Below are 72,089 nucleotides of genomic sequence, written 5' to 3'. Positions count from 1 at the left end.
AAAGCAAGAGAAAACACTAAACTTTTTTTGAACAAATTACAAGAATATCAATGTGTTCAGATTTTGCACTCACTTGCATGCTCCCTTAAATAAGCTGTTTTCTAACACAGATGAAAATAATTGCCTGACTAAGCCACTTCCTTGCATTTTCCCGTCCACAGTCAATCAATGCATCATTATATTTGGAACAAAATATCATGTTAAAATATTAAATGCTGAAATAAAAGTGAACTATTTCTCTATTTTTCTCCAAATGAAGAGTGTCTTTGTATAGTCTCAATTATCAGAGAAGGTTACCATGGAGTGTTGAATATTTCTGGAGAAAAATATTCAAATCTGTCAGGTAATCTTTCATTTGTGAGAGACACAGATTGGCAGGGAAATGTATTCACTTGATGGACTAGTTGTAGTTATTGGCTGCAAAACAAAATAAATCAAAAAGTTGTAATTTCTTAGATGCATTTGGCATGGAACAGCACACTTGGGGCTTTAGATGGGATAAAATTTCAATTGATTAGTTGCATCTGTCTTGAAAAAAGTCATAGTGAAAAATCCTTCCTAAAGTAAAAATTCAGAATTAATATTCAAATATAAGATCAACATGGGAGGCACATTTTGTGGTGTTTCCTCGATTTCTATTTCTCCATAAACTAACAACCATTCCCAAATGCCACATTAGTGCTGCTACCCTTTCGCTTCATTGTAGGTAATTGGCATTGAACTGAAATTTGAGAAATCAATTACTTTTTATTTGAGATTTAGAGTTATAATTCAGAATGTTTTTCTACTCATTATTTGAAATATGGACAGTCAATCCCAGCACCATGGAGACGTCATTTCTATCATATACCCAGAAAAAAAGTGTAAGTATTGTGAAATATGAAACAACCGTATGTATAGTAGGTAGGAAGAATAGTTTATATACCTCTAGAGAAACAGATAAGGTATTTTCTACCTGGGATTCTTATGCCATTTAGGTTCTTTTCCTTTACTTCCTGAGTATTAAGTCTATTTTCTTCCCTTGTGTTCACTAAGCAATCACATATCCTTAAAATATATTCTTACCATCTGTTTTTTTTCCCACAAGTAAGTATGAATTGGATTCTGTTCCTTTCAAAAAATGACATTCATAAAACAGCAGAATTTCTGTCACTCTTATTTTTAGCCTCAAAATGTAACATAGATAACAAATGTTCCCTTTAGGCACAAAGAGGAATCTAAGCACAGAAGAGAAAGTGCTTAGAAAGAGAAGCATGACCAAAATTAATTTTACCTATGTGAAGAGATTTCTTATATTTTAAATGAAAACTTAACAAGAAATAATAGTCTTACATTACAATGTGTCATTTAGGAACAATATAAGAAAAAATACTTTATGAATTTTAATATACTTTTGAATTGATTGTAATAAAAAATTTAGAATCTCTTCCCTCAGCAGGTAATTGGTAGGTTCACACAAGATAATAGTAAACACTTATTTTGAAAACTAATATATATTTATCAAATTTAAATGACAGATAATAAAGAGAAAGATAAGGTTGATTTATATGGCAAATAAATATGAAAAATAACATTTTTCAAAAAATGCACAAATGAGTACTCATTTGAATTTTATTTTCAAATCATCAAAAATGTCACTAGTTTCCATTATTGTAGAAGTCAAAACACAAAGTAAAGTATGAGGAAACACAGAAGCAAACTTTATTTAAGTATACATATAAATAATGTTTGCTTTCATAATTTACTAATTAGTGTTTTTTCATGTTTATCAGGACACCCAACCTATTAAGAAACAATACAGATAATGTTTCTACTCTTTCCAAAAGAGTCTACAGCAGTTATGCATTCTACTACTACATAGGGGGAACATGCAATGGAAAATAGAGTATATATGTAATTCACATTGGGAATTATATTATAATAATGTCTGAAGCTTTGGGGATTCTAACTGTATCAAAACATTGCTTCTGCCTTTGTAACACTAAACCAAATCATATTCCTTATTGGAAATACTTTCAAAGAGGTTGTAAAATACTAAAAGTTGTAAGTACCAGAAGGTTCCTAGTTATTTCTTTTTCCAGATGTGGTACTCTTGAAATAAATATACACCTATTTTTTGCAAAAGATTCAATTTCAGATAACATTAAAAGAGAAGAAAGGATATTTATAAATTCATTAATAAGAATTCTGTAAAAACTAATCTCTCTTTAGCTCTAAGACCACTTCATTGAGAAATGTAATTCAGTACAGTACTAAGTTCTTATTTATTGAGAGAGAAAAACTGAAAACAAAATTCAGAGTTTTACATAAATGTCTCTAACCAATCTGTGATAATATGTTCCTTTTTCTAGATGGTTCAATTTTTTTGCTAAGAAAGGATTTTTAGTTTTGCTTATGTGTGTACAATCTATTCCACAATCTTAACCAATTATTTTAGCTTCTAAGATAAAATTCATTACACAGAACATTTCCTGATCTGATGATATGAGTGCCATGGCCACATACCCATAATTTACAATTTCATCTTAACTATTCATTGTTCTGAAAGATATGGAGGCATGGCAAATCTTGTACTAATAATCTGGCAGATTACAACAAATGTACTCAGAGCTCATGGGGAATATGAAGACAAAAAAAGATTGTCATTAATGCCCTCTATTATACTTTAATTAAAGAAAGGTTTTCTCTCCCTGATGTTATTTTGTAGCAAAAATATTGTAACTTATGTTCATCTTTAGGAAAACCACAGGTCTGGGGAAAGAAAAAGTATCTTAAAGACTCCATCCTCCCTCATCAAAGAGAGGGAGAGAAAATCTGCCCAAACACATGGCTAATCACTGATTCAGCCTAAAAAAAACTAGCAACTGTGAAATCCACCACCAACTAAGGATATCTATAACCAAGGCATTCATACAGAACCTAGACTCCATCAAAGAACCTATAAGCAACGCCAAAAGTTCTTACTCACCATATATTGCTACAGACTCTCCCTTATGAATGGGGGAAAGGCCCATCTAAACAAAAGAAAATCCAAAAGTAAGAACTGACAGCTTCCACAGGCAGGAAGATATATTTGAAAACATTCCAAAAGTATGAAAAATCAGAGCACAAGGACACCCACAAAAGAGAATATAAACTCACTAGTAATGGATACAAACCAAAATGAAAATATTGAAATGAGAGATAAAGAATTCCAAGTATATAATGTGAGGAAGCTCAATGAAATACAAGAGAAAAATGTAAAACCAACTCAGGAAAACAAAACAAAACAGAAAAACAATTCAGGAATTGAATAAAAAAGTCACTAAAAAGATCAATATATTACATAAAATTTCATAAAGTGAGATGTTTATTTAATAAAGTGCAAAACACAGTGAAAGTTTTAAGAATAGACTAAATAGACAACACCAGGCAGAAGAAAGAATCTCAGAGCTTAAAGACAACTCTTGCAAATTAACTCACTCAAAAATAAAGAACAGAGAATTAAAAGAAATGAACAAAGACACCCCCCCCAAAAAAATATGGGATTATATAAAGCCAAATGTAAGAGACACAGGAATCCTTGAGGGTGAAGAAGAAAACACAAAAGAGCTAAAAAACCTGTTTAAGGGGATAATTTAGAAGAACTTCTCTAAACACTTATGAACTTCACACAGGAGCACCCAGATTCATAAACAAACCGTATAAGTTCTAAACAAAGAGATAAACAGCAGCTTTATAATTTCTGGGGAATTCAACTGACCCCCTGACAGAAATGTGCAGATCATCCAAACAGAAAATAAATAAACATTAGATTTAAATGGGATACTGGAAAAAATGAGCCTAACAGACATTTAAAGAACACTTCACCTAAAAAATACTGAGTACAAATTCTTCTCCTTAGCACATGGAACATTCCCTAAGAATGATAAAATCTTAGGTCACAAAACATTTTTCAACAATTAAATAAACAGCAATCATACCATGTATCTTCTCAGATTACAGTGGACAAAAAACAAACAAAAAAAAAAAAACTAGGAATCAACTTCAAGAGGAACCCTCAATTCAACACAAAGTTATGAGAATTAACCTGCTGCCAAACAATTATTGGGTCAGTAATGAATTTAAGATGGAAATCAAAAGATTCCTGTAGCTGAAATACAAAAGGGACCCAAGATACCAAAATCTATGGGATTTAGCAAAAGTAGTCCTAAGGGAAAAATTCATAACTTTAAATGCTTACATAACAAAGACAGAAAGATCACAAATCAGCAGTCAAAAAATATGTCAATAAGAACTAGAAAGGGAAGAGCAAACCAAATCCAAAGCCAGTGAAGAAAAAAAAAATAACTAATGTCAGTGCAGAACTAAATGAAATGGAAAATAAAAGTAAATGAAAAGACCTTTTGCTAGGTTAACTCGGAGTAGAGGAAACAACCCCTATGCTCTATTGCAAATGAGCAAGGAGATATCAAACTGATCCCAGACAAATACCAAAGGACATCCATTAATACTGTGAAAACATCTACATACATATACTCAAAAATATAGAAGTAATAAACAAATCCCTAGAAACAGACACCCTCCCAACATTCAATTATGAAGAAATAGAATGGAATAGACTAATAATAAGCAGTGGCATTGAGCCAAGAATAATAAATCTTTCAACTAAAAAAAAAAAGAAATCAATCAGATGGAGTTACAATATAATTTTACCAGGTGTACAAAGAAGATCTCATATCCACACTGCAGAGATTATTTCATAACATTGAGAAGAAGGCAAACCTCCCCAATTCATTCATCAAAGCCAGGGGAACATTTATACCAAAGCCAGGAAAAGGCACAATTAAAAAAGAAAACTACAGACAAATATCCTTTATGAATATAGATGCAAAAATCTCAATAAAACAATAGCAAACTGAATTCAACATTACATCAAAAAATAATCTAATATTACCAAGTGGGCTTCATCCAAGGTATGCAAGATTAGTTCAACATATGTAAATCTATTAATGTGATAAACAAAATCAAAATAAGATCATATAATCAATTCAATAGGTTAAGAAAAAGGACTTGACAAATATCAGCACCATTTCATAACAAAATCCTCAACAAATTAGGCATAGAAGGAAGATATCTCAAGATTATCACATCCAAAATCATACTGTATGTGGAAAATTAGAAAGCATTCTCATAAAGAACTGGAGAAAAACGAGGGTACTACTATCACCACTTCTAATCAACATAGTGCTGGAAGTACTAGCCATTGTAATCAGTCAAGAGAAAGAAATTAAGGGTATCCAAATCAGGAAAGAGGAAATCAAACTACTGCATTTAGCTGACAATGTGATATATCTGAAAAACTACAAATACTTCACCAAGAGAGTATGGAACAGATAAATATATTCAGCAAACTCTCAGGTTACAAAATCAATGTACAATGTGTAGTAGCATTCTTATACAATAATAACCATCAAGCTGAGATTGAAACCAAACACTTCATTTCATTTACATTGCTGTAAAGAAAATAAAATACTTAGGAATATGCTTAACAAAACAGGTGAAATATCTTTACAAAGAGAACTACACTATGGTGCGGTGGCTCATGCCTGTAATCCTACCACACTGTGGGGCTGAGGTGGGTGGATTGCCGTGAGCTCACAGGTCTGAGACCAGTCTAAGCTAGAGAAAGAGACCCTGTCTCTAAAAATAGCCAAGAGGGTGGTGTATGTGGCTCAGCAGGTAGGGCGCTGGCCCCATATACCGAGGGTGTTGGGTTCAAACCCTGCCCCATATGCCAAGGGTGGAGGGTTCAAACCCAGCCCCAGCTAAACTGAAACAACAAAAAAACAATAGCTGGGCATTGTGATAGGTGCTTGTAGTCCCAGCTACTCTGGGACTACAAATCACCTAAGCCCAGGAGCTTGTTGTGAGCTGTGTGAGCCATGGCACTCTACCAAGGGTGATAAAATGAGACACTGTCACTACAAAAAAAAAATAAATAAATAACAAAAACTAATAGCTGAGAGTTGTGGTGGGCACCTATAGTCCCAGCTATTTGGGAGGGTGAGGCAAGAGAATCACTGAGCCCAAGATTTTGAGGTTGCTGTGAGCTATGACAGCACAAAGTGAGACTCTGGAGAGAGAGAGAGAGAGAGAAAGAGAGGAGAGATATCTATGAAACACTAAAGAAGGTAATTTCAGATAAAACTAACAAGTAGAAAAAAATATCATGGATATGGATCATATCCTTAAAAAAACATATCATGGATCAGTAGAATAAACATTATTAATATGTTTTTTTTTATTTTTTTGTTTGTTTGTTTTTACCCAAAGTGACTTACAGATTCAATGCAACCCCCATCAAAATGGCAATGTCATATTTCACAGACCTAAAATAAAACAATTTTATGCTTCATTTTCAACCAGAAAAAAAAAATATCCTGAATGGCCATAGCAGTCGTAAGCAAAAAGAACAAACCTGGAGGCATCACATTACCAGACTTCAAACTATATTATAAAGCTATAGTACCCCCAAACAGTATGGAGCACAAAAGAAAGACCTATACCAAATAAACAGAGCAGCGAACTCAGATATGCAACCATCTACATACAGCCCACCAATCATTGACAAACCAGACGCCAATATAACCTGGGGAATAGAAGCACTATTCAATAAATTGTGGTGGGATAATTGGATAGCTACAAGCAGGAGAATGAAAAAGGATTCATATCTCTCACCATGGGTTATAATTTACTCAAGTTGGATAAATTCCTTAAATGTCAATCATAAAAACATAATAATTCTAGAAGGAAATGTTGGAAAAATCTTCTAGATATAGGCCTATGCTGCAAAAGTTTTATGAAGAAAACCCCAATGATAATCACAGCAACAACATAAATAAATAAATAGGACTTTATTAAATTAGAAAAATAATCAACAGAGTCAATGGAAAACCTTACGGATGTAAGCTACAAATCCAATAAGGTGCTAATAACCAGACTATAAAGACATCAAGCAAATCAGCAGTAAAAGAAAAACAAAAAACAAAAAGCAACCCCCAAAAACAAAACATTAAAAAGTTGTCAAGATACATGAACAGAAGTTTTTCAAAGAAAGATCGACAAATGGCCAACAAACGTAAAAAAATGCTCAAAATCAGTAATCATCATGGAAATGCAAATTAAACCATCATTATATTTTCCTTACTGTAGTTAGAATGACTTTTATTAAAAAGTCTAAAAACACTGGGCGGCCCTCGTGACTCAAGGATTAGGGCATTGGCCCCATATACCAGGGTTGGTGGGTTCAAGCCTGGCCCTGGCAAAAAAAAAAAAAAGTCTAAAAACATAGGATCCTGGTGTGTATGCAGAGGAAAATACATGCTTACCTTCTGTTGGTTGGACTGCAAATTAGTATAGCCTCTTTGGAAAACAGTATAAAATTTCCTCAAAGAACAAAGAGTAGAGCTACCATTCTAACCAAAAGTCCCACTACTGGGTATTACCCAAAAGTAAAGAAGTCATTTTATCAAAAAGAAACCTGTACTCAAATGTTTCTTGCAGCACAATTCACAACTGCAAAGATGAATAATCAACCCAAGTGTCCATTAATGCATGAGTGGATTAACAAAATATGGTATATGTAAACTGTGGAATATTACTCAACAATGAAGAAAGATGAATTAAGGCCTTTTTCAAAAATTTGGATGGAAATGAAGATCATTTTCTAAGTGATGTATCTAAAGAAGGGAAAAACAAATACCACATGTAATCAGCATTTTATTGAAACTTTTGAAAAATTTTGGATGGAAGTGGAGATCATTTTCTAAGTAAAGTATCTAAAGAAGGGAAAAAACAAATACTACATGTAATCAGTATTCAATTGAAACTAACCATGAAGCATACATATGCACAGAGGAAAGTGGAACTCAGGAGAAATCAAGCCCCGGGGGACACGGAAGGAGAGGGTAGGCTATAACATACCTACCTTATACAATGAACACTATCTTGGTGTTGGTTACACTTATAAGCCTGTCTCAAGCATAAGAAAATTGTTACATGTAATTAATAAAAAAAAATTATACCCCTACCATATTTTCAAATAAAAAAAATCATTGCATAAAAGAGTACAAAGTAAAATAAAACATACAAGGACTAAGTAAAATGAATACACAACATACCAAAATGCATGGAACACAGCTGAATAAAGTGCTGATGAGAAATTTATCCTCAAAAATGCTCACATTAGAAAATAAGCTCTCAAATAAATAATCTATGTTCTTACTTCAAAGACTTAGGTAAAGAAGGCAAGCAGAAGGAAGTAAATAATAAGGACGCATGGAGAAATCAATGATATTTAGAATAGAAAAATAATAAAGAACATTAGTTAAAAAGAGTAGGTTCTTCAAAAAGATTAAAAAAAAACTTATAAACGTCTGGTAAGACTTAAAAAGAAAACATAAAAGACATAAATTACCAAAACAAGAAAAAACAGGGATATCACTACATAACCTGTAGATATTTAAAGAATAATAAGGGAATACTGGAGACAACCATACTCACAAAAATTTGTCAATGTAAGTCAAGTGGCTGAATTCCTCATAAATACCCAAATTACCACAACTCACTAAAAATGAAAGAGTTAATTTAAATTGGTGTGTATCTTTTCAGCTTTATCACTTATGCTATAATTTAATATGCCCCAAACTCCAGGTCTCAATGATTTCACAGGGGACTTTTATCATGCTATTAAAAAAGAATAGTATCAAATCTACACATCTCTTTCAGACAATAGGAGGGAAAACTTTCCAAATCAACTTTGCCCTGATAACAGAAAAAGAAAGAGATTACAAAACCATAGTTTAAAGACACAATATCCATGAAAATATACCCTCAAATTATTAATAAATTATTACTAAATAAAACTCAGCAATGTATATTAAGAATTATTTATGAAAAGGTGGGGTTTATCCAAGAGAATGAAGGCTGATTCAATATTTGAAAATCAATTAATGTAAACTATCCCATCAACAGAATGAAGAACAATAATATATAACACCAATAGATGAAGAAAAAACTGACAAACTCTAATATTCATTATTGTTTTAAAAAAGTCTATGTAAACTAGGAATAGAGAGAAATTTGCTCAACTTGATAATGAATATCTACAAAAACACACAGCTAATATAATAATTGTGGAGAACTCGATGCCTTCCTTCTAAGATCAGGATCATAGCAAGGATAACCCCTTTCACCACTCCTATTTGACACTGTTCTGGAGGTTTTAGTTAATGCAGTAAAGTAATAATACTCTTTATTTTCTAATAAATGGTGTCTACAGATTGGGAAAAAAAGCTATAATTTGCCTGGAAATAATATAAGCAATCATAGCAAAGTTGTAGAATACAAAGTTAATATAGCAAAGTCAATTGCTGTCTTATATACCAGCAATTTATGATTAGAATTTGAAGTGCAAAATTATAATATCATTTTCATTAGTAAAAAAATATTTAATTATAAAACTTATAAAAAATATATAGGATCTTCCTAGTCAAAACTCCAGTGAATTATTTTGTGGATATCAACAAACCTATTCTAAAGCTAATATGGAGATGCAAAACACTACCCAAGATAGCCAATACAATATTTAAGGAGAAGAACAAAGTTGTAGATCTGATGCTACCTGACATCAAAGACTTCCTATAAAGCTGCAGTAATCAAGTGAACATAATATAGGTGAAAGGATAGACAATTAGATCAATCAAACACAATAGAAAGCCTGAAACACATCCACACAAAATCAGTCAACTTCTCTTTGACAGAAGAGCAAAGGTAATGCAATGGAGAAAGGATAGCCTTTTCAACAAATGATGCTGGAACAACTGGACATTCATGCTCAAAAAAAAAGAAAATAAATATAGACAGTGACTTTAGATCTTTTATAAAAATTAACTCAAAATTGATTATACACTTAAATGTAAAATGCAAAATTCAAAATTACTTGAAGATAACATACAAGATCTGACAATTAAGTTCATGATCTTACCACCGTGCAGTTATGTTGGTAAGACTGTACAAACAACTTCATAAGATTTAATAACCTTGGTATATCAGTGTTTCACAACTGTGTTTGTGTTGGCACATGGTGGTGTCTTGCTGAGTGGCATTCATTATTCTTACTACATGTTTTTGTGCTCTGTTGTGGTAATGTTGCAGCTTGAATTAGAATAACAAATAAACATGCTTAAATTTTCTTTTATACTTGGCAAGAGTGGAAGTGAAATTAAGGACATGGTAGTCCCAGTATATGTAGATAATACCATGAAGAAAATAGCAGTGTACAATTAGATTTAACATTTTTTCTTATTTATTTATTTATTTATTTATTTATTTATTTATTTATTCTTTATTAAATCATAGCTGTGTACAAAAATGCGATCATGGGGCACCATAACTAGTTTTATAGACCGTTTGACAAATTTTTGTCACACTGGTTAACATAGCCTTCCTGGCATTTTCGTAGTTATTTTGTTAATACATTTAAATTCTACATTTACTAAGTTTCACATATACCCTTATAAGATGCACCACAGGTGTAATCCAACGAATCACCCTCCCTCTGCCCACCTCACTTCTCCCTCACCTCCTTCTCCCCCTTCCCAATATACTTAGGTTATAACTGGGTTACAGCTTTCATGGGAAATCCATAAATTAGTTTCATAGTAGGGCTAAGTACATTGGGTAATTTTTCTTCCATTTTTGAGATACTTTATTAAGAAGAATAAGTTCCAGCTCCATCCATGTAAACATGAAAGAGGTAAAATCTCCATCTTTCTTTAAGACTGCATAATATTACACGGTGTACATATACCACAATTTATTAATTCATTCGTGGATCAATGCGCACTTGGGCTTTTTCCATGACTTATCAATTATGAATTGGGCTGCAATAAACACTCTGGTACAAATATTTTTGTTATGATGTGATTTTTGGTCTTCTGGGTATATGCCTAGTAGAGGAATTATAAGATTGAATGGCAGGTCTATTTTTACATCTCTAAGTGTTCTCCAAACATCTTTCCAAAAGAAATGTATTAATTTGCATTCCCACCAGCAGTGCAGAAGTGTTCCCTTTTCTCCACATCCATGCCAACATCTCTAGTCTTGGGATTTTGTGATATGGGCTAATCTTACTGGAGTTAGATGATATCTCAAAGTAGTTTTGATTTGAATTTCTCTGATGATTAAAGATGATGAGTAAATTTTCATATGTCTGTAGGCCGTGTGCCTGTCTTCTTCAGTGAAGTTTCTCTTAAAGTCCCTTGCCCAACCTGCGATGGGATCCCTTGTTCTTTTCTTGCTAATTCGTTTGAGTTCTCTGTGGATTCTGGTTATAAAAACCTTTGTCAGAGACATAACCTGCAAATATCTTCTCCCTATCTGAGGGCTGTTTGCTTGCTTTACTTACTGTGTTCTTGGCTGTGCAGAAGTTTTTTAGTTTGATCAGGTCCCAGTAGGGTATTTTTGAAGCTGCTTCAATTGCCCGGGGTGGGGGGTCCTCCTCATAAAATACTCGCCCAGACCGATTTCTTCAAGGATATTACCTACACGCTCTTCTAGTATTTTTATAGTTTCATGTCTTAAGTTTCAATCTTTAATCCAGTGAGAGTCTATATTAGCTAGTGGTGAAAGGTGTGGGTCCAGTTTCAGTCTTCTACAGGTAGCCAGCCAGTTTACCCAGCACCATTTGTTGAATAGGGAATCTTTTCCCCACTGAGTGTCTTTAATTGGCTTGTGAAAGATAAAATAGTGATAAGCAGCTGTGTTTATCTCTTCATTCTCTATTCTGTTCAATACATCTACCTCACTTTGGTCTTTATGCTAGTACCATGCTGTTTTGATCACTATCGATTTATAGTATAGTCTGAGGTCTGGTAGCGTGATTCCTCCTGCTTTGTTTTTATTTCTAAGTAATTTCCTGGCAATTTGAGTTTTTTTTGTGATTCCATATAATATGAAGTACTATTTTTTTTCAAGATCTTTAAAGTATGACAGTGGAGCTTTAATAGGGATCGCATTAAAATTGTACATTGCTTTGGGAATTATGGACATTTTAACAACGTTGATTCTTCCCAGCCATGAGCATGGTATGTTTTTCCATTTGTTAACGTTTTCAGCTATTTCTTTCCTTAGAGTTTCATAGTTCTCTGTATACAGATATTTCAAGTCCCTTGTTAGATAAACTCCCAAATATTTCATCATTTTGGCACAACTGTGAATGGAATAGAGTCCTTAACTGTTTCTTTAGCTTGTCTATTGTTGGTATATATAAAGGCTACCAATTTATGAATGTTGATTTTGTAACCTGAGACGCTGCTGTATTCCTTGATCACTTCTAAGATTTTTGTAGTAGAATCTCTGGTGTTTTCCAGACATACAATCATATCATCTGTGAAGAGAAAAAGTTTGATCTCTTCTGACCCTAAATTGATACACTTGATTGCCTTTTATTCTCTAATTGGGGTGCCTAAAACTACCATTACAATGTTAAAGAGCAGTGGAGACGATGGGCAGCCACGTCTGGTTTCTGATCTGAGTGGAAATGATTTCAATTTAACTCCATTCAATATGATATTGGCTGTGGGTTTGCTGTACATGGCCTCTATCAGTTTAAGAAATGTTCTATACCAATTTTCTTAAGTGTTCTGATCATGAAGGGATGCTGTATATTATCAAAAGCTTTTTCTGCATCGATTGAGAGAATCATATGTTGTTTGTTCTTTAATTTGTTTATGTGCTGAATTATACTTATAGATTTACATATACTGAACCAGCCTTGAGAACCTGGGATAAAACCGACTTGGTCATGATGCATAATTTGTTTGATGTGTTGCTGGATTCTGTTTGTTAGGATCTTGTTGAATATTTTTGCATCTATATTCATTAGTGATACTGGTCTATAATTTTCTTTTCTTGTTGGGTCTTTTTCTGGTTTGGGGATCAGGGTGATGTTTGCTTCATAGAACGTGTTGGGTAGTCTTCCTTCTTTTTCTACATTTTGGAATAGGTTGAGTAATATAGGTACTAATTCCTGTTTAAAGGTTTGGTAGAATTCTGAAGTGAAGCCATCTGGCCCCATGCTTTTTTTTATTATTTTTTTTAGGGAGATTTTGTATGCTATTTCAGAACTTGATATGGGCCTGTTCAACATTTCCACTTGATTCTGGCTAAGTCTTGGAAGGTGACATGCTTCCACGTATTGGTCATTTTCCTTCAGCTTTTCATATTTCTGAGAATAAAGTTTCATGTAATATTCATTAAGATTTTTTTGAATTTCTGAGGAGTCTTGTTATTTCTTTTTTGTTGTTTCTGATTGATAAGATTAGAGATTTTACTCTTTTTTTCCTGGTTAGGTTAGCCAAAGGTTTATCTATTTTATTGACCTTTAAAGAAAACAACTTTTCAATTTATTGATCTGTTGTGTCATTCTTTTGTTTTCAATTTCATTTAATTCTGCTCTAATGTTGGTTTTCTGTTCATCTACTGGGTTCGGGGTTGGAATGTTCTTCCTTTTCCACTTGCTTAAGATATCCCATTATGTTGTTAACTTACTCTCTTTCCATTCTCTTGAGAAAGGCTTACAGTGATATAAATTTCCCTCTTAGGACTGCCTTTGCGGTATCACAGATGTTCTGATAAATTGCATCTGCATTGTCGTTTTGTTCCAAAAATTTTGCAATTTCCTTCTTAATCTCATATCTGACCCAGCTACCATTCAGCATAAGGTTATTTAACTTCCATGTTTTTGTATGAGTATGCAGATTCCTGTTGTTACTGAGTTCAACTTTTATTCCATGGTGGTCCGAGAAGATGCAAGGAATAATTTCTATTCCTTTAAATTTACTGAGGTTAGACTTGTGACCTAAGATGTGATTGATTTTGGAGTATGTTCCATAGGCTGATAAGAAGTATGTGTACTCAGTTTTGTTTGGATGAAATGTTCTGTAGATGTCTGCTAAATCCAAATGTTGGATTGTTAGGTTTGAATCTCATATTTCTTTGCTCAGCTTCTTATTGGAGGATCTATCCAACACTGCCAAAGGAGTGTTGAAATCCCTAACTATCATGGAGCTGGAGGAAATCAAGTTGCTCATGATTGTTAGAGTTTCTCTTATAAATTGGGGTGCATTCTGGTTGGGTGTATAGATATTAATAATTGACATCTCATCATATTGAGTATTACCCTTAACAAATATGAAGTGACCATTCTTGTCCTTCCTTACTTTTGCTGGTTTAAAGCCTACTGTATCTGCCAATAAAATTGCAACACCTGCTTTTTTCTGATTACCATTTGCCTGAAATATGGATCACCATCCTTTCACCCTGAGTCTATATTTGTCTTTTAAGGTAAGATGTGACACTTGTATGCAACAAATATGTGTCCTGAATTTTTGTATCTACTCAGCTAACCTGTGCCTCTTTCGAGGACAGTTTAAGCGATTCACATTAATGGAGAATATTGATAAGTCTGGTATAATTTTAGGTATTGAGTTTTTCAAAAGTCCTGTGGACATTTTCAATCCTTTCAGCACTGTGGAAGTTGGAGTTTGATCAAAAGTTTCTGCGTGAGTTTACTATTGTGGTAGAGGATTGGGCTAGTCATTATGGAGGATAGGTCTGAGAATATCCTGAAGAGCTGGTTTGGTTATGGCAAATTTCTTCAACATATAAATTTCATTAAAGTGTTTAATTTTTCCATCATAAACAAAACTCAGTTTAGCTGGATACAGGATCCAGGGTTGAATGTTATTTTGCTTTAGGAGGTTAAAAGTCGATGACCACCCTCTTCTGGTTTGAAAAGTTTCAGCAGAGAGATATGCAGTCATTCTAAGATTCTTCCCTTTGTAGGTAATGGATTTCTTATGTCTGGCTGCTTTCAGAATTTTCTCCTTCATATTAACTTTAGGGAAGTTAATTATGATATGCCTGGGGGATGTCTTAATGGGATTGAGTCATGCTGGGGTTCTGAAATTGTCTACTTTTTGAATTTTAGAATCTCTTGGCATGTCTGGAAAATTCTCTTCCATAATTTCATGGAGAAGGGCCTCTGTGCCTAGGGAGGTCACTTAATCAGTTTCAGAGATTCCAATGAGACAGATATAGCCTTCTTCAAATTATCCCAGAGCTTTCTGAGAGAAGGATCCATTTTTGCTCTCCATTTCTCTTCCTCTTTGAGAGTTTGGGAGTGTTCAAAGGCTGTGTCTTCAATGTCAGAAATCCTTTCTTCTGCTTGGTCTACTCTGTTACTGAGGGATTCTACTGTATTTTTCAGATCTTTGAGGGCTGCAAATTCTTGCTTCAGTGCGTCAAAATCTTTGGTGGTATTGTCTTTAAATTCGTTAAATTCTTGAGACAACTTTTTAATTTCTCCTCCCAACTTTTGAATTGCTGCTCGAATTTCTAATTCCACATTTTCCTCCATTTTATTAATCTTATTTGCAATCCAAATTCGGAATTCAATTTCTGACATCTCGGCCAGCTGTTTATGAATGTGATCTTCAGTTACATCTGCCATATCTTTCTTTGCGGGAGGTTGATCTATTCTTGTTATTCATGTTACCAGAGTTTTTCCTCTGATCCTGCCCCATGATTATTTTACACCTTTCGATTTTTCCCCTGGAGCTCTGTTGAGGACCTGTACAGTGCTATGGCCTGAGAAACTGGGGATCTATTAGGTGTGGTGGGGCTAAGTTGTGCTGTCTTGTTTTCAGCTGGTATCTGTTTGACCTTAGTGAAACTGTTACTCTGGGTTGAAGTCTCAGTTGTGGGGAAATCCCAGCAATTTAGTCACCTCGCCTCCAACAGGCAACAATTGGAAAAGGAAAACCAAACCTTCCTACAACCACACACCCAGGGCACCACCTGAATAGTCCTCAGGCGATTGGCTCAGTTCAAAAGGTCCAAATCAATTGTCTCAGTTAGCACCTGTCTCAGGTGGGAGAGTTTAAAAGGTCTCTGGCACCTGGACCACAGGAATCTGGTGACTATTAAGATATGGCTTGCTACGGTGGTCTGTGGAGTCAGGAGGACCCACCCTTCAAGTAGATCCATATGGGAAAGTTGATGCTTCCTTTCCCAGCTTGCACCTCTGTCACAACCAGTCACTGATAGCCTGGCAGTTGCCTGTAGTTAGCAGATACTCCAGGGGTTTGCACCTGCCTGAATCACAAGGAAATGTATTTCTGCTCATCCACGCTGCTGCACTCTGCCTCTATCTCGCAGGGGGATGTGAGGCCTGACTTGGGCACTTGATGGAGGCTAGGGGGTATGCACTCATTTCTAGACCCACCCCTGATTCCTGTTACTGACAGAACAGAACGGAACAACTTTGGAGGAATTTGTTTCTGTTCCTGCTAAATTACCCTGCAGAAGAGAAGCTGTTTTGAGTTCACAGAACCTGCGCCTCAGGCCCTATCTTTGCTCCTGCAGGTTTTTATTCTGTTACCTGTCAGTTCTAGTCTCCTGTCTTCCTTTGTATTTAGGCTGATGATCCCCTGAGGGTCAGGTGTGCTGTAGGCTCAGTAAAGCATTACTCTGGTTCAGCCCCATGCTGGGAACTTCCCAGCTCTGTGCATGTGTTTCTAGTCCCCATACTCCACCTAGGCCTGTACTGCCTCAGGCAAACCCTTTACTCATGGGGCCTGCGTTTTTGTCCCAGATCTGTTCTGTGCTGGTTGCCACCTAAGTAGATGTCCGGCCTTCTCTGGTTTCCCAGGGAGACAGGGGGTGTGCCTTCAGAATATCCAGGAGTGAGCGTTATTTTTGCCAAAAGACAGCTGCTGCTCTGTGCCTTGGGGCACTGCTGCTCCAGTGTAATTCCCTCTCAGCTGACCGTCCTCTCCTCACTCCCATGCTGTAGAGTCAGCAGTGACCAGCTGAAGTTTAGGCCCTGTCCATACCCCTCAAGAAATCACCCAAGAATCTGAACTCCTGGAGGACAAGCCTCCAGACCTCAGAGTGAGAGTGGAGGGGAGTGCTGGGAGCTCAGAGTTGCAGGTAGAGAATATACAGTTTTATACAGTTTTATGCCTGGCAGGAGAACACCATGGCACCCTAGTAGGGGAGGTTGGTCCAGTTTTTAGAGGGTTGATATGCATTCTTCAACCTTCTCTTTTGGTGCAGCTCTAATCCACCAGGTTACTTGCTAAATTTCTGTCCTTTAACTCTCCTTATGGATGGGAGCCTCTGTGGAAAGCTGGCTTCAGTCAGTTATTTTGTTTCTGCCCCTGTAAGTATTGCAAAAGGGCTAGAAGATGGGTTTTCCAATATTCAGGAATAAATGCCCTTATATACAATTTAGGTCCATGATGCTGGGCCTCAAAGGGGTAGGGAGCCAGCCCAATATGCCAAAGGTGGTGTGTTCAAACTCAGCCCCAGCCAAAAAAACCAGGAAGGCAAAAGGAAAGTACACAGGGAGGAAGATGAACTGCGGCAAAGCCTTTGTCATATGATAATAACCTCGCCGGCTCGCCGGGCATGAGGGCATGTGTGTGGCTCGCCCTCAGCAGCCAGTCAGGGTTTCTCTATGGGAAAGTAGAGAGGAGCTCATGGGGCAGCTCTGCCTCTGCTTCACTGTACACCGCTCCACATATAGAACATGCAACCTCAACATTTTTTCTGAGGGGAAAGAGAGCATCACTAATAAAGAGAGGTCAAGGCAGCCAGTAATGAGCAGGACTGATGAAAAATTTCAAATATTTGTTGAATTATGTGTCAAAATCTTCAGTTGACTGTGAAAACCATAGAAGATCAAGTAAATAACTGTAAAGAAAGAGGAAAATCTTAACTGAAAATCTTGGCCAATTTATGGCTCTTGCATCATAATAATGTATCAGTTCACACAGCACTAAGAGTAAGGAGTCTTCAGACAACAAACAAATAACTGTATTGGAATATCATCCCTACTCTCCTGATCTGGGCCCCAGGGACTTTTTAATTTACCTAAAGATAAAGGAGGTATTGGAAAAAAGGCATTTTGACAACATTCAGAATATGAAGGGGAATATGATGAGAGCTTTGATAGCAAGAAAGAGTTTCCAAATTGCTTTGAAGTGTGGACTAGGTGCTGGCATCAGTACTAAGGTGACTGTAGTGATATTCATCATTTAGGTTTGCAGCACATTTTTTAGGATAAGTTTATGAAGTTAATTGTCAGTCTTCTTAGGACAAAATCTAGATGATTTGGATTTGGCTATAAAATTCTTACATATGACATCAAAACCAAAATTTATTAAAGAGAAGAATTGATAATCTGAACTTGGTTAAAATTACAACCTGCTGGTCTCTGAAAGGCACTATTAAGACTATTAAATGAGAAATCATAGACTGAGAGAAACTCTTTGTAAAACACAAAAAAGATGGGTATTAAAAATATACAATGAACTCTTAAACTCTTAAAACTTAACAATAATAAATTATGTTTGTAATTTTCCTTTATAATAATATAATTTTTCAATTTTAATATGAGGTATATCTAGATGAAGTAGAATGATTTTTGAAGTATTTCTTCTGTTTCTGTTGTCTATAACATTTGTCATGATCTGTTTTTTGAAATTATCTTCTATTTTTATTTATAAATATTAATTGTCTATTTTTTGAGACTTTGAAAAAAAATAGAAGTTAACTGATGACTCCATACTGAACCTCAGAGTCAAAGCATTCTATGATAGACATAATTTTATATCTTTTATATTCACTGACAATGTGAATGTTCCGTTTTTGCATTATTATTATTATTGCTCAATATTTCATTGCAACAATTATCTGATTGCTTTTGCGAATGTATTTATCTTCATTCTTTACGAGGTTTTTGTTTCTGGTTCTTATTTAAACATTGTTATTGTTATTAAATTTTAATCCTTTTTAATTTTGTGAAGACAAAAAGTGGAAATCAAATAAATAAAAATAAAATGATCAACTCAATTAAAAAATGGAAAAATATCTGAATACTTCATCAAAGGTAATATTACAAATGGCAAAAGCATCTGAAAAGGTGCTAAATGTTATATGTTATTGTGGAATTACAAATTAAAACAATATAATACCACTATACATTTATTAGAATGGCTAAAATCCCAAACACTGCCAAAACCTAAAACTCACAAGAAAGGGAGTGAAAAAAAATTCCAATTATTACTGTTGAGAATGAAAAATGTTATACCAGTTTAGAAGATAGCTTGGCAGTTTTTAAAATGAGCATAATCATAGTATAGTATGCAGAAATCATACTCCTTTGTATTTACCTAAATGAGTTGAAAACTCACATCTACCAATAACCTGTACCTGAATGCTTATGAAGGTTTATCAAAATTGCCTAATCCTGGGAGATCCAATTTCTATAGCTATATTCATATAGCAGTAGATTCGAGTTTGTCATATGTCCTTTATTAGTCATTAGTCCATAAAGTACTTTACCGTTTCAACCTAATATTTTATTGTTATTTTTAAATGTCAGATTAATATGAGGGTACAAATGATCTAGTTACATTGTTTGGATTTCTAAGGTAAATTTCAAGTTGTAGTTGAGCCCTTCATCCATAAGGTGTTCTGATTACCCTTACATTGTGCACATTAGGTAAGCAAACACCTTCTTCTTAGTAAAGTATCACAAGAATGGTAAAGCAAATATCCAATGTACTTAATACTAATATGAAACTAATAAACAACTAAAAGCACACATGAGAGAAAAACACAAGTATATTCAAGTGGGAGGTAGGTAGGATGAGGAGGGAAAGTGAAGAAGAGAAGGGCACAACCTGACTTTTCAAAAATCAACTTCATTACAGAGTACGATAAATCTGCGTTAGATTTATACTGAGATAAATCTGCAGTATATAGTGAAATTGGGTAGCATGGTATTCTTATGATACTCTACAAAGTCTAACGTTTTCCTGTCTTTCTTCCTTCAGAATAGATATTTTACACTATGTTGTAGTTGGTGTCTTGAAAAAAAAAGAAAGAAAGAAAAGCCAAGCATGGTGGCTCACACATGTAAACCTAGCACTCTGGGAGGCCCAGGCAGGTGGTATGCCTGAGTTTATAGATTCAAGATCAGCCTGAGCCAGAGTGAGACCTCATCTCTAAAAATATCTGGGCATTGTGGGGGCACCTGTAGTCCCAGCTACTTGGGTGGCTGAGGCAAGAGAATCACTTGAGTCCAAGAGTTTGAGGTTTCTGTGAGCTATGACGCCATGGCACTCTGACAAATGTGACAAAGTGAAACTCTTGTCTTGGGGGAAAAAAATAAAGAAAGAAAAAAGGAAAAACAATGAATTTGAAAGTGAATGATTGTCAGCCAAGACTAATATTATAAATTTCTGTATTTTTTTTATTTCACTTGTTTAAATTCTGGCAAAACCTCTGATTGCATGTAGAGATCTGTAAAATAGCTATTTAGTATTTTCACTAAAAATAAGGGAATTATTTATTAGCTACAATATCTATTGGAAGAGGGTTGATGTTGATGGCAATTGTGGATAATAAAAAATACTAATATGAAACCAATACATAAATACACAATCAAATGAATGATGAAACATAAATATAGTCTAGCAAAGGGGAGGGGTGAGGAGGTAGAGGGAAGGAGAAGAGGAAGGGCATTTGGTGGGATCTCACCTAATGTGCACAATGCAAGGGTATATTTTAAAATAACTAAGGTTAAATATTTAATGTCTTACCACAAAAAAATAGTAAGTAAGGTGATGGCTATGTTAATCGGTTTGATGTAAGCATTCCACATTGTACCCCATAAATGTATACAGTTATTTTAATTAAAATTTAATAAAAAAAAGTCTCAGCACCCATAACTCCGTGGTTAGGGCACCAGCCACATATGCCAGGGCTGGCAGGTTCAAATCTGGCCTGGACCTGCTAAATGACAACTACAGCAAAAAAATAGCCAAGTGTTGTGACGGGTGCCTGTAGTCCCAGCTACTTGGGGGCCTGAGGTAAGAGCATTACTTAAGCCCAAGAGTTTGAGGTTGCTGTGAGCTGTGATGCAACAGAACTCTACATAGAGTGACATAGTAAGACTGTCTCAAATAATAATAATAATAATAATACAGAAAAAATAATAACAGTTTGTGGGCATAGTTTTCAACCATCAAGGTCTGCTAATGGGCTGATTTTAGGGCAGAATCATTAGTCTTTGGTATAGGTTGCTGTCCAGGTAGGTCAGCCAATCCACTGTAATTCAGTTCCTTTGGTAGGGAGGGGGTGAGGCCAGTTGAGTCAGTTCCTTGGTCTGGTGGATCATCCAATCCACTGGAATGCATGGCCTGCAAGATATCTCAAAATGGTGATGTTTTCTACAGAGAAAATTTATGTATCTTTACAACTACCAGACATGCCCTCTAGAGTAGGAATTGCAGAGAAGCTAAAAAATGTACAATGTCTATTATCAAGAAAATGGAAAGATAGTGGCTGATTCTTATCATTGTCTTAGCTGAGCCTATTCCTCCGCAGTGTTTGATTATTATCATTATTTTAGCTAGATCTATTCTTTCATAGAATTTTGGAGCCCTTACTCTAGTTCTTATTTTGTACCCCTTCATCAATTTTTAAGAGCAGTTTCATTAGGGACCCAAGTCCTTTCCTTTCCTGAACCCTCATCCTAAAGCCTGCCAAGAAATGTGGTATGGATTTCCATCAACGGTATGGTGATAAACATTTAACAGCCAGCACTTTGGTATAAAATGGTAGCCTTGAATTTTAATAGTTGCTAGTTTCAGTGGTGCAGATACTCTCACTATGATCAGTAAGAGATGTAAACAGCAGGCTATCATGAACAAGTATGGATTAGCTCCAGCACACCACTGAGTCTTCCAGGCTGTTTATAGTTTAGGCTTTGAAAAACAGTACTTCTAAGCTAAAGGAACTTATTCCAATTACTTTCTAGGAGAAACCAATAATTACTGTAGGATACACAGGAACGTTTTTATTGAGATGTAATTAACCTCCCACACAACTCATCCATTTAAAATTTATAATTTTATATATTTTAAATTATTTTTATATAGTCATAATGTTTAACTATCACCATTATCTAATTCCAGGACATTTTCATCATCTCAAAAACAAAAGCCATAGCCTGTCAGTGGTCACTCCTGATTCTTTCACTGTCCCTTAACAAAAAAGCTATCCTATCTGTAGATGTCCCTATTATGAATATTTAGTATAAATGTAATCATATAATATTTAGGCTTTTGTGCTAGTTTCTTTCATTTAGCACAACATTTTCCAGATATATTCATGTTGTAGCAGCAAAAACACCTCTCTTAGCATAGAAGACAAATCCTGTCATAAGACATTATTCTGTTAGTGTTCAGTCACACTTCTGTCCTATATTCAAATCATACTGTATTATGTGTAAAATAAGATTATTGTTTTAAAAAATTGTTATCTCTAGTTGTCACTATATCACATGGAAGTACCACAAATGATGTTCAAAATTATTAATATGAATTTATTATGAAAATATTATATTCAATAAAATATTTAAGAGTTAAGAATTTGTGCAAAATATATTTGGGATTGGATTCTATTAGACATGATTTTTAAAAAGCTTAGATACTTAAGAGTATAAACTGAATTCCCAGGAATATTTACATGAGTGGAATAATTCATTTCTTGAGAATGTTGGTGACAAAAAGGTTATTGATTAAGAAATAATATCTGGCTTTGAAAGATTAAAAAGATGGTTGCATGGATAAAATAATGTGAAAAATAGAAAGCCATATATATGCATATATGTGGTACTTAATGTTAACAATATACTTTAAATTTTTGCGTCTAAAATTAAAAAAATTATGAAATATAATTGTCCTCAGAAAAGAAGTCCTCTGTGGGTAAGAGCAAAAGTAACAGAATCTTTGGGCCATGATCTTAAAAGATATGTAGGATTGGAAAGATGAAAAGAGCAGGAAGGTATTATACACTAGGAAAACAACAAAAAAGACTTTATTTTTTCAGAAATGTAAGGAAGTATTTATTATACCTTAGTTAAGTATCTATGTTTAAATATTACTTAGTTCATGAAGATAGTCTTATTCTACTCACTCCTATTTTTTTAGTCAATAATTAGTACAGAAATTATTATTCAAATACCGATTGATGTGCATTGAGTTAAGAATAATAGTAGTAGGAAAGAGATAGAAGGATTAAGATATAGAAAATTATTTTCTTTCTTTTAAACAAGTATCATTAGGAAATAGTTATATGTAATTTTCTTCTATTTAGGGAGTTAAAAGTTCTGACAAAGTTACCTTAAGGAGAATATTTTGGTAAAAACAGATCTTGTTTTCCCACTGAATTTTATGCTACAGACTTAAATATTATCTCATTGAAAGTCTCCTAAAATATTGAATTAAAACATTGGGCATGTAGGTAATGTAAATAAAGAACACTGAGCATTACAGTTCTCACCACCACCTCACTTTTTATTGTAATACTTTGCAGGATTCTTTTGACTGCAGAACCTCTACTTACCTTTAATGCTATTACTGTGAATAAGTGTTATGTTTTCTATTTTTAGGGATTCTCTAACTCTTCATATAAACTATCATAATTGAACTATTTTCATTTTTTTAAAAATTCAAATTAAAATAAAGGTACATAAAATTAGGTTTCATAAATTGCTTTTGTAAGGTTAAAGCCTGAGTTATAGTTGTGCACTTCACCCAGAAGTGTACCATATATGCATGTACTCCTTTACTGCCCTATTCTTTTGCTTATTCTAGTCTTTGTATTTGCAGTAAGTGAGGTGTGTCATTTTTATCTGACTGTTTAAAAAAAATTTTATTGTCTTTAGTTTTCATAGCTTAATTTTGATCTGTCTTAATGTTAATTTGTTAATTTATTGAGATTTACCCTGGATGGTGCGTGTGCCTCAAAGGAGTAGGGCGCCAGACCCATATGCCAGAGGTGGTGGGTTCAAACTCAGTCCCCAACCAAAACCTGCAAATAAAAAAACAAACAAACAAAAAAAATGAGATTTACTCTATGCAGAATTCATTCAGCTTCTTGAATCCATAGATTTATGAGTTTTGCCAAGTTGGAAAATTTTCAGCCATTATTTATTTTTTATTTCAGATGCAGAAATGTGTGTGATTGTGTGTATGCATATATATTATACATGTGTGTATATAGTATATGCATATATATATGGTGTGACAATTATGTTTGTGAACTCATCCTAGAAAAAGGTCTACATATCTTATTGCTAAATATTTCACTAAATCACCTTCAAAATACTCCGCTTGGGAAGATACCCACTACCTAGTTCACATTTCTTTTTTTTATTAATATTAAATCATAGCTATGTACATTAATGCGATCATGGGGCACCATACATTGGTCTTATAAACAGTTTGACACATTTTCATCACACTGGTTAATATAGCCTTCATGGAATTTTCTTAGTTATTGTGTTAAGACAATTATATTTTACACTTACTAAGTTTCACATGTACCTTTGTAAGATGCACCGCAAGTGTAATCCCAACTATCACCCTCCCTTCTCCCATACTCCCTTCTTCCTCCCCTCCCTCTCCCCATTCCCCATATTCTTAGGTTATAACTGGGTTATAGCTTTCATGTGAAAGCCAAAAATAAGTTTCATAGTAGGGCTGAGTACATTGGATACTTTTTCTTCCATTCTTGAGATATTTTATTTAGAAGAATATGTTCCAGCTCCATCCATGTAAACATGAACGAGGTAAATTCTCCATCTTTCTTTAAGGCTGCATAATATTCCATGGTGTATATACACCACAGTTTATTAATCCATTCATGGATCAATGGGCACTTGGGATTTTTCCATGACTTAACAATTGTGAATTGTGCTGCAATAAACATTCTGGTGCAAATATCTTTGTTGTAATGTGATTTTGGTCTTCTGCGTATATACCTAGTAGAGGAATTATAAGATTGAATGGCAGGTCTATTTTTAGATATCTAAGTGTTCTCCAAACATCTTTCCAAAAAGAATGTATTAATTTGCATTCCCACCAACAGTGCAGAAGTGTTCCCTTTTCTCCACATCCACGTCAACATCTCTGGTTTTGGGATTTTGTGATATGGGCTAACCTTACTGGAGTTAGATGGTATTTCAAGGTAGTTTTGATTTGCATTCTCTGATGATTAAGAATGATGAGCATTTTTCATATGTAGGCTGTGCACCTGTCTTCTTCAGAGAAGTTTCTCTTCAAGTCCCTTGCCCAGCCTGCGATGGAATCACTTGTTCTTCTCTTGCTTATATGTTTGAGTTCTCTTTGAATTCTGGTTATTAAACCATTGTCGGAGACATAACCTGCAAATATCTTCTCCCATTCTGAGGGCTGTCTGCTTGCTTTACTGACTGTGTTCTTGGTTGTGCAGTCGCTTTTTAGTTTGATCAGGTCCCCGTAGTGTATTTTTGAAGCTGCCTCAATTGCCCAGGGGTCCTCCTCATAAAATACTCGCCCAGACCGATTTCTTCAAGGGTTTTCGCTGCACTCTCTTCTAGTATTTTTATAGTCTCATGTCTTAAATTCAAATATTTAATCCAGTGAGAGTCTATCTTAGTCAGTGGTGAAAGGTGTGGGTCCAGTTTCAGTCTTCTATAGGTTACCAGCCAGTTCACCCAGCACCATTTGTTAAACAGGGAATCTTTACTCCACGGAATGTTTTTAATTGGCTTGTCAAAGATCAGATAACAGTAAGTAGCTGGATTCATCTCTTGGTTCTCTATTCTGTTCCAGACATCTACTTCTGTGATTTTGTGCCAGTACCATGCTGTTTTGATCACTATCAATTTATAGTATAGTCTGGGTCTGGTAGCATAATTCCTCCTGCTTTGTTTTTATTTCTGAGTAATGTCTTGGCTATTCAAGGCTTTTTTGATTCTATATTAAACTAAGTATTAATTTTTCAAGGTCTTTAAAGTATGACAGTGTGGCTTTAATAGGGATTGCATTAAATTTGTATATTACTTTGGGTAGTATGGACATTTTAACAATGTTTATTCTTCCCACCCTTGAGCATGGTATGTTTTTTCATTTGTTAATGTATTCAGCTATTTCTTTTTTTAGAGTTTCATATTTCTCTTTATAGAGGTCTTTCATGTCTTTTGTTAGATAAACTCCCAAATATTTTATCTTCTTTGTTACTACTGTGAACGGAATGGAGTCCTTAACTGTTTTTCCAGCTTGACTATTGTTGGTATATATAAAGGCTACTGATTTATGAATGTTGATTTTGTAACCTGAGATACTGCTGTATTCCTTGATCATTTCTAAAAGTTTTGTAGTAGAATCCGTGGTGTTTTTCAGATACACAATCATATCATCTGTGAAGAGCAAAAGTTTGATCTCTTCTGACCCTAAATGGATACCCTTGATGACCTTTCTTCCCTAATTGCGGTGGCTAAAACATCCATTACAATGTTAAAAAGCAATGGAGACAATGGGCAGCCTTGTCTCATTCCTGATCTGAGTGGAAAGGATTCCAATTTAACTCCATTCAATATGATATTGTCTGTGGGTTTGCTGTAGATGGTCTCAATCAGTTTAAGAAATGTCCCTTCTATACCGATTTTCTTAAGTGTTCTGATCATGAAGTATGCAGGATATTATCAAAAGCTTTTTCTGCCTCAATTGAGAGAATCCTATGGTCTTTGTTTTTTAATTTGTTTGTGTGCTGAATTATACTTAGGGATTTATGTATATTAAACCAGCCTTGAGACCCTGGGATAAAACTGACTTGGTCATGATGTATAATTTGTTTGATATGTTGCTAGATTCTGTTTGTTAGGATCTTGTTGAATATTTTTGCATCAATATTCATTAGTGATATTGGTCTATAATTTTCTTTTCTTGTGGGTCTTTTTTTTGGTTTGGGGATCAGGGTAATGTTTGCTTCATAGAGTGTATTGGGTAGTCTTCCTTCTTTTTCTATGTTTTGGAATAGGTTGAGTAATATAGGTAGTAGTTTCTCTTTAAAGGTTTGGTAGAATTCTGACGTGAAGCCAACTGGTCCCAGGCTTTTCTTTTTAGGGAGATCTTGTATGGTTGATGCTATTTCAGAACTTGATATTGGCCTGTTCAACATTTCCACTTGATTCTGGCTAAGTCTTGGAAGATGATGTGCTTCCAAATATTGGTCAATTTCCTTCAGATTTCATATTTCTGAGAATAAAGTTTCTTGTAATATTCATTAAGGTTTTTTTTATTTTCTGAGGAGTCTCTTGTTATTTCATCTTGTCGTTTCTGATTGATGAAATTAGAGATTTTACTCTTTTTTTCCTGGTTAGGCTAGCCAAAGGTTTATCTATTTTATTGGCTTTTTCAAAAAACCAACTTTTTGAATTTTTGACCTGGTGTATAATTCTTTTGCTTTCAGTTTCATTTAATTCTTCTTTAATTTTGTTTTTTTCGTTTCTTCTACTGGGTTTGGGGTTGGAATGTTCTTCCTTTTCCAGTTGCTTGAGATGTCCCATTAAGTCAACTTCCTCCCTTTACGTTCTCTTGAGAAAGGCTGCAGTGCTATAAATTTTCCTCTTAGAACTGTCTTTGCAGTATCCCAAGGGTTCTGATAATTTGTGTCTTCATTGTCATTTTGTTCCAAAAATTTGGTGATTTCCTTCTTAATCTTATCTCTGACCCAGCTATCATTCAGCATAAGGTTATTTAACTTCCATGTTTTTGTATGAGTGTGCAGATTCCTGTTTTTACTGAGTTCAATGTTTATTCCATGGTGGTCCTAGAGGATGCAAATAATAATTTCTATTCATTTAAATTTACTGAAGTTAGATTTGTGACCTATGATGTGATCAATTTTAGAGTATGTTCTGTGGGCTGAGGAGAAGTATGTGTATTCACTTTTCTTGGGATGATATGCTCTATAGATGTCTGCTAAGTCCAAATATTGGATGGTTGGGTTTAAATCTAAAATTTCTTTGCTCAGCTTCTTATTGGAGGATCTATCCAACACTGTCAAAGGAGTGTTAAACTCTCCGACTATTATGGAGCTGGAAGAAATCTAATTGCTGATGTTTGTTACAGTTTCTCTTATAAATTGAAGCACATTCTGGTTGGGTGCATACATATTCATAAATGAAACCTCATCATATTGAGTATTACCCTTAACAAATACGTAGAGACCGTTCTTATATTTCTTTACTTTTGTTGGTTTAAAGCCAATTGTGACAGCAAATAGAATTGCCATACCTGCTTTTTTCTGATTACCATTTACCTGATATATGGATGACCATCCTTTCACCCTGAGTCTATATTTATTTTTTAAGGTAAGATGTGACTCTTGTATGCAGGAAATATCTGACCTAAGTTTTTGTATCCAGTCAACTAAACTGTGCCTCTTTAGAGGACAATTTAAGCCATTCACATTATTGGAGAATATTGATAGGTCTGGTAAAATTTGGGGTATTGAGTTTTACAAAAGTCCAGTGGAAAATTTTAATCCTTTCAGCATAATGGAAGTTGGAGTAGGATCATAAGTTTCTGAGTGAGTTTATTTTTGTGGTAGAGGATTGGGGTGGTCATTATGGAGGATAGGTGTGAAAGTATCCTAGAAAATTGGTTTGGTTTTCAACTTGTTTTTTTGTTTGTTTGTTTGTTTGTTTGTTTTTTTAATTAAATCATAACTGTATACATTGATATGATCATGGGGCATCATACACTCGCTTCATAGACCATTTGACACATTTTTATCACAGTGGTAAACATAGCATTTCCGGCGTTATCTCAGTTACTGTGCCAAAACATTTACATTCTACATTTACCAAGTTTCACAAATACCCCTATAAGATGCACCACAGGTGTGATCCCACTGATCCACCTCCCTCTACCCAGCCCCCCCTTTCCCACTTCCCCATATTGTTAAGTTGTAACTGGGTTATAGTTTTCATGTGAGAGCCCCAAACTAGTTTCATAGTAGGGCTGAGTACATTGGGTACTTTTTCTTCCATTCTTGAGATACTTTACTAAGAAGAATATGTTCCAGCTCCATCCATGTAAACATGAAAGAGGTAAAGTCTCCATCTTCCTTTAAGGCTGCATAGTATTCCATGGTATACCTAAACCACAATTTATTAATCCATTCGTGGATCGATGGGCACTTGGGCTTTTTCCAAGACGTAGCTATTATGAATTGGGCTGCAATAAACATTCTGGTACAAATATCTTTGTTATGTTGTGATTTGTGGTCTTCTGGGTATATGCCCAGCAGAGGAATTACAGGATTGAATGGCAGATCTATTTTTAGATCTCTGAGTGTTCTCCATATATCTTTCCAAAAGGAATGTATTAATTTGCATTCCCACCAGCAGTGCAGAAGTGTTCCCTTTTCTCCGCATCCACGCCAACATCTCTGGTCTTGAGATTTTGTGATATAGGCTAGTCTCACTGGAGTTAGATGATATCTCAAAGTAGTTTTGATTTGCATTTCTCTGATGATTAAAGATGATGAGCATTTTTTCATACGTCTGAAGGCCATGCGCCAGTCTTCCTCAGAGAAGTTTCTCTTCAAATCCCTTGCCCAGCCTGCGATGGGATCCCTTGTTTTTTTCTTGCTGATGCGTTTGAGTTCTCTGTGGATTCTGGTTATTAAACCTTTGTCAGAGATATACCCTGCAAGTATTTTCTCCCATTCTGAGGGCTGTCTGCTTACTTTGCTTACTATGTTCTTAGCTGCGCAGAAGCTTTTTAGTTTGATCAAGTCCCAGTAGTGTATTTTTGAAGCTGCTTCAATTGCCTGGGGGGTTCTCCTCATGAAATACTCACCCAGACCAATTTCTTCAAGGGTTTTCCCTGCATTCTCCTCTAGTATTTTTATAGTTTCATGTTTTAAGTTTAAATCTTTAATCCAATGAGAGTCTATCTTAGTTAATGGTGAAAGGTGTGGGTCCAATTTCAGTCTTCTGCAGGTTGCCAGCCAGTTCACCCAGCACCATTTGTTAAATAGGGAATCTTTTGCCCACTGAATGTTCTTAATTAGCTTGTCAAAAATCAAACAGCGGTAAGTAGCTGGATTCATCTCTTCGTTCTCTATTCTGTTCCAGATATCTACTTCTCTGCTCTTGTGCCAATACCATGCTGTTTTGATCACTATCGATTAGTAGTAAAGTCTTAGGTCTGGTAGTGTGATTCCTCCTGTTTTGTTTTTATTTCTGAGTAATGTCTTGGCTATTCAAGGTTTTTACTGATTCCATATAAAACGAAGTATTATTATTTCAAGATCTTTAAAACATGACCGTGGAGCTTTAATAGGGAGTGCATTGAAATTATATACTGCTTTGGGTAGTATGGACATTTTGATAATGTTGATTCTTCCTAGCCATGAGCATGGTATGTTTTTCCATTTGTTAACATTTTCAGCTATTTCTTTTCTTAGAGTTACATAGTTCTCTTTGTAGAGATCTTTCATGTCTTTTGTTAGGTACATTCCCAAATATTTCAACTTCTTTGGCACTACTTTGAATGGGATAGAGTCCTTAACTGCTTTTTCAACTTGACTGTTGTTGGTGTATATAAAGGCTACCGATTTATGGATGTTGATTTTGTAATCTGAGACGCTGCTGTATTCCTTGATCATTTCTAGGAGTTTTGTAGTATAGTCCCTAGTGTTTTCCAGATACAAAATCATATGATCTGCGAAGAGCAAAAGTTTGATCTCTTCTGACCCTATATGGATACCCTTGATCGCCTTTTCTTCCCTAATTGCGGTGGCTAAAACTTCCATTACAATGTTGAAAAGCAATGGAGACAATGGGCAGCCTTGTCTGGTTCCTGATCAGAGTGGAAATGATTCCAATTTAACTCCATTCAATATGATATTGGCTGTGGGTTTGCTATAGATGGCCTCTATCAGTTTAAGGAAAGTCCCTTCTAGACCAATTTTCTTGAGTGTTCTAATCATGAAGGGATGCTGGATAATATCAAAAGCTTTTTCTGCATCAATTGAGAGAATCATGTGGTCTTTGTTTTTTAATTTGTTTATGTGCTGAATTACATTTATAGATTTACGTATATTGAACCAGCCTTGACACCCTGGGATAAAACCAACTTGGTCATGATGTATAATTTGTTTGATGTGTTGCTGGATTCTGTTTGTTAGGATCTTGTTGAATATTTTTGCATCTATATTCTTTAGTGATATTGGTCTATAGTTTTCTTTTCTTGTGGGGTCTTTTCCTGGTTTGGGGATCAGGGTGATGTTTGCATCATAGAACGTGTTGGGTAGTCTTCCTTCTTTTTCTACATTTTGGAAAAGGTTGAGTAATATAGGTACTAATTCCTTTTTAAAGGTATGGTAGAATTCTGATGTGAAACCATCTGGTCCCGGGCTTTTCTTTTTAGGGAGGTTTTGTATAGTTGATGCTATTTCTGAAATTGATATGGGTCTCTTCAACATTTCCACTTGATTCTGGTTAAGTCTTGGAAGGTGGCGTGCTTCCAAGTATCGGTCAATTTCCTTCAGATTTTCATATTTCTGAGAATAAAGTTTCTTCTAATATTCATTAAGAATTTTTTGGATTTCTGAAGAGTCTGTTGTTATTTCATCTTTGTTGTTTCTGATTGATGATATTAGAGATTTTACTCTTTTTTTCCTGATTAGATTGGCCAGAGGTTTATCTATTTTATTGACCTTTTCAAAAAACCAACTTTTTGATTTATTGATCTGCTGTATTATTCTTTTGTTTTCAATGTCATTTAATTCTGCTCTAATTTTGGTTATTTCTTTTCTTCTACTGGGTTTGGGGTTGGAATGTTCTTCCTTTTCCAGTAGCTTGAGATGTCCCATTAAGTTGTTAACTTCCTCTCTTTCCGTTCTCTTAAGGAAGGTTTTCAGTGCTATAAATTTCCCTCTTAGAACGGCCTTTGTGGTGTCCCAGAGGTTCTGATAGTTTGTGTCTTCATTGTCGTTTTGTTCCAAAAAATTGGCGATTTCTTTCTTAATCTCATCTCTGACCCACCTGTCATTCAGCGTAAGGTTATTTAACTTCCATGTTTTTGTATGAGTATGCAGATTGCTGTTGTTACTCAATTCAAGTTTTATTCCATGATGGTCCGACAAGATGCAAGGAATAATTTCTATTCCTTTAAATTTACTGAGGTTAGACTTGTAACCTAAAATATGGTCAATTTTGGAGTAAGTTCTGTGGGCTGATGAGAAGTATGTGTATTCAGTTGTTTTGGGATGAAATGTTCTGTAGATGTCTGCTAAATCTAAATAGTGGATGGTTAGGTTTAAATCTAAGATTTCTTTGCTCAGCTTCTTGCTGGAGGATCGATCCAACACTGCCAAAGGAGTGTTGAAATCTCCTACAATTATTGAGCTGGAGGAAATAAAGTTACTCATGTCTGTTAGAGTTTCTCTTATAAATTGAGGTGCATTCTGGTTGGGTGCATACATATTAATAATTGAGATCTCATCATATTGAGTATTACCCTTTAACAAATATGAAGTGACCGTTCTTGTCCTTCCTTACTTTTGATGGTTTAAAGCCTGCTGTATCTACAAATAAAATTGCAACACATGCTTTTTTCTGATTACCATTTGCCTGAAATATGGATGACCATCCTTTCACCCTGAGTCTGTATTTGTCTTTTAAGTTGAGATGTGACTCTTGTATGCAACTAATATCTGGCTTGAGTTTTTGTATCCAGTCAGCTAACCTATGCCTCTTTAGAGGACAGTTTAAGCCATTCACATTGATGGAGAGTATTGATAAGTCTGGTGGAATTTTGGGTATCGAGTTTTTCAAAGGTCCAGTGGACATTTTTAATCCTTTTGCCAGTGTGGAAGTTGGAGTTTGATCCGAAGTTTCTGAGTGAGTTTACTTTTGTGGTATAGGATTCGGTTGCTCCCTGTGGAGGATAGGTCTGAGAATATCCTGAAGAGCTGGTTTAGTTATGGCAAATTTTTTCAACATATGAATGTCATTGAAGTATTTAATTTCTCCATCATAGACGAAGCTCAGTTTGGCTGGATACAAGACCCTGGGTTGAAAGTTATTTTCCTTTAGGAGATTAAAAGTTGATGACCACCCTCTTCTGGCTTGAAAAGTTTCAGAAGAGAGATCTGCACTTATTCTAATATTCTTACCTTTGTACGTAATAGTTTTCTTTCGTCGGACTGCTTTGAGAATCTTCTCTTTCATGTTAACTTTAGTGAAGCTAATTATGATATGTCTGGGGGATGACTTATTGGGGTTGAATCGTGCTGGGGTTCTGAAGCTGTCTGCTATCTGAATTTCAGATTCTCTAGGCATGTCTGGAAAATTTTCTTTCATAATTTCATGCAGAAGGGCCTCTGTGCCCTCGGAGGCCACTTCATCGTTCTCAGAAATCCCTTTAATTCTTATATTGCTTTTTTTCAAATTATCTGAGAGCTCTCTGAGTGAGTGATCCGTTTTTGCTCTCCATTTCTCTTCCTCTTTGAGAGATTGGGAGCGTTCAAAGACTTTATCTTCAATGTCAGAAACCCTTTCTTCTGCTTGCTCCATTCTGTTGTTGAGGGATTCTACTTTATTTTTTATATCTTTGAGGGCTGTAATTCTTGCTTCAGTGTGTCTAAGTCTTTGGTGGTTTTGTCTTTAAATTCGTTAAATTCTTGAGACAACTTTTGAATTTCTCCTCAAATTCCTAATTCCATATTATTAATCTTGTCTGCAATCCAAATTCTGAATTCGATTTCTGACATCTCAGCCAGTTGTTTATGAATGGGATCTTCAATCACATCTGCCGTATCTTTTCTTGGGGGTGTTGATCTATTCTCGTTATTCATGTTACCAGAGTTTTTCCGCTGATTCTGCTCCATGGTTATTTTACTCCCTTTGGTTTTTCCCATGGTTCTTTATCGAGGGGCCGTACAGTGTTGTGGCCTGAGAAACTGGGGCCCTGTCTGGTGTGGTGGACCAAAGTGGTTCTGTCTTGTTTTCAGCTGGTTTTTGTTCGATCCTATTGCAACTTCTACTCTGGCTTGAAGTCTCAGCTGTGTGGAAAAATCAGCAATTAAGTTACCCCACCCGCCCACCTCTGGCCCCAGTTGGAAAAGGAGAATCAAACCTTCCTACAACCGCACACCTAGGGCACTGCCTGAAAAGTCCTCAGTCTATTAGCCCAGTTCAAAAGGTCCAAATCAACTGTCTCAATCGGCACCTGTCTCGGGTGGGAGTGTTCAAGAGGTCTCTGGGAACTGGATCACAGGGGCCTGGTGACTCCTCCGACACGGCTCACCCCAGTGCAGCATGGAGTCAGGAGGAGCCACCCAGCAAACAGAGCAGTCTGGGAAGGTTGACGTGTCCTTCCCCACTTTGCCCCTCCGTCGGACCCAGTCACTGGTATCTCTGCAGATGGCTAACCCAGTTGCCTGCAGTGAACAGACACTCCATGGGTTTGCACCTGCCTTAATCGCAAGGAAGTCTGCCAGGCCCCCGCAGACTGCCACTATCTAGCAGGATGAGATTGGGCCTGACATCTTTGAGTGCTTGATGCAGGTGATGGGAAGGAAGTGTTCACTCAGGCTTAGCCCCGTCCCTGATGGATGCTGATAACAGAACAGAACAGAACAGACAACTTTGCGGGGTTCTGTCTCTGTTCCTGCCGAAATCGCCTACAGAAGACGGGTTGTTCTGAGTTCAAACGTCTTTGCTGCTGGAGGTTTGTGTTCTCTTTGCTACTGGAGGTTTGCCGATCACCTCTCTGTGTCGGCCCCGCCCTGGAAGCTTCCCAGGTTTGTGAGCAGTGTCAGGAAATCCCCCGCTTACCGGTGGCCTCCTCTGGTTGCCCAGGGAGACACGTGGTGTGGCCTCAGAATATCCAGAAGTGAACCTTCTTCCATTAAAGAAAAAACGGCTGTTGATCTACCTCCAGGAAACTCCTGCTCTGGTGTGGGCACTCAGCCGACCCTTTTCTCCTCTGTCTCGTGCCCCAGAGTCAGCACTGAGCGGCCGCAGTTTATGCTGGCTCCACACCCCTCAAGAGATCCCCCAAGAATCCGAACTCTTGGGCGATAGGCCCCCAGACCCCGATTGGGAGTGGGGGGGAAGCTAGAGTTTCATTCAGTTTTACGCCCACCCGGGGAGGGCTGTTGCAGCGCACCACAGAGAAGTGCCACCAAGGCTTGATTTCCCCTCAGCAGAGTGCCCTCTCCTTGCTCACGTGTCTCAGAGTCAGCACTGACCTGACGCAGCTCGGCCACTGTGCACTCCCCTCGAGAAATCACCCAAGGATCCGAACTCCTGGGGGATAGGCCTCCAGACCCCGAGTGAGAGTAGGGGCTCTCAGCTCTCAGCGGGGAAGCTATAGTTTTATTCAGTTTTGTGCCCGCCCCCATAATGTTGCCCGGGGAGGGCTGCTGCACCTAATCCACAGGGAATTGCCGCCAAGGCGTGACTCCCCCTCAGTAGAGTGCTTTCTCCTCACCTGCGTGTCTCAGAGTCAGTGCTGACCAGTCGCGGCTCGGGCACTGTGCGCTCCCCTCGAGAAATCACCCAAGGATCCTAACTCATGGGGGACAGGTCCCCAGACCCCAAGTGAGAGTGGCGTGGGAAGCTAGAGTTTCATTCAGTTTTATGTCTGGCTGTATTGATGCACGGGTAGGGCTGTTGCACCACACCACAGGGAAGTGCCGCCGAGGCGTGACTCCCCCTCAGCCCGGTGCCCTCTCCTCACTCGCATGCCTCAGAGTCAATGCTGACAAGTCACAACTCGGGGACTGTCCACTCCCCTTAAGAAATCACTCAAGGATCCGAACTCCTGGGGGACTGGCTTCCAGACCTCAGTGAGCGGGAGGGGAGTGTTGAGGATTCAGGGTTGCCGGCAAAGGATTTTTAAAGTTTTATTCAGTTTTATGCCCGGCAGGAGAACGCCACGGCACCCCAGTAGGGGAGGTAGGTCCAGTTTTTAAAAGGTCTCTCCCGTGGACTGTAGTGGGAAGGCCTTTAATTTCTGCCCGCTTGTTTAATTGTGGGGCTCTTGAGCCGGTCCCATGGGGGAGGGGGACTCCCGTCCGCTTGGTGGTGGATTTTGTACCTTTTGTTTGCATCCTTGTGATCACAGCTTGGCTCAGCAGTGTTGATGTGCATTCTTCAACCTTCTCTCTTGGTGTGGCTCAAGTCCACCAGGATACTTACTAAATTCCTGTCCCTTAACTCTCCTTCTGGACGGGAGCCTCTGTTGAAAGCTGGGTTCAGTCCTCCATCTTTTCTCCCCCTCTTGGTTTTCAATTTGTTTTGGCAACATATGGCAAATTTCTTCAACATATGAATGTCATTAAAATATTTAGTTTCTCCATCTTAAATGAAACTCAGTTTAGCTGTATACAAGGTCCGGTGTTGAAAATTATTTTACTTTAGGAGATTAAAATTTGATGACCACCCTCTTCTCGCTTGAAAGGTTTCAGCAGAGAGATATGCAGCCTTTCTAATATTCTTCTCTTTGTAGGTAATAGATTTCTTGCATCTAGCTTCTTTCAGAAGTTTCTCCTTCATATTGACACTAGTAAAGTTAATTATGATATGCCTGCGGATGTCTTATTCCAATTAAGTCGTGCTGGGTTTCTGAAACTGTCTGCTATCTGGATTTTAGAATCTCTTGACATATCTGGAAAATTTTTCTTTTATAATTTCATGGAGAAGGCCTCTGTGCTTTGTGAGGCCTCTTCATCACTTTCAGAGATTCCAATGAGGTGGATATTAGCCTTTTTCAAATTATCCCAGAGCTCTCTGAGAGAATGATCCATTTTTGCTCTCCATTTCTCTTCTTTGAGAGTTTGGGTGCGTTCAAATGTCTTGTCTTCAATGTCAGAAATCCTTTCTTCTGCCTGCTCCACTCTGTGACTGAAGGATTCTACTGTGTTTTTCAGATCATTGAGGGCTTCAAATTCTTGCTTCAGTGCATCAAAATCTTTGGTGGTTTTGTCTTTAAATTCATTAAACTCTTGAGACAATTTTTGAATTTCTCCTCGAATTTCTAATTCTGACTTTTGAATAGGTCTTTGGATTTCTAATTCCAAATTTTCCTCCATTCTATTAATCTTGTTTGTAATCCAAAATCTGAATTTGATTTCTGACATCTTGGCCAGCTGTTTATGAATGGGATTTTCAGTTTGTCTGCATATCTTTCCTTGGGGGGGGGTTTGATCTATTCTGTTTATTCATGTTACCAGAGTTTTTCCACTGATTGCCCCCCATGATTAATTTGATAATTTTGATTTTTCCTCTGGAGCCTTGTCAAGGACCCGTGCAGTGCTACAGCTTGAGAGGTTTGGGACCTATTTGATGTGGTGGGGCTAAGTGGTTTTGTCTTGTTTTCATCTGGTCTCTGTTTGCCCCTAGTGAAACAGTTACTCTGGGTTGAAGTATCAGCTGTGGAGAAATACCAGCAATTAAGTCACACACACACCCCACAGGCAACTATTGGAAAAGGAAAACCAAACCTTCCTACAACCACACACCCAAGGAACCACTTGAATAGTGCTCCAGTTATTGGCTCAGTTCAAAAGGTACAAATCAATTGTCTCAGTCAGCAGCTGTCTCAGGTGGGAGAGTTTAAGGGCTCTCTGGCAACTGGAATGCAGGGGTCTGGTGACAACTCAAATATGACTTGTTCTGGTGCTTTGTGAAGTCTGGAGTACCCACCCAGAAAATAGATTAGTCTGGGAAGGTTTATGCCTCCTTCCCCACCTTGCAGCTCTGTCACACCTCGTCACTGCAGGGCTGTGACCCAGTCAGTTGGGTCCAGTGAGCAGATATTCCAGAGGTTTGCACCTGCCTAAATCACAAGGAATTCTGTATCTGCTCAGCCAGGTTGCTGCTCTTTGCCTCTATACAGCAGGGGGCAGTGAGGCCTGTCAACCTTCGGCACTTGATGGAGGCTGGGGGGTGTTTACTCAGTTCCAGCCCAGCACTTGACTGATGTTACTGGCAGAATAGAACAACCCTGTGGGAGTTTGTTTCTGTCCCTGCTAAATTCCTCTGCAGAAGAGGGGCTGATTTGAGTTCCCATAACCTGTGCCTCAGGCCCTGCCTTTACTTCTGCAGGTTTGTATTTGCAGCACAGTTAGCTGTCAGCTCTAGCCTCCTGTCCTCCTTTTCTATAGGCTGATGATCCCCTGAAGACCCCGTGTGTCTTAGGTTTAGTAAAGAGATCCTCTGGGTCAGCCCCACCCTGGGAGTTTCTCAGCTTTGCGCATGCATTTCTAGTCCTTGCATTCCACCCAGGCTAGTACTGCCTCAGGCAAACCCTTTTACTCACAGGGCCTGTGTTTCAGTCCAAGATCTGTAACATGGTGGTTGCCATCTGAGAAGATGCCCAGCTTCCTCTGGTTGCCCAGGGAGACAGGGGGAGGGGCCTCAGGATATCCGTGGGTGGCCTTGTTATTGCTAAAGATGGCTGCTGCTCTGCACCTCGGGGCACTTCTGCTCCAGCGTGGTTCCCTCTCAGCTGACCATCATCTCATCACTCCCATGCTGCAGAATCAGTACTGTCCAGCTGCAGTCCAGGTCCTGTCTACACCTCTTGAGAAATCACCTAAGAATCTGGGCTCCTTGGTAATAGGCCTCCAGACCTCAGTGTGAGAGTGGAGGAGAGTGCTGGGAGCTCAGAATTGCAGGTCATAACACCAAGCTCATTGAGAACAGATGAGCAAATAAACAGATACAAAGGCTACCAGACACACGGGTCCATAGATGCACAGACAGATGGAGACACATAGACATACAGAAGGCACCCATGACAACAACAACAAAAAACAACTACAATAAAAATAGTGATAATCATGAAATAATTGAAAAAAAAGAAAAAATTGGTGTTCATGAGAAAGTTAAAAAAGAAGAACTTAAAAATAGAAAAAAACAGAAATAAAAATATATCTATTAAAAATAATAAAAAAATAACAATAGCTCCTCCAATAAATTGTGAGGAAAAAACAGAACAAAAAAAAAAAGAGAAAAGGAAAAAAAAGGCGCCAACCACAAAAATATTTTTCTTGTATATACGTCTATATGTATGATGTAGGGATCAACTTGCATAGGAATATATTTATAATGCAATATACTTTCTGGACACCAGGTGGCGCTGTGAGTGATTCCCAGACTTATACCTGATTCACAGTTTATACTGTTACCATGGTAACCACCCTACGTGGCCAATGGCCATTTTGGAGTTTCTGTAAAAGTTTGTCACCTAACTATTGTACAACCTCAGCTGCTCTTTTCCAGGCGGTACTCCTATCCAACCTCCCCACTCAGTGCAGGAGTCCTTGCTTCACAATCTTTCAACTCTGCTCCCACATTCTCCTGCAGACTGGCGACTGCCATCGGCTGTGGCGGAGGGTGCTGCTGACGGCTTGCTCAGCTGCTGGCGGGTCCCGCGGTTGCTGAAGGGTCCCATAGCTGCAGCTGGTTCCTGCGGCTGGAGGGCTTGGGGACCTTATTCTCAGCTTTGTGGTTCAGAGTTTCCCTTTTGAATCAGGATCTGCCAGTTCACTGTGCAGCCTGAGCTGCCAGTCCCCTCCAACATTCCCCACAAAGAATGCTCCGGTCTATTTAATCACTCCTGTTGTTCTGGGGGAAGGCATCCGCCATTTCGGATAGTTCAAAATGTCTGTTTCCCAGGCGGGATCCCTTCCCTTCAATTTTCCATCAGTTTGCTCAGCTCCCTGTGGTTTTGAATGGCTCTCTTTTCAGGTGCCACCCTCAGCTTAGGAATAAATTTTCGTCAATTGGGTTTTGCCAGTATTTGCAAGCTGCTGTCCTCTGTAAGGGAGCTATTGTTATCTATCAATGTTTACTTGTTTTGCTATGTTTTCTACAATCAGCCAATGCTTTTGATGCATGATTCACAAAACTTTTGCAATGTTTTTGTCAATCCTACTTATTACTGGTCGTCATGACCTTTCTTCATCATTGACATTTATTCTCTCCCCCAGAAAAATGCTTAATCCATTTTCACACTGCATTTTCTTCACAGAATTATCCCCATAAACTTGGAATAATATGTGTCTGACTTCACTTCCACTCTTGCCAAGATTAATGTGAAATTTAATGTTATCCATCACTCCAATACAAGCTCCAACATTTTTATGATGGAACATAAAAATGCACAAGAACAATGAACACCACTTAGCAAGACATGACCACATATTGACACAAACAAGGCTGTGAGACCCTGATATACCATAGTTATGAAACTTTACCTTACTGTTTGTATAGTGCTACCAATGTAAATGGATGGTGGCAAGTTTGCGAACTTAATTGTCAGACTATATATATATCCATTAAATAAAAATTATATTTTAATTTCAAAATATTATGAGGGTAAAAATGTTTTTATTACATGGATACTTTGTATGATGCTTAAGTCAGGTATTTTATTGTACTTTTCACCAGAATAGCATAAACTATTCCTGATGGGTAAGTGTTTTTATTCCTCACTTCCTTCCACCCTTCACTCTTCATGGCTCTCAATGTTCTTCAAATTTGTTTGTGCCCATGTGTTTTCATGATTTATCTACCAATTATTGGTGAGTACCTGTGGTATTTATTTTTCCATTTCTGAAATACATACACACACAGACACACATATATGTAGTATAAATCATGATATACATATATATATATATATATATATTATGGGCTATCTGCACACCACATTTTCAGCTTATAAATTGATGAGCACTTAGGTTGAGTTCACATATTTTCAATTATGCATTGTGTTTTGATAAATATTGGGGTACAAATGTCTTAGGTTGAGTTCACATATTTTCAATTATGCATTGTGTTGTGATAACTATTGGAGTACAAATGTCTTTTTTTATAATGACTTCTTTTCCTTTCGGTAGCTACTCAATAGTGGGATTGCAGGCTCAGTCACTCCTATTTCTCCACAAATTTCTGAAATATAGTCATATAACTATTAGATCTTTTGTTTTAGTCTTATGGGTCCCTGCAGGTCTGTTCATTTATTTTTTCACTTTATGTTCTTTCTGTTGTTCAGTTTAATTCCAGTATTGAGCCTTTATCTTGGGGTTTAGATTTCAGTTATTTTCTTTTTCAATTTTAAAATTTCCATTTTGTTTTAATTTATTTCTTTCATTTCTTTGGTTAAACTATATATTCCTTCATTTCCTACAAAATGTTTTGTAATACAAGTTGAGTATCTGAAAAATCTACAATCCAAAATGCTCAAAAATCTGCAAGTTTTTGAGAATCAGCACAACAAAGAAAGGAAATGCTCAGTGAAACATTTAGAATTTCATAGGAATGCTCAACTAGTAAGTAAAATGCAAATATTGTAATATCTAAGAAATTCTGAAGTCTGAAATACTTCTGGTCTTAAGCATTTAGGGTAATAGGAACTCAACATATAGCTAGCATTATGTATTTTACTGATAGCTCCTTTAAATCTTTGTCAGATAATTTTAACATCTCAGTCATCTTGGTGTTAATGTCTTTGATTGTCCTTTTTCATGTGATTGAGTTTTTTTCTTCTTGGTATGAGTGATTTTTGATTTATACCTTGGTGTTTTGGATATTACATTATGAAACTCTGTATCTGTAAACTTTCTGTTTCATCTGGCTTTCACTGTACTGCTCTGGCAGAAGATGCTGCAATGCTGCCTCAGTACTACCATATGCGGGTAGATGTTGAGCTTCTCAACTAAGCACTCATTGACACATATGATAACAGGAAATTTTTATTAGTGCTTTGCATAGATGGGAGTTCTGGCTCTCTACTGGCTCTCCACTGATAATTCCTTGGTTTGTCATTGCTTCATTACTTCTCCTACCATATCTTCCACTGAAAATTTGGAGGCACAATGTGGCCTCATCACTCCCAGACAGTTGTGAAAGTCCTAATTTTCTATCAAGACTCCATGGACATCACCCCAGTGACTTCCTGGTTAGTATTGTATGAGGCTAGAAGTCCAAGATCCCCATATGTTCTCCACTAACACCATGAAGGGAGAGCTTTCATTACCTCCTGGCATGGATGAACATCTAAGATCCCCATTTGACTTCCTCCAATACCCAGCCAGGTAGTTGTGGCATTTCACTAGAACTTGATGAGGGTGGAATTCTAGGTTTCTCACTTGGCTTTTGCTGCCCTGAAATGTGATGGGACTTCATTTTTACTTCTGTGGTGTTTCATTGCAATGGAGATATTACTGTCCAAAATCTTCTGTCTTGATAGTAAATTTTCTGTCTTTTTTTGGTCTTTTGGTTAGAGAGTAGGGTATTGTTGGAGCTTTTTAGTATTCTTTTGCTGGCATATCTGGATTTCTGGAGTTTTCTGATCCAACTGTGGGATATATGAGTGAAAAAGGAAACTTACAGGGTGGTGCCTGTGGCTCAAAGGAGTAGGGTACTGACCCCATGTGCTGGAGGTGGCGGGGTTCAAACCCAGCTCCTTCCAAAAACTACCTACCCCCCAAAAAAAAGGAAACCCATAAAACTCACCAAGTTATTCTTGGTATTCCAGGATACCTCTTTCTCTCCATCAATCAGAGTTTTCTTATGTGATATATATATTATTATATCAATAAATATATCAATATTATCAATATATTATTATATATTATATAATATAATATAAATATTATTATTATATTACTATATAATATATGATGTATTATTAATATTGTTATATCAATATATATCGATATTATTAATGTTATACTAAGTATATACCTACTTCCTGGAAATGGAAGAGTCTCAACTTATTTTTAAATGTTGTTAAGTGTTATTTAAAACAAAATCTCCGATTATAGTGTGTGTAGGGAGGGAGAAGAAAGAAGAGAAAAAGAGAATGCCATTTATATTATCTGGGTGATTTCTCACTTAGTGCATACCTGCCCAAGGCATCTTGAAGAATTCAACTGCTCCTTAATTTAGAGTCATAGTTCTTGGTGGAGCAATATTGAGTGTTCTAACAGGTTCAACTTAAGTATTGACTTGCATTATTTACTGATTTCAATATAGATCTAATCTTATTTACTAACTGTGCTCTTGACATATAGTTCGAAGATCTTAACTTTGGGTTGTACATTAATTGTAATAAATTCATACATATTAATTCAGAAGGAAAATATAGAGACTCTTTGAGAGAAAATTATGTTAGTGCTGCACATGTAGGAATCATGGAGCACCCCTTTTCTCTTTGCTTTCAATTTTCACATACCATATGCTGGCTCAAGGATCAGACAAACAAGGTGTAATTTTTTAATACAAAAATATGTAAGTATTCTTTATCACTGGTGTGGAGACTTAATTCTTTTTAAATTATGATAAACAAAATATTGTATATATTTCCAAGAGTAGTACACACATTTAAATGTAACTCCAAATTGAAAGTATACTGGCAGGTGGAAATCCCTTTGTGCTTATTTCTAGAAAGAGAAGCTACATAATTTTTTCCAGAAGAAAACATTCAGCTCCCACAGGAAGAAATGGTGCTAGAATTCCTCTATTCAAAGAGACTCTAAAATTAATTAAAACTATTAAAAAAGATACTTGCCAGCAATTACAACAATATTTATATGTAAAAGAATTTTTGATAAAGTTTTTTGATTGCCTTTGATCAAAACATTTGAGACATAGTTGAAAATGGCATCTGAAACATGAATGACTAATTCTTGTATCATTAAATAAAATTTAATGAGTTATGTCTCACCATATTTTTCAAGGATCAGGAGCTAAGAAATATAATATTAAGCAGAATTTAGCAGGTATTCTCAACAACTTATATATGAACACAACCTTCTATCTTATATGAACAAATATAGCTTAATTATAATTATTGAAGCATTTCATACTTACTTCATTCTGTATTCATAGGGTCCTATGTTATCCATGCAGATTTAAAAGTGTCCAATAGTTCTCTGAGGTTTCAAGATAGCACTCTGAGTTATTGACAGCCAATTTTTAAATATTTATTGATTTTCACAGGAAAAGTTTATAAATAATTTATCAAATTCTCAAGGGAGAAAATCCCTCAATATTTCCAACATTAATTGGGACTGTGCACAGCTAAGGACACAATAATAAAAAAAAGACAATCTTCACAATGGGAAAAGATATTCACCGGGTATCAATCTGACAAAGGGTTGATAACCAGAATCAACAGAGAGCTCAAATTAATCAACAAAAAAGAGCAAACAATCTACTATTGGGCAAAGATATGAACAGAAACTTCTCTGATGAAGATAGACAACTGGCTAAAAAACATTTCAAAAAATGCAATCCTCTATGATGTTTAGAGAAATGCAAATCAAAACTACCCTGAGATATCACTTATCCTCAGGGAGAATAGCTCACATTAAAACGTCTCAAAGCTATAGATTCTGGCATGAATGTGGAGAGAAAGGAACACTTTTACAATGTTGGTGGGACTGCCAACTGATACAACCTTTTTGTAAGGAAGTATGGAGAACCAGAAAATCATAACCTACAAAGGGGAGAATATTAGAATGACTGCATATTTCTCTGCTGAAACTTTTCAAGCCAGAAGAGGATATTCATCAACATTCAATCTCCAAAAACAAAACAACTTTCAGCCCAGGATCCTGTATCCAGCTAAATTGAGCTTCATTTATGATGGAGAAGTTAAATAATTTAATGACATACACACATTGAAGAAATTTACCATAGCCAAACCAGCTCTTCAAGATATCCTCAGATGCATCCTCCATAATGACCAGAACAATGCTCTACAACCAAAGGAAACTCACTCTAAAATTCTTGACCAAAACCCAATTTCATCAGTGGTGAAAAGATTCAAAATGTCCACTGGTCTTTTGAAAAACTTGATACCCAAAATACTACCAGGCTTATCAATACTCTCAATTAATGTAAATGGCTTAAACTGTTCTCATAAAAGGCACAGGTTGGCTGGCTGGATACTCAGGCCAGATATCTGTTGCATACAAGAATCTCATCTTACTTTAAAGGATAAATATAGATTCAGGGTGAAGGGATGACCATCTGTAATCCAGGCAAATGGAAATCAGGAAAAAGCATGTGCATCAATTTTATTTGTAGATACACTATGCTTTAAACCAACAAAAGTAAGGAAAGACAAGGATGGTCACTTCATATTTCTTAAGGGTAACACTCAACATGATGAGATGTCAATTATTAACATTCATGAACCCAACCAGAATGCTTCTCAATTTATAAGGAAGATCCTAACAGACATGAGCAATTTAATATCTGCCAGCATCACAATAGTTGGAGACTTTAACACCCCTTTGGCTGTGTTGGATAGATCCTCCAATAATGTTAACCAGTGTGATGGAAATGTGTCAAATGGTCTATGAAACTAGTGTATGGTGCCCCATGATCACATTAATGTACACAGCTATAATTTAATTAAAAAAACCCAAAAAACTAATTAAATTTTTTTTGCTTAAAAAGAAAAAAAAAAAACTAACCAAAGAAATTTTGGACTTAAACTTCACCATACAATTGAATTTAAAAGATATGTATAGAACATTTTATCCTAACAGAACTGAATACATATTCTTCTCATAAGCCCATGGAATATTCTCCAAAATTTATCACATCTTAGGTCACAAGTCTAACCTCAGCAAATTTAAAAGTATAGAAATTATTCCTTGTATTTTCTGGGATCCTCACACAATAAAAGTTGAACACACAAGTAACAGGTATCTGCATACTCATACAAAGGCATGGAAACTAAATAACCTTATGCTGAATGATAGTTGGTTCATAGATGAGATTAAGAAGGAAAGTACCAAATTTTTGGAACAAAAATTCAAATTAAACCTCCAAGTTGATCCCATTACTAGGCATCTACCCAGAAGAAAACAATCATTTTATCAGACGGACATTTGCACTTGACTGTTTGTCATAGCTCAATTTATAATTGCCAAAATGTGGAAACAGCCTAAATGCCCATCAACCCAGGAATGGATTAAAAAACTGTGGTACATGTATACCATGGAATAGTATTCAGACAAAACAACAACAACAACAAAAGTTGGAGACTTTACATCTTTTGTCTTAACCTGGATAGAGTTGGAATACTTTCTTCTTAATAAAGTATCACAAGAATTGAGAAGGAAGATTCCAGTGTACTCAATCTAATATGAAGCCAGTAGATGATCTATTATACACTCACATATGAAAAAAACTCAAAACAATTCAAGGTAGTGGTGGGGAAATGAGGGAGTGGGGAGATGGGAGGAGGAAGGAGTATAGGCAATTATGGTGTATGGCACAACTCTGCGGTGGGACACAATTATAACAGGGATGTTACCTAACCAATGCAAACAGTGTAACTTAATTTTTTGTTCCCTCAGTGAACCTGAAACAATAATAATAATAATAAGTTTAAAATTTTTTAAAAAATTAAAAAGCATAAATACATGTGAAGACTATTGGTGGTTTCCCTTCAGTATTCTTTCCATAGCCTTTCTTTCATTATCCTCTGACTCTAGGTGAATCTTGTTCTGATTGTCTCATCGCCATTGTTCTTAGAGTCTAATTTCCAGAGTCATGACAGCATATACTCTTCTTCCCTTAATCACACATAGATATTTTGTGTGCTGTTACCAAGAAGTTTTATACTTTAAATTTGTGAAAATGGTATGGTAATATTTGTATATTCCCTCCCCTAAATATAATGTACATATTTTAATATAATTAACATACTCAGGGCCAGGCATGGTGGCTCATGCCTGTAATCCTAGCACTGTGGGAGGCTGAGGTGGGTGGATTGCTTGAGCTCACAAATTCAAGACCAGCCAGAGAAAAACCGAGACCCACGTCTGTATTAAAAATAGAAAAACTGAGGCAAGAGGATTGCTTGAGCCCAAGAGTTGGAGGTTGTGGTGAGATATGATGCCACAGCACTCTACCAAGGGTGACACCTTGAGACTCTGTCTCAAAAAAACCCCACCAAAAACAAACAAACAAACAAAAAAAAAAACCTCAGTTACTTAAGAGGATCTAAATAAATTATACCACTTGAAATGTCTGAGCATTAAGGCAGTGTCTTGAGGTACATAATGGGGAAGGGTCCTCAATGATGTCATGAAAACAACTTCTACTCCAAAATGTATTGGTATGTAGTGCGAAAAACATAAACTCTGGAACCAGCCAGCCTTGAGTTAGAATTTAACCTCAGCCACTTTACAATTATGATAAATTTTGCCAATTGATTAAACATTTTAGAATCTTAATCACTTCATCTGTATTCTAGGGTTAATAATACTCCCACATAAGAGGATTGTAATGAAAATAGTATCTGGCTTATATTAGTAATTTAATAAATGTTACTTTTATTTCTTTTACCCATTTGATTAGGTTAGATCTCAATATAAATATGAGACAGAAAACCCTTTTAACCCTTTTTTTCAGACCATTGTCTGTTACAATTTACACAAATGTAGATATGAAAATATGTGTATATATATACACATATACACACACACATTTATATACTTAGACTATTTGGGGCAGAAAAAAATGGTCAAACTATGTTTTGTTTTGTTTTTTTTTAATATGGTCATGCCAATGTGCTCCAGCTTTTTTTTATTAACTCATTTGTACACAGAATAGAAATACATTTATGCCAATTTCAGTGTGTTGATTATTTGTACAAATTGGAGTGCTTACATCATACTAATCAACGTAGCTTTCACCTCATTTGCCCAATTATAGCATTAGGACATTTGTGTTTTACACATGATAGAACCAACTTGTATTTGCAAAGTGCTCCATAGGTGTGGTCCCACTACTATCCCCTACTATCCCTTCCACTCCCTCCCAATTTCTCTTCCTCCCCTTCCCTCCTTCATCCTAGGCTAAAGTTGTATTTCATTTTTTATATGCAAGTGTGAGTTATTATAAATTGGTTTCACAGTAGTACTGAGTACATTGGATATTTTTATTTTTCATTCCTGAGAAACTTTACTAAGAAGAATATTTTCCAGCTCCATCCATGTAAACATACAACAGGTAAAGTCTCCAATTTTTTTACGGCTGCATAGTATTCCATGGTGTAAATATACCACAATTTATTAATCAATTCATGGGTCGATGAGCACTTGGGCTTCTTCCATGATTTGACAATTATGAATTGTGCTGCAATGAACAATCTGGTGCAAATATATTTATTGACGAATGATTTGGGGTCCTTTGGATATACACCTAGAAGAGGAATTGCAGGATCAAACAGCAGGTCTACATTTAGATCCCTGAATGTTCTCCAAACTTCCTTCCAAAAGGCATGCACTAGCTTGCATTCCCACCAGCAGTGCAGAAGTGTTCCCTTTTCTCCACATCCACGCCAACATCGGTTGTTTTGGGATTTTGTCATGTGGGCTACTCTTACTGGAGTTAGATGGGATCTCAGAGCAGTTTTGTTTTGCATTTCTCTGATGATTAAATATGATGAGAATTTTTTCATGTGTCTGTAGGCCATGCACCTGTCTCCTTCAGAGAATCTTCTGATCATGTGTCTTGCCCACAATGAAATGGGATCACTTGTTTTTGCTTAGGAATAAGTTTGACTTCCCTGTGGATTCTGGTTATAAGACCTTTGTCAGTAGTATAACTTGCAAAAATCTTCTCCCATTCTGAGGGCTATTTGCTTTACTTAGTGTGTTCTTGGCAGTGCAGAAGCTTTTTAATTTCATAAGATCCCAGTAATGTTTCATAGTTCTCTTTGTGGAGATCTTTAACATCCTTTGTTAGGTATACTCCCAAATATTTCATCTTCTTTGGCACTACTGTGAAAGGACTAGAGTCCTTGACTGTTTTTTCGGCTAGGTTATTGTTGGTATATATAAAGGCTACAGATTTATGGGTGTTGCTTTGTAGCCTGAGACATTGCTGTATTCCTTGATCACTTCTAAAAATTTTGTAGTAGAATCCCTAGTGTTTTCCAGATATACGATCATATCATCTGCAAGAGTGAAAGTTTGATCTCTTCTGACCCTATGTGGATACACTTGATAGCCTTTTCTTTTCTAATTGCAATGGCTAAAACTTTCATTACAATGTTAAAGAGAAATGGAGACAATGGGTCACCTTGCCTTGTTCCTGATCTAAGTGGAAATGATTTCAATTTAACTCCATTCAATATGATATTGGCTGTGGATGTGCTGTAGATGACCTCTATTAGTTTAAGAAATGTCTCTTCTATACCAAATTTTTAAATTCTTCTGATCATGAGGGGATGCTGGATATTATCAAAAGCTTTCTCTGCATCAATTGAAAGAATCATATGGTCCTTATTTTTTAGTTTGTTTATGTGCTGAATTACAGTTATGGACTTACATATATTGAACCAGCCTTGAGAAACTGGGATAAATTCCACTTGGTCCTGGTGTATAATTTTTTTGATGTTTTGTTGGATTCTGTTTGTTAGAATCATATTGAGTATTTTTGCATAAATATTCATTGGTAATATTGTTCTATAATTTTCTGTTCTTGTTGGGTCTTTCCCCAGTTCGGGGATCAAGGTGATGTTTGCTTCATAGAATGTGTTGGGTAATATTCCTTCTTTTTCTATATGTGGAAGAGGTTTAGTAATCGAAAAAATATCATGCTCATGGCTGGGAAGAATCAACATTTTTAAAATGTCTATAATACCCAAAGCAATATACAATTTTAATGCAATTCCTATTAAAGCTCCATTGTCATATTTTAAAGATCTAGAAAAAGTAATAATTTGTTTCATATGGAACCAGAAAAAAACTTGAATATCCAAAACATTACTCAGCAGTAAAAAAACAGCAGGAGGAATCACTCTACCAGACCTGAGACTGTAATATAAATCAGTAGTGATCAAAACAGCATGGTATTGGCACAAAAACAGAGAAGTAGATGTCTGGAACAGAATAGAGTACCAAGATATGTATCCAGCTACTTACCGTTATTTGATATTTGACAACCCAATGAAAAACACTCAGTGGGGGAAAAGATTACCTATTTAACAAATGGTGCTGGGTGAACTGGTTGGCAAACTGTAGAAGATTGAAACTGGACCCACACCTTTCACCATTAACTAAGATAGACTCTCACTGGATAAAAGATTTAAACTTAAGCATGAAACTATAAAAATACTTGAAGAAAGTGCAGGGAAAACTCTTGAAAGAATCGACCTGGGTGAATATTTTATTAGGAGGACTCGCCAGGCAAGTGAAGCAGTATCAAAAATACAATACTGGAACCTGATCAAAGTAAAAAGCTTCTGCACAGCCAAGAACATAGTAAGTAAAGCAAGCAGATGGCCCTGAGAATGGGAGAAAATATTTTCAGGTTATACCTCTGATAAATGTCTAATAACCATAATCCACAGAGAACTCAAACATATTAGCAAGAAAAGAACAAGTGATCCCATCTCAGGGTGGGCAAGGGACTTGAAGAGAAACTTCTCTGATGAAGACAGACACACACGATCTACAAACACATGAAAAAAAGCTCATCATCCTTAATCATCAGAGAAATGCAAATCAAAACTACTTTGAGATATCACCTAAACCCAGTAAGAGTAGCCCACATAACAAAATCCCCAAAAGAGATGTTGGCGTGGATGTGGAGAAAAGGGCACACTTCTCCACTGCTGGTGAGAATGCACACTTCCTTCTGGAAGGATGTTTGGAGAATACTTAGAGACCTAAAAATACACCTGCCATTCGATCCTATAATTCCTTTACTAGGTTTATGCCCAGAAGACCAAAAATCACAATATAACAAAGACATCTGTACCAGAATGTTTATTGCAGCCCAATTCATAATTGCTAAGTCATGGAAGAAGCCCAAGTGCCCATCCACCCACGAATGGACTAGCAAATTGTGGTACACGTATACCATGGAATATTATGCAGCCTTAAAGAAAATGGAGACTTTACCTCTTTCATGTTTACATGGATGGAGCTGGAAGACAGTCTTCTTAGCAAAGTATCTCAGGAATGGAAGAAAAAGTGTCCAATGTAATCAGCCCTACTATGAAGCTAAATTATAGCTTTTACATGAAGGATATAACCCAACTATAGCCCAAGACTATGAGGAAATGGCCCAGGAAGGGTAAGGGAGGGGGGAGGTTAGGGTGGAGGGAGGGTAATGGGTGTGGCCACACCTATGGTGCATCTTAGAATGGGTACAGGCGAAACTTTCTAAATGCAGAATACAAATGTCTACATACAATAACTAAGAAAATGCCATGAAGGCTACGTGAAATGGTTTTTTGAGAATATTTCAGATTGTATATGAAACCAGCCTGTTGTAGCCCTTGATTGCACTAATGTACACAGCTATGATTTAACAATAAAAAAGAAAACTGAATGAAAAAGAAAGAAAGTAAACTGACATTGTACTGGTTAAAGACACCACCCCCATGGTTTTCTGACCCTTATTAAATTGGGTAGGTATGGATCTGAGGTTTGAGGCTCTGCAGACACCCTTTTAAAAGTACAGTTTCCTTAACCCCCTCCCCCCAAAAAAAAAAAATCCCAGTAATGTAGTTTTGATGTTGCTTCAATTGCCCAGGGTTTCTTCCTCATAAATTATTCTCCCAGGCCAGTTTTCTCAAGTGTTTCCCCTGCACTCTCTCTAAGAATATTTATAGTTTCAGGTCTTATGTTTAAGTCCTTTAACCAGTGAGAGTCAATTTTTGTTAGAGGAGAAAGGTGTAGGTCCAGTTTCAATCTTCTACAAGTTGCCAGCCGATTCATCCAGCATCATTTATTGAGTAGGGAATCTTTCTCTCTCTCTCTGTCTTTCTCTCTCTCTCTCTCTCTATATATATATATATTTTTTTTTATTTTTATTTTTTTTTTTTTTGCAGTTTTTGGCCAAGGCTGGGTTTCAACCTGCCACCTCTGGCATATGGGGCCAGTGTCCTACTCCTTTGAAGCACAGGCACTGCCCCCAATTTATATTTTTAATAGGCTTATCAAAAATCTAATAACGATAAGTGTCTGTGTTCACCTCTTGGTCTTCAATTCTGTTCCATACAACTACCTCTCTATTTTTGTGCCAGTACGACGCTGTTTTGATCACTATTGATATATAGCATAGTCTGAAGTCTGGAAACGTGATTCCTCCAGATTTGTTTTTATTTCTGAGTAATGTCTTGGCTATTTGAGGTTTTTTCTCTTTCCATAAAAAACAAAGTACAAATTTTTACAGGTCTTTAAAATATGACAGAGGTGCTTTAATAGAGATCCCTTTACATTTGTAAATTGCTTTAGGTAATATAGACATTTTAACAATGTTGATTCTTCCCAGCTATGAGCATGGTATATTTTTCCATTGTTAACATCTTCAGTGACTTCTTTTCTCAGAATTTCATAGTTCTCTTTATAGAGATCTTTCATATCCTTAGTTAGATACACTCCCAGATATTTCATCTTCTTTGGCACTATTGTGAAGGGAATAGAATCCTTGATTGTTTTTTCCCCTGACTATTGTTGGTGTATATAAGGCTACAGATGTATGAGTGTTAATTTTGTATCCTGAGACGTTACTATATTCCTAGATCACTTCTAGGAGTTTTGTAGTTGATTTCCTGGGGTTTTCCAGATATATAATCATTGTCTGCAAAGAGTGACAGTTTGGCCACCTCTGGTAGTATTTGGATCCCTTTGATTGCCTTCTCTTGCCTGATTGAGGTGGCTAAGACTTCCATTACAATGTTAAAAACCAGTGGAGACAGTGAGCATCCTTGCCTGGTTCCTGATATGAGTGGAAATGATTTCAATTTTGCTCGATTCACTATGATATTGGCAGTGGGTTTGCTGTAGATGGCCTCTATCAGTTTAAGAAATTTTCCTTCTATACCTATTTTCTTAAGTGTTCTGATCAAGAAAGGAAGGTGGATATTGTCAAAAGCTTTTTCTGCATCAATTGAGAGAATCATATGGTCTTTGTTTTTTAATTTGTTTATGTGATGTACTATATTTATGGATTTACATATATTGAACCATTCTTGGGATGAAACCCACCTGGTCGTGGTATATAATTTGTTTTATGTGTTGCTGGACTCTGTTTGCAAGGATCTTCTAGAATACTTTTGCATTAATATTCATTAGAGATATTGGTTTATAATTTTCTTTTCTAGTTGGGTCTTTTTCTGGTTTGGGTATCAGGGTGATATATGCTTCATAGAATAAACTGGGAAGTATTCCTTCTTTTTCTATGTTTTGGAAAAGATTAAGTAATATAGGTACTAGTTCCTCTTTAATGGTTTGGTCGAATTCTGATGTGAAGCCATCTGGTCCTGAACTTTTTTGGGGGGGAGAGATTTATTATAGTTGATGCTATTTCAGAGCCTGTTATATGCTTGTTCAATATTTCCACTTCTTTCTGGCTAAGTCAAGAGGGTGGCATGTTTCCAAGTATTGATCTATTTCCTTCAGATTTTCATACTACTGAGAGTAGAATTTTATGTAGTATTCATTAAGGATTTGTTGAATTTTGGAGGAGTCTGTTGTTATTTGGCCTTTATTATTTCCGATTGATAAAATTAGGGATTTTACTCTTTGACTTCTGGTTAGGTTAGCCAAAGGTTTATCTATTTTATTGACCTTTTCAAAAAACCAACTCTTTGATTGGTTGATCTTTTTTGTGACTTTTTTGTTTTCACTTTTATTTAGTTCTGCTCTAATTTTAGTTATTTCTTTTCTTTTGCTGGATTTAGAGTTGGACAGTTCTTCCTTTTCCAGTTGCTTGAGATGTCACATTAAGTTATTGACTTCCTCTCTTTCCATTCTCCTCAGGAAGGCTTGCAACACTATACATTTTCCTCTTAGGACTGCCTTTGCGTTATCCCAGAGGTTCTTATAGTTCGTTTTTTCATTATTGTTTTGTTCCAAAAATTTGGTAATTTCCTTCTTAATCTCACCTATGACCCAGTTACTTTCAGCATGAGCTTATTTAGTTTCCATGTTTTTGTATGTGTGTGGAGATTCCTGTTGTTACTGGAACTTTTATTCCATGGTGGCCCGAGAAAATACAAGGAATGATTTCTATTCTTTTAAATTTGCTGATGTTAGACTTGTCACCTACGATGTGATCATGTGATCAATTTTGAAGGATGATCCATGGGCTAATGAGAAGATTGTGTATTCGGTTTTGTTAGGATGAAATGTTCTATAGATGTCTATTAGATGCAAATGTTGAATGGTTAAGTTTAATACTAAAATTTGTTTGCTTGGGTTCTTTTTTGAGGATGTATCCAACACTGCCAGAGGAGTGTTAAAGTCTCCAACAATTATGGTGCTGCAGGAAACCAAGTTGCTGATGTCTGTTAGAGTTTGTCTTATAAATTGAGGTGCATTCTGGTTGGGTGGACAAATGTTGATAATTGAAATCTCATCATGTTGAGTGACCATCATGTCTTTTCTTATTTTGGTTGGTTTAAAACCTATTGTGTCTGGAAATAAAATTGCAACACCTTCTTTTTTCTGATTTCCATTTGCCTGAATTAAAGATGACCACCCCTTAACCCTGAGTCTATGTGTATCTTTTAATGTAAGGTGAGATTCTTGAATGCAACAGATGTCGGGCCTGAGTTTTTGTATTCAGTCAGGCAACCTGTGTCTCTTTAGAGGGCAGTTTAAGACATTCACATTTATTGAGAGTAATGATAAACCAGATAAATTTTGGGTATCGAGTTTTCAAAAGTCCAGTGGACGTTTTTAATCTTTTTGCCACTATGGAAGTTAGAATTTGATCAAAAGTTTCTGAGTGATTTTACTTTGGTGGTGGAGGATTGTGTTGTTCATTAAGGAGGATAGGTCTGAGAATACCCTGAAGAGGTGGTTTAGTTATGGCAAATTTCTTTAACATGTGAATGTCATTAAAGTATTTAATTTCTCCATCATAGCTGAAACTCAGTTTAGCTGGATAAAGGATCCTAAGTTGAAAGTTATTTTGTTTAAGGAGATTAAATGTCTATGACCTTAACTTCCAGCTTGGAAGATTTCAGCAGAGAGATCTGCAGTCATTTTAATGTTCTTCCCCTTGTATATTATGGTTTTCTTATATATTACAGCTTTTAGTATTTTCCCCTACATATTAACTTTAGCAAAGTTAATTATGATGAGGCTATGAGAATTTTTATTTGTGTTGAGTCGTGCCAGTGTTCTAAAACTGTCTGCTCTGAATTTCAGAATCTCTGGGCATGTCTGGAAAATTCTCTTTAATTACTTCATGAAGCAAAGCATCTGTATCCTTTGCAGCAACCTCATCACGTTCAGGTATTCCTATAAGGTGAATATTAGACCTCTTTGAATTATCTCAGAGCTCTCTGAGAGAATGATTCATTTTTGTTCTCCACTTTTTTTCCTCTGAGTGTTGGGAGCATTCAAAAACTTTGTCTTCAATATCGGAGATCATTTCTTCTGCCTCCTCCATTCTGTTACTGAGGTATTCTACTGTATTTTTTAGATCTTTGAGGGCTGCAAATTCTTGCTTTAATGTGTCAAAATCTTTGGTCATTTTGTCTTTAAATTCGTTGAATTCTTGAGACATCTTTTTTTCCTAATTTTATCATTTCCTCCATTTTGTTGATCTTATTTGCAATCCAAACTCTGAACTTGATTTCTGACATTTCAGCCATTGTTTGTGAATAGGATCTTGTGCTGTGTATGCTTTGTGTTTCTTGGGAAAGTTGATCTACTCTGGTTGTTCATGTTGCCAGAGTTTTTCTGCTGATTCCACCTCATGATTGTTTTTCACTGTTGGCTATGTAGTCTGGTAAGGTGAGTTTGGATTGGGGTTTCTTGGAGTTGTGGTTAAGCAGTCCTTTGTTTAGGATCTGGGACTAATGACTGCAGCTTTTTCCCCTTTAGCTTTGCAAAGGACCTGTGCAGTATTACAGTCTGAGGCTCGGGAAATCTGCTTGGTGTGGTGGCGTTAGGTGGCTCAGTCTTATGTTCAACTGTTTCTTGTCTGATCTTGGTGGATCAGTGACTCTGGTGAAGTCTTAGCTGTGAAGAAATACAAGCAATTAAGAAATACCACCTCCCCAGAGAACAACTGGAATGGGAAAATCGACCCTTCCTGTAACTACACAACCAGGGTATCATCTGAGAGTGTCCTTGGGTGATTATCCCAAGTTAGGGGTTCTGAACCAATTGAACCAGTCAGTATGAATTCTCAGGTGGAAGAGTTTGAAAGGTCTCCAGCAGCTATATAGCAGAGGTCTACTGGTTGCTCAAATTTGGCTCTCTCCAGTGCTCTATGGAGTCCGAAAGGCTCACCTGGTAGCATAGTAGGACCTGGGGGCTGAGTCTCTTTCTCCACATTGTTGCTTTTTCATGCCCAATCACTCGTGACCCCCAAGGGCTGTAGTTCATCTCCCTCCAGAACTATAATGTGAAGTGCCAGGGCTTAGTGCCTGTCAGAGTCAAAGGAAGGTCAATGCCCCTGAGGCCCAACCACTGCCCTTGGCTACATGCCAGCTGGGGGAGCTGAGGCCTACCTGCCTCAGGTGTTCAATAGCTACTGGCGAGTGTTCCACTTGGGCTCAGTCTAATGCTGGGGGTACCAGGCCAGCAAATGTTTATCTTTCTCAGCCACCACACCTTTGCTTCTGTTGCCCTGTAGCACCAGTATCCCATAGATTGTGTTCTGGTTTTCTCTGGCAGTGCACATGGTTGGGGGGGGTGTTTCTCCAAGATTAGACCTTGGCGAGATCCCTCTATTGTTACTGGATCTTTGTGGGAAGTGCCCCTGCACAGCTCCTCCGCCACTGCCAAAGCCAGAGAATTCTGGCTGTAGGAGCAGCTCCAGGAGCGTACTGTACACGGATCTGGCAGCATGGTGGGGTATGCTGCTCATGATTCTGGCAGTGTCCAGTGCCCGGTGTTTCAGCAAGGAGAACACTACTTCACTGGAGATTCTGGTCGGGCGGGGACCTGGCACAATGCCCAGCCTCAGTGGTCTCTGGACAGGTGGGGCGGGAGTGCAGCCTCAGTGGTCTTTGGTGGGTGGGGCATGGCACAGAGGCAGGAAGGACACAGGGGGCAAGGCTCAGAACCCATGACACAGCCTGGAGACAGAGAGGGCATGGGGGACTGGCTGGGTGGGGGGTGGGGCCCTCGGTCAGGCAGGCTGTGGGGGAGGCACTGCTCCTGAGCCTCCTCCCTCAGTCCCTGCAGGGGTTAGGGATCTGATTTATCCAGTGAGGTGGTAAGGTTCGACTGGAAGTTCAGAATGGCAGGAAAAATACGATGCAGCCTTAAAGAAAGATGGAGACTTTACCTCTTTCATGTTTACATGGATGGAGCTGGAACATATTCTTCTTAGTAAAGTATCTCAAGAATGGAAGAAAAAGTACCCAATGTACACAGCCCTACTATGAAACTAATTTGGGACTCTCACATGAAAGCTATAACCCAGCTACAACTTAATAATAGGGGGAAGTGGGAAAGGGGGGTGGGTGGGTAGAGGGAGGGGGATAGGTGGGATCACACCTGTGGTGCATATTACAGGGGTATTTGCGAAACTTGGTAAATGTAGAATGTAAATGCTTTGGCACAGTAACTGAGATAACGCCGGAAAGGCTATGTTAACCACTGTGATAAAAATGTGTCAAATGGTTTATGAAGCGAGTGTGTGATACCCCATGATCATATCAATGTATACAGTTATGATTTAATAAAAAAAAAAATTCTGCCTGGTAACAGAATGTTCAGAGTCACCCCAGGGTCCCTCTTGAGGAAGTGGTTCCCACTTCCTACTGCTCTCACCCGTGGGTTGAGACAAGAGATCCTTAGTTCACTACTTTCCTGTAGAAAACCACAGGAGCAAACGAAGAGTGAAAGGAAATGGAAAAAAGAACCCATATCTTTCTTGAGAGAGGGGTCGGGCATTTTTCCTTTTGGTTGAGTTTTGTACCTGAAGATTGGTGTCTTGGAATTGCAGCTTGCCTCAGCAGGGGTGACTTGCAGCTATCTCTTTTCTGTCTTGGCTGAGATCCCTGTCTTCAGCTCAATTGGAAGTTATCCTTCTCTCTGGACAGGCACTTCTGTCAGAGGCTGCTTCCAGTCGGCCATCTTGCCACCCCTCCCCCAAACTATATTAACAATAATATATCATAAGTATGTATCTTCATCTGGCTTCATTTTCCTTGCCTTCAAACTGAAAATTTATTTTAAAGGGATACTTTTATGTTGCTTTTCTGATAAGAGAAAGTGTAATCAATAAAAAGGGTAAATTACATTTGACATTCTCTAGTTTTCCTTTGAACTCTAATCTCTTACCCTTTTTGAGAACTAAGGCCTATATCTCTGCCTCAGGGCAGTGGTAAGGAGCAGCAGGGAAATGTCATTTGTTGTTTGTGCCACAGGAGACTGCTTAAGAGAATCATCTGGGTGGAGATCAGATTTTATTAGCCCAAAATGAGATTATGGGATTAATCATAATCTTTAAAACCTCTGTTCTGATCAAAAGGAGGAATTTAGATTTTAAAATGATAGTCTGTCATTTTCCTCCTTTGCCAACAAAGTAACAAATTTCTCTTTCCTTCCCCTCAGACAGTTTTTTCCCATTCTTCTCATGCAGCTTCAGGTACAAGTGCTGAGCTTTCAGTAATAGAATTTAAAAATTACACTCAATAATTTGAAATCCTAAAACAAATTTAATAGATTAAATCAGAGTGTTAGCTCATACCAGCAAGTCAAAGTAAAAGCATTAGAGCAATGGGACTTCATCTTAAACTTTATTCATCTATTTTATTTGTTGTAATTTTAAAATGTCTTCATTTGACACCTAGTTTTAAACCATACCATCTCAATCAAATTACTTCTTTGTACAAAGGTGAATTTGTCTTAAAAATAGAGGAGTATGAAGCATAAATGTATCATGAACATTTATATAAAATAATGTAATGATAATTTTAAAGTATATTTTTATGATATCATTAAACAATGAATATTAATACTTAAGAAAAATATGTCATAAATAGATTATTTCACTGGCATCATCTCAAGCTATTTAAAAATGAAATTTTAAATTTACAAAACTAGGATTAAATCACCTATAATTCAGTTACTAATGGAAAAAATTCTTGAGCATAATTTTTGAAGCAGAATATAAGTTGCTTCAAATTTCTGGACAACAAATTTTTGAATTTTTATTTTCACTGCTAAAATTATTTTCATAAATAACTGGAAGACAGGTTTCAAACAAACTGTCAGAGATTAAAGTAAGAGAAACGATGAATAAAGTTCCTTCTGCCTGTGAGGACTTCCTTCCTTCATTCCACCTAAATATATTAAACCCAGATTAAATCCTCCTTTGAAGAACTCTCAGGCTAATAGTTTTCTAAATTTTGAGTATCTGTAACAATTTACATTTTTAGTCTACATTCATTTTTTACACCTGCTCATCTTTTATCTTATGTTACTGTTCTGTGAATCTAATTTGATTCTAAATCGTATTTTCTGCTGGCACAATATTTTTAAAAATATTTCAATTTGGCTCAATTAGGCAAGCCTGTGCATTCTAGTTCATACTTGTGCAAACCACTTTCTATTTTCTTTAAAATTTCAGATTAATAATAGGGTGCATACCATTAGGTTACATTAGTTGTGATTGTTAGGTAAGGTCCAAGTTGCAGTTGATCTCTTCACCTAAGAGGTGTGCAATAACACCTACATTATACCCAATAGGTGAGAGATTAACATGCCACCCCTCCTTTATTCTTGAATTTAAATCTGTTTTTCTCTTGTGTGGGGGATGTAGTTGTTCATCTACTTGTTTCACAAAAATATTGAGTACATGGGATGCTTGTTTTTCCATTATTGTGAAATTTTATTTAGGACTGTGTTCTCTAAATTCTTCCAGTAAATATAAAAGATGTGAAGCCTTGGTCTTGCTTTACTGAGAACCTAGATAAGAAATCAGCCTCATAGTGCCATCTGATATTCTATAAACCAAACAAAAGCATATACAGAGAAACAGAACCCCTGTTCAATAAGTGGTGCTGTGACAACTGGTTAGCCACATGTAAAATATTGAAACTGGACATGCACCTCTCACTACTTAAAAACATTGACTCATGCTGGGTAAAATAATTAAATCAAAGACAAAATGATAAAAAGACTAGAATAAATTATGGAGAAATATTTTATGAAGAAGAACCAATTGACAATTGAATCAACACCAGACAAATAAATAGGACATGATTAAGCTAAATAGCTTCTGCACAGCTAAGGACACAGCAAATAAAGCAAACAGACAACCTTCAGAAGGTGAAAAGATATTTACATGCTACAAATCGACAAAGGGCTGATAACCAGAATCTACAGAGAACTCAAACTAAGCAACAAGATAAGAGCAAACAATCTCATACATCTCATCAAGCAAGTGACTTGAGCAGAAATTTCTCTGAAGAAAACAGAGGAATAGCCATCAAACACATGGAAAAAATGATAATTATCCCTAATCATCAGAGAAATGAATATAACCCCCCGCCCCGAGATATCAACTAACTTGAGTAAGAATAGACCACATCAGAAAATCTCAAAGCTCCAGATGCTGGTATGGATATGAAGAGAAGGGAACACTTCCATACTATTGGTAAGATTGCAAACTAATAAAACTTCCATGGAAGGAAGTATGAAGAATTCTTAAAGAGGGCGGCGCCTGTGGCTCAAAGGAGTAGGACACTGGCCCCATATGCCACAGGTGGCGGGTTCAAACTCAGCCCTGGCCAAAAACTGCCAAAAAAAAAAAAAATCCTTAAGTAGCTAAAAGCAGACCTTCCACTGGATACTGCACTCCTATTACTAGTTATCTACCCAGAAGTAAAAAAACAAATAAACAATCATTGTACTATAAAGGCATTTGCACTAGAATGTTTACCATGGATCAATTCAAAGTCACAAAGATGAGGAAATAGCCCATGTGGCCCATCAAACCATGTATGGATAAATATAAACTGTTGAATTTTAAAAGTCAAATCTTTCAAATAATGCTAAGCAGTAAGGAATGAGCCCCCTGTCAAATAATTGTTTTCTTAAAAAAGATAAGGAAATAGAAGAATAATTATGTATTTATTTTTAAATTTCTAGTTATCAATTTGATGACCCCATTCCTAAGCCATATATTAAAAAAATTAAATGAGAAAAAAGTTTTTCTTTAGATGAATAATTTATTATATATAAATCTTTAGGGAATTAGTTTATAAATCTGACAATGTCATTTTCCACTGCAGCATTGGTGAGTATTGATTATTTACAAAAGGAGTCACTGAGCTGCATGCAACCAGGGAATAATATTTCTTTGCTAAAGGAAATGTTAGCAATTAAAGAATCATTCTGATTTATGCCAACTCACAAACTCTCAAGGCAGTAATAGGGGAATATTTGTAACGTTTGTACACAGCAAAATTTAAGCTTGTAACAGGCACTTGTTTACTTTTATCTTTTTTAACTGGTCATGATTAAACTTCCAGTTACAAATGTATGTTTTTAAAGTAGATACAAATAACTTATCATTTGCTGTTGGAAAGTAGAAATGACTATAAAAATATTATTGATTGCCATACATGTGGATATAAATTTTGTAAGTTTGAAAATTTCTAAATTTAAAAATTAGACAGGCCAAAACTTTTCTAAGCAAAGTAAAATTCAAGGTTCTCTGAAGTAATAAAAGCATTAAATATTAACATTGCCAGTTATTTTAGTCTTTTGCCTTCCCCACAATACTTACTACAGTGTATCCCTCATAGAATTACAGACTTTAAGTGTAAAAGTAATTTTGGAGAATATCTTGCACACTATCTTCATTTTCCATATTAGCAATAATATTTTTGCTTGATTTTTGTCATATAAGAATACCACTGAAATCTTCCAAAGAACAAAGGAGAAGTATTGAGTAAATAATTAGCCTTTCCTTTCCTCTTCCACTTTATCTTTCTGGCTCATATCCTACATCTTTAAGATGTTGGCTAACATAAAAGAAGAAAATAGTGGTTGAGTGCCTGAGAAGTAAAAATTGTTTTAAAAAAAGCTGTGAGTTAATTAAGTTTAAGAAGTGTGAAGTTTAAGAAGAAAAAGTCAAAAAACAACTGTGTTGCAAGGACAGCAGGAGGTTCAGAGAGAATCTTTAATAAGTAAGTAGCAATTTTTGGAGAAGTATAACCTTCATATGCAACAAATATTATATAGACAGCTAGCCATGGATACATTTTAGAAAGGTACCCCAAACTTTCATCAAACTTAAGAAAAATGAACAAACTCAATTCACGTTTTATACTTTAAACATTTTTATATTTATACATCAATATATATGAAAATATTTTATAAAATTTTGTAATGAATATTTTGCAAATAAAAGTACATTTTGGTACAATTTCACATTTTTCCTTTGTATACTTGTATGTATAGTGACTTTTGAGGTGCCATATACTTTATACCATCTACGTTACAATGAATACCATAATTTTCCTATGGAAAGAGGACCTCTTTAAAACATTTTAAAAATAAAATAGTCCTTGTAGTAGAAAACTTCTAAGATGGCAGATAATAACTCTTACTGCCTAGCATTCATGTTCTTGGGTAATAATCACACCCTGACTTACTTATAATTAATAGACTATGACCAAAGTTATATTTATAGAATGTAACTTCTAAGTTCTAAAAAGGTTGTGAATTCCATCTAGCTTCATCTTCATGCTCTCTTTCTTTATAACTAAGATAAAGCAGGCTATCATAGTGTGAGCTAACCTACGGAGAGGTTCTCATGGCTAGCCAATATATAATCAATTACACACCCATAGGAATGCTAAAACACAAATATAGTCTAGCAAGAGAGGAGAGGAGGAAGAAGGGAGGGGAGAGGGAAGGGAGATAGATGAGAGAAAGGAAAGCAATTTGTGGGATCTCATACAATGTGCACAGCGTGGGGGTGTTCAGTGTGGGGGGTGAAGTGTGAATGGCTCTTCTACAACTTGAACTTTACCTTGGAATTGAAAACAATGTAACCTAAAAGTTTGTTCCTCATATTAATTTTAAATCTTAAAAAGTTAGAATTATTTTCTAATTTAGTTATGACAAAAATGAAAAAAAATCTAGAGAGAAATGGATTTATTGAATAAAATGCACATCAATTCCCATAAGAAACCAAATATAACTAAACATATTTAAATAAATATCTCATCAATAGATCAACCACTTTTTAACAATAAAAATTATTGATTGTGTAACATTTGTAAGGATCCAAATTTTTTGTAATCCATTGATTTTTCCAAAGTTACTTTTATAAGTTTTTTTTTTTAATTTTTTTATTAAATCATAACTGTATACAATGATATGATTATGGGGCATCTTTATATTATAAATGTTCAGTGAAGTTCAACTGACTGTTTATTCACATTACTCACTTTTTTTTTTCCATTTGGGCTCTATGTTGTTCTAAGGTGAGATAAATTGGTATATTGCATTATCATAAATAAACTTTATTTTGAAGTCAATGATAACTACTTTAGATAAAAATATACTCAGATAAGTGCTCCTGAATTTTCAATCTTATTCTTTTACACAGCTACATTTTTATTTTCTTTTACTAGGAATGGAACCAAATTAAATTTTGTAGTCATCAGTATGGAATATATTTCTATTTAATGCAATCAAACTGAAAAAATTGTTTAACTGGACATTAATACTGAAAAAGTTATCTAGATCTCTATTCCTAGATGCAGATGTACTCAGTTCATTTTCTTGTCCTTTATCTTTTCACTAAAAAATTAAGAGGAAAAAAAGTACAAAGTTCCAGGTCCAAGAAAATATCAAAGCCAGTGCCAGAGTAAAATATGAACATGCAGTCTAACTTCTAAAATGGTCCTTTTGGAGTTTTGCAAACAAACTTTTCCTCATATAACTATGTACAGTAAATGAAAGTTTTATGCTGAAATTTTAAAAACCAAATCAGCTATTTAGCAAACATATTACAATAGTGGGTTACATTAATAGTAAAAGTTTCAGATTTGCTTATTTAGTATTAAATTTATTTCTTAAAAAACAGAATTTAATTCAAGTGCAGGAGGGGGAGGAGGTAAAGGAGGAGGAAGGAGATTGGTAAGCACTCACTTAATGGGCACCATGTAGCTGTATACTGCACACCTCCTGGGTGAAGGGCTCAACTACAACTTGGACTCTAGCTAATAAACACAAATAATGTAACTTAATCATCCATACCCTCACATTAATCTGAAATAAAAAAGCAAACATTTTTCCTAAATGTAGAACAAAAAGCTTGAAAGTTTAGTGTTTATATAACACGTTCTTAAAAAATTAATTTTATCTTCGTTTTCATAGTTTTTTTTTCTGAAATAGTCCCAAGTTCAGATCATTTTATTGTTCTTTATATTGTAACATGTTTTCACTTATCTGAGGTGCAAGTGCTCAGTACGAAGAGTGCATATTGATTCTTAAATGTACATACTAACCAAAGCAATCTACAGATTTAATGCAATCCATAGTAAAGCACCATTGTTATAATTTAAAGAGCTTGAAAAAATAGTGCTTCTTTTATACAGAATCAGAAAAAACCCTCAAATACCCAATACATTACTCAGAAATAAAAACAAATCAGGAGATATCACATTACCAGACTTTAGATTATACTATAATTCTATAGTGATCAAAATAGCATGGTACTGGCACAAAAACAGAGAGGTAGATGTATGGAACAGAATAGTGAACCAAGAGATGAACACAGCTACTTATCATCATTTGATATTTGATAAGCCTATCAAAAGCATTCAGTGGGGGAAAGATTCCCTATTTAACAAATGGTGCTGGGTGAGCAGGCTGGTGACATGCAGAAGACTGAAACTGGACCCCCATCTTTCACCATTAACAATAACTGATTTTTCCTTGATAAAAGATTTATACTTAAGACATGAAACTATAAAAATACTAGAAGAGGGCGGCACCTGTGGCTCAAGGAGTAGGGCGCCTGTCCCATATGCCAGAGGTGGCAGGTTCAAACCCAGACCTGGCCAAAAAAAAAAAAAAAAGAAAAAAGAAAAAATACTAGAAGAATGTGTGGGGAAAACACTTGAAGAAATTGGCCTGGGAGAATATTGTATGAGGAGGACCCCCGGGCAATTGAAGGAACAGCAAATATACATTACTGGGATCTGATCAAACTAAAAAGCTTTTCCATATCCAAGAGCACAGTAAGTAATGCAAACAGACAACCTTCAGAATGGGAGAAGATTTTTGCAGGTTATGCTTCCGACAAAGGTCTGATAACTAGAATCTACAGAGAATTCAAATTAATCAGTAAGAAAAGGAAGCATAACCCCATTTCTATGTGCACAAGAGACTCGAATAGAAACTTCTCTGATGAAGAAAGAGCACGGCCTACAAACACATGAAAAAATGCTCATCATCTTTAATCATCAGAGAAATGCAAATCAAAACCACTTTCAGATATCATCTAACTCCAGCAAGATTAGCTCACATCACAAAATCCCCAAACTACAGATGTTGGTGTGGATGCAGAGAGAAGGAGACACTTCTACACTGCTAGTGGGAATGCAAGCTAATATTACCTTTTTGGAAAGATGTTTGGAGAATACTGAAGGATCTAAAAGTAGACCTACCATTGAATCCTACGATTCCTCTACTAGTTATCTTACTGAGATGATCAATAATCATTTTATAACAAAGAAATTTGCACCACAATGTTTATTGCAGCCCAGTTCATAATTGCCAAGACATGGGAACAGTCCAAGTGCCTATCGACCCATGATGTATTAACAAATTGTGGTATATGTACACCATGGAATACTATGCAGCCATAAAAGGATGGAGACTTCACATTTTTTATGTTTATCTGTATGGAGCTGGAACATATTCTTCTTAGTAAAGTATCTCAATAATGGAATATATGTATCCAATGTACTAAATACTACTATGAAATCAAGATATAAGTACCTACATATTGATATGGATGGTAAAATATAACTATAGTCCAGAAGGTAGAAGGGAGGAGGAGGGGGGAGGCGAGATAAAGGAGAGTATTTGGAAGGACCTCACTTAATGTGCATGATACAATGGTACATTTCAAATCTATTAAGAAAAGAATATAATTGTGATGGATGTGTTAATCAGTTCAATGTAAGCATTTCACGTTGTATATCAAATCAGCACACTGAACCCCATAAATGCATCAATGTACACAGTTATGCTTTAATAAAAACAAAAAAAAAACAAAAATCAGAGTGCATATTTGTTTCAAATAAAAAAAATCCATTCTGTTTAATTAAAGTATTACTTCCATTAGCACTTCGATATGTCATTTATTCCTACATTTGGGCTTTTGATTTGAGCATAAAATAAGATAATTGAACAAAGTGTTCTCCATACTTTCTTCCAAAAAGATTGTATTGGTTTGCAGTCCCACCAGCAGTATAAAAGTGCTCCTTTCTGTCCACATCCACACCAGCATCAGTAGTAGGGTATTCTCGCTAGGGTTAGATGATATCACAGGGTGGTTTTGATTTTCATTTTTCTGATAATTAGGGAAAATGAACATTTTTTCATATATTTGATAGCCATTTGTCAATCTTCCTTTTTTTTTTTTTAGAGATAGAGTCTCACTTTATCATCCTTGGCAGAGTTCTGTGGCGTCACAGCTCACAGCAACCTCCAACTCCTAGGCTTAGGTGATTCTCTTGCCTCAGCCTCCTGAGTAGCTGGGACTAAATATTCGTCCATCTTCTTTAGAAAAGGTTCTATTCATCTCTCTTCCAACAGAAAAATGGGATTGTTGGCTTTCTTCATGTGGATTAATTTGAGTTCTCTATAGATCCTAGTTATCAAGCTTTTTGTCTGATTCAAAATATGCGAATATCCTTTCCCATTGTGTAGGTTGTCTATTTGCTTTCGTTATTGTCTCCTTAGCTGTACAGAAGCTTTTAAGTTTAATTAAGTCCTATTTGTTTATTTCTGTTTTTGTTGCAATTGCCATGTAAGTTTTCTTAAAGTCTTTCCCCAGGCTTATATCTTCAAGTGTTATTCCTATGCTTTCTTTGAGGATTGTTATTGTTTCATACCTTAAATTTAGGTCTTTTATCCATCTTTCATCAATTTTTGTGAGAGGATAAAGGTGCAGGTCCAGTTTTAGTCTTTTACATGTGGATATCCAGTTCTCCCAGCACAATTTATTGAATAGGGATTTGTTCCCCCTGTGTATGCTCTCATTTGGTTTATTGAAGATTAGGTGCCTGTAAGATGTTAATTTCATTTCCTGGTTTTCTATTCAATTCCAAAAGTCTATGTCTCAATTTTTGTGCCAGTGCTATACTGTTTTGACCACTGTGGCCTTGTATAACCTAAAGTCTGGCATGCTGATGCCCCCAGCTTTGTTTTAATTATTAAGAACTACCTTGCCTATATGGTTTTTTTTCTGGTTCCATATAAAACGAAGAATTATTTTTCCAAGTCTTGAAAGTATGATGTTGGTATTTTAATAGGGATGACGTTGAATCTGTAGATTGCTTTAGGAAGTATAGACATTTTAACAATGTTGATTCTTCCCAGAAATGAGCATGGCATGCTCTTCCATTTGTTATTTCCTCTGTACTTTCTTTTCTTAGGGTTTCATCATTTTCTTTATAGAGGTCCTTCACCTCTTTTGTTAGGTATATTCCCTAGTATTTCATTTTCTTTGAAGCTCTGGTGAAGGGGGTTATGTTCTTAATTAGCTTCTCAACTTGGCTGTTATTGGTTTATACAAAGGCTACTGACTTGTGGGCATTGATTTTATATCCTGAGATGTTACTGTATTTTTTGATAACTTCCAGGAGTCTTGTGGTTGAGTCTTTGGGGTTCTCTAAATATAAGATCATATCATCAACAAAGGGGGAGAATTGGACCTCCTCTGCTCCCATTTGTATGCTCTTTATTTCCTTCTCTTGCCTAATTGTATTGAATAGAACTTCCAGCACTATGTTGAATGATAGTGGCAAATGAGGACAACCTTGTCTGGTTATAGATCTAAGTGAAAAGTTTTCAGTTTTATTCCATTCAGTAAAATATTGGCTGTGGGTGTGTCATAGATAGCTTTGATCGGTTTAAGAAATGCACCACCTATGCCTGTAATCCTCAGCATTCTAATTAGAAAAGGATGCTGGATTTTACCGAATGCTTTTTATGCATCTATTGAGGGGATCATATGGTCTTTGTTTTTGCTTCTGTTAATATGGGTTTGCATATATTAAACCTACTTGATTGTGGTGGATGAATTTTTGATGATAATCAGTAATCTATTGGTTAGGATTTTGTTGATAATTTTTGTTTTTATATTCATTAGTGAAATTGGTCTGAAGTTCTCCTTTTATGTTGGATCTTTACCTGGTTTGGTAGCAGGGTGATGTTTGCTTCATAGAATGTGCTGGGGAAGATTTCTTCCTCCTCAATTAGTTGGAATAATTTCTGCAGTATGGGAATAAACACTTTGTAGAAATTTTGATAGAATTCTGATGTGAAGCCATCTGGACCGGGGCATTTTTTTTATTGTTCCTCTGATTTCATTGCTTGAAATTGGTCTGTTCAGGAGATCTGTTTCTTCCTGGCTAAGTCTAGGGAGAGTTTGTGATTCCAAATATTGATTCATTTCCTCTACATTGTCAAATTTCTGGACATAGAGTACCTTGTAGTATTCAGGATAAATCTCTTGTATCTCGGTGTCATCTGTTATTATTTCCCCTTTCTCACTTCTGATTGAGGTTACTAGAGATTTTACTTTTCTGTTTATAGTTAGTCTGGCCAAGAGTTTATCTATTTCATTTATTTTTTCAAAAAAACAACTTGTTTCATTACTTTTCTGAATGATTCTTTTGTTTTCAATTTCATTAATCTATTATTTAATTTTGGATATTTCTTTTCTTCTTCTGGGTGAAGGCTTAGATTGTTCTTTTTTTCCAATTTCATGAGATGGCTTGTGAGTTTGTTGACATGCTCTCTTTCTGTTTTTAGGATGTAGGCATCTGAAGTGATAAATTTTCCTCTTAGGACTGCTTTTCTGTATCCCACAGGTTTTCATAACTTCTGTCTTCATTGTTGTTATGCTCAAGGAATTTAATGATTTCCTATTTTATTTCTTCCTGCACTTAGCTGTCATTCAGCATAAGGTTATTTAATTTCCATCTTTTTGTGTGCGTTTGAACATTTTTGTTGGAGTTGAGTCCACCTTTAATGCTTTGTGGTCTGAGAAAATACAAGGTAAAATTTTAATTCTTTAAATTCTGTTGAGGTTTGTTTTGTGTCCTAGGATATGATCAATTTTGGAGAATGTTCCATGGGCCAATGAAAAAATGTATATTCTTTAGCTTTGAGATGGAGGCTTCTATCTATGTCTATCAAGCACAGTTGTTCTAGGGTCTCATTTAAGTCCCTTATATATTTGTTCAATTTCTGTTTACAAGATCTGTCCAGCTATGTAAAAGGAGTATTAAAGTCCCCCTGTTATTACGGTGTGATGGGATATCATATTGCTCAGATTAATTAAGGTCTGTTTCAAGAATCTGGGAGTATTTACATTGAGTGCATAAATATTTAGAATTGAAATATCTTCTCATTGTATTTTTACCTTGATCAATATGAAGTGACCAACTTTGTCTTTTTTGACTTTACTTGATTTAAATCCACTTGCATGTGAAAATAAGTTCACAACCCCTCTTTTCTTTTGAATTACATTTGCCTGAAAAAATTGTTTTCCAATCCTTAACTCTGAGTTTTAATTTGTCTTTTGAGGCTAGGTTTGTTTCCTGCAGATAGCAAATGGATAGCTTGCGTTTTTTTTATCCACCAGCCAGTCTATGCTTCTTCAGTGGGGAATTCAAGCCATTAACATTTATTGAGATAATTGATAAGTGTGGTAGCATTCTATTCATCTTATTTTGTGAAAGTCCATTGTTTACTTTTGTCTTTTGCATCATTGTGGTAGCTAGGTTCTGTCCTTTAATTTCTGGATGCTTACTTCGCTGGTGGACTATTGTGTTGGTCAGTGTGTAGAACAGGTTAAAGTATTTCCTGTAGAGCTGGTCTTGTGGAAAATTTCCTTAATATTTGCATATCAGTGAAATATTTGATTTCCCCATCAAATTTAAAGTTTAGCTTATCAGGATATAGAATTCTGGGATGGCAATTGTTTTGTATAAGTAGATTAAAGGTAGATGACTATTGTCTTGGATACTTGCTTTTCCATTCATTTGATACTTTATTAAGAATGTTTCAATTCTGCTCAGCACAGTGGTTACAGTGCCAGCCACATACACCAAGGCTGGTCCAGCTAACCAACAATGACAACTGCAACAACAACAACAAAGAAAAATTAGCTGAGCATTGTGGCAGGTGCCTGTTGTCACAGCAAGAGAATCGCTTAAGCCCAAGAGTTGGAAATTGCTGTGAGCTGTGATGCCACAGCACCTTACTGAGGGTGACAGTGAGACTTTGTCAAAAAAAAAAATTAATTCAAACAAGGTTATAGGTATGATAAAAAATGTAGTCAACATGTCCTTATGTTTAAATGATTTTTTTCTTGCCAGATTCCTAGTAACAGGATTGCAGGATTAAATGAAGGTCTCTTTTTGAGTTCTTTGAGAATTTTCCATTGAGGCTATATTAGTTTATAGTCCCCTAAACAGAGTAAAAGTATTGCCTTCTCTCCATATCAATGCCAGCAGCTGCAAATTTGGGACTTTGTGATGTGAGCTATTCTCATGTTTTGATTTGCATTTCCCTGATGATTAAGGATGATGAGCATTTTTTCATATATTTTTTTCCCATTAGTTTGTCTTCTTCAGCAAAGGTTCCTTGCATGGCCCTGTCCCAGTGACAGATGGGATTATTTTCTCTTTTTCTGTTGATTAAGTTGAGTTGTCTCTATATTCTAGTTATCAACTTGGTCAGATTCATTTCATGCAAATATCTTTTCTCATTCTGAAGGTTGTCTTTTTGCTTTAATTGTTGTGTCTTTAGATGTGCAGAAGCTTTTCAGGGTATTTGTTTGTTTTATTTATTTTTGTTTTTTGGATTGCCACTAAAGTCTTCTTCATAAAATCATCCCCCAGGCCAACATCATTGAGAGTCTTTCCCAGGCTTTCTTCTAGGATTTTTATTGTTTCAAATCTTATATTAATTTTTGTTTCCATCTTGTGTCAATTTTGTTAACTTGTAAAAGGTGTAGGTCCAATTTCAGTCTTTTAAATGTGATTAACCATTTCTTCCAGAACCATTTATTGGGTACAAATTCTATACCCAGTGTACACAGTTGTTCAGATTATGGAGGATCATATGGTGATAAGAAGCTTGTTTTATCTTTAGGCTTTCTATTCTGTTTCATATGTCTACATATTTATTTTTATGCCAATGACAAGTTATTTTGATTACTGTGAACTTACAATATATATTGAAGTCTGAATTGTAAGAATTGCCTTGGCTATATATGTTTTTTTTTTTTTTCTGGTTCCACACGAAATGAAGCATTGTTTATTCCACTTCCTCAAAGTATGATGTTGATATTTTAATGGGGTGCATTAAATCTTCATATTGCTTTGGGTAGTGTAGACATTTTAACAATGTTGATTCTTCCCAGCCAAGAGCATGGCATGTTATTCCATTTGTTAATTTCTTCTGCTATTTCATTTCTTTTCTTTTCTTTTTTTTTGGATTTTCATAATTTTCTTTGTAAAGATTCTTCACCTCATTTGTGAGGGGTATTCTCAGGTATTTTGTTTTCTTTGAAGATACTGTGAAGGGTATTGTGTCCTTAATTTGCTCTCAACTTGACTGCTATCGGCATACACAAAGGCTACTGATTTGAGGACATTGATTTTATACCCTGAAATATTACTATGTATCTTGATCACTTCCAGGAATCCTATGGTTTTCTAAATATAAGGTCATATCTTGACAAAGAGCAATTTGTTGACCTCCTCTGTTCCTATTGGATGCCCTTTACATCCTTCTATTGCCTGATTCCATTGGCTAGAACATCCAGAACTATGTTGAATAGTAGTGGCAATAGTGGAGATCATTGTCTGGTTCCA

The sequence above is a fragment of the Nycticebus coucang genome, chromosome X, assembly GCF_027406575.1.
Source record: "Nycticebus coucang isolate mNycCou1 chromosome X, mNycCou1.pri, whole genome shotgun sequence".
NCBI lineage: Eukaryota > Metazoa > Chordata > Mammalia > Primates > Lorisidae > Nycticebus > Nycticebus coucang.
This window is presented reverse-complemented; position numbering follows the sequence as displayed.